At 38.9% G+C, this 71,667-nt stretch overlaps 1 protein-coding gene and 2 non-coding genes across 4 annotated transcripts; 2 read left to right on the plus strand and 1 right to left on the minus strand.

Moving 5' to 3' along the window:
- The first annotated feature begins 596 nt into the window (after positions 1-596).
- Positions 597-51,275, plus strand: C1H1orf141 (chromosome 1 C1orf141 homolog). 2 transcript variants are annotated; one of them, XM_023207718.1, is made up of 7 exons: positions 597-671; positions 2,110-2,267; positions 17,048-17,160; positions 20,915-20,982; positions 40,548-40,692; positions 47,638-47,707; positions 50,676-50,700. In XM_023207718.1, exons 1-7 carry the CDS (start codon positions 597-599, stop codon positions 50,698-50,700), a joined length of 654 nt encoding a protein of 217 aa, XP_023063486.1. The 2 variants fall into 2 exon arrangements, with proteins under 2 accessions (XP_023063486.1, XP_023063475.1); XM_023207707.2 differs by lacking the exons at positions 20,915-20,982; positions 40,548-40,692 and adding an exon at positions 48,856-49,042 and having other exon boundaries at positions 50,676-51,275.
- On the minus strand, positions 1,085-1,191 carry LOC111541540. Its single transcript, XR_002731296.1, has one exon. It is a non-coding gene; the product is annotated as a U6 spliceosomal RNA (small nuclear RNA).
- Positions 41,148-41,282, plus strand: LOC111541647. Its single transcript, XR_002731336.1, has one exon. It is a non-coding gene; the product is annotated as a small nucleolar RNA SNORA31 (small nucleolar RNA).
- Positions 51,276-71,667: the final 20,392 nt, after the last annotated feature.

A 71,667-nucleotide genomic window follows, 5' to 3' on the forward strand; every position in this document is an offset into this window, starting at 1 on the left:
ACCCCGTCTCTACTAAAAATACAAAAATTAGCTGGGTGTGGTGGTGCACACCTGTAATCCCAGCTATTCAGGAGGCTTAGGCAGGAAAATTGCTTGAACCCAGGAGGCGGAGGTTGCAGTGAGCCAAGATCATGCCACTGCACTCCAGCCTGGGTGACAGAGCAAGACTCTGTCTCAACAACAACAACAACAACACCACCAAAATTAAGTCCTACTCCTAACTTGATATATTTTTAATTTAAAAAGAAAAAAAGGAAATAGATATAATTCAAGCCACATGGTCTTGCTTCAAGTATAAGTCACATATGGTTCTCATGGTAATCGTGTACTTTCTCCCCCTCACCTTTATCATAAATTTAAAAATTCATGGGGCCTGTACACATCTGGGAGTTCTGATCATATGGCCTTCAACTGAAAAAACTTGGGTACATTTACAATTCTATGATTTACTGTATGATTTAAACAATTCTATTATTTACCTAAAACAGTAATGTGAAAGTGGGTCTTTTGAAAATTTATGCCTAGTTATATGTTTAAATTCGAATTGATTTGTTCTTCTTCCTCCTTATTTTAAAATAGGAATTTAGTGATTGACAATGGCAGAAAAAATCTTAGAGAAGTTAGATGTCCTTGATAAGCAAGCAGAGATAATCTTGGCCAGAAGAACAAAGGTTTGTTAAGTATAAACTACAATTCAATTTAATCATTAACAGGTTAACATTTCAAATGTGAATAATTTTACTTTTTAACTAATGATACATTAATATGATATAAACTAATTTGTAAAAAGCAACTATCCTGGCTGAAAAAGTAATGTATAAAAATATAAAAATTTTATTGCTGAGTAGTATTCCATTATATAGATGTACAAAGTTTCAACCAATCATCCAATGAAGGGCTTTTGGATTGTTTTCATGATTTGACTAGTAAAAATAAAGTTGCTTAAAAAATAAAATAAAGCTCTATGGCCATTTGCATCCAGGTTTTTGTATGAACATGAGTTTCCATTTCTCTGAGGTAAATGCCTGAGAGTGTGATTGCTGGTGCAGTCTTTCTCTCTTTTTTTTTTTTTAAATCGAAGTACAAAAATATGGAACGCTTCACGAATTTGCGTGTCATCCTTGCGCAGGGGCCATGCTAATCTTCTCTGTATCGTTCCAATTTTAGTGTATGTGCTGCCGAAGCGAGCACTCTCTCTCTTAACTTTAGCAAGATCAAAGCCACAAGATTTGGTTTGAGTTCCCCCAATACAATGGGTTTCTCCCCACTGCACCTCAGCCCCGAAACCACCTCTGGAAAGTAAGCTGGGCTATTGGAGGGTGGACCTCAGTTGTTTCCCTTCTCTCAGCGATCTATCCTACTCTGTTTTCTAATAGCTGAGGGTAGTTGTTTTCATATATTTTGCCTGAGCTCCTAGTTGTTAAGAGCAGGCGATTAATTCCCATAGTGCTTCATCTATTGGCAGAAGCAGAAGTCCCCCATATCCTTTGACTTTGCTTTCAGGGCTTTCATCTCTTTATTCCTTTGTACTATGCTCTGAGAGAATTTTTTAGAGAAGACTTTCGGCTCCTTTACCTACCTTTTAGCTAGATCCTTTTTCTTCTTCAATCCATTTGTATAAAGATTTTAACAAAGTCCTCTTTTGATTGCTTTCTTCACACTATTTCTGGCTCACACGACTAGAAGAAGATCGGTGTGATTCACCATGTGTGTGGCTACAGGAAGAGGAGCTGGTTGGAGAGACATGCCTACTATGGTTCCAAGAACTCTCTGCATCTAAATATCTAGGTCTTTCCTTAAATTCTGTGTTTTTGAATTAGGAGGGAGCCTTAATAATCCTCTAGTCCTACCCCCACATTTTACAGATAGGAAGAGAACAGCTCAGGTCATAGCTCAGGTCATTGCCTTTTATGCAAAGGCATAAAAACAGTTGGTGCACTAGACCCCCAATTTTCAATCTGTGCTATTTTTCCATTATTGCCTGCCACCTAAATTCTCTCTGTGTGTGTGTGTGTGTGTGTGTAAAGTGAGATTACTTTTTTCTCTCCACCTAAGATTTTCCCCATATAAAAAATACTCTTTTTTTTTTCCACTTTGGCTTTGCTGCAGATAAACAGGCTTCAGAGTGAAGAAAGAAAAACAACTATGGCTATACCCCTGACATTTGATTTTCAGTTGGAATTTGAAGAGGCTATTGCTACGTCCGCATCTAAGGCAATATCAAAGATCAAAGAAGACAAGTCATGCAGCATTACAAAATCAAAAATGTAACTATCATAACCACCTTAAATTTTCAGTTCAGAATTTGTTTCTTTGTTTATTTTTGAAACAGGGACTCACTCATTGCCTAGGCTAGAGTGCAGTGGTGCAAACATGGCTCACTGCAGCCTCAACTTCCCAGGTTTAGGTGATTCTCCCACCTTGGCCTCCCGAGTAGCTGGGACTACAGTCGTGGACCATCGTGCCTGGATAATTTTTTGTATTTTTAATAGAGATGGGGTTTTCCCATGTTGCCCAGGCTGGTCTTGAACTTCTGGCCTCAAGAGATCCACCCACTTGGGCTTCCCAGAGTACTGGTATGACAGGCATGAGCCACCACACCTGGCCCAGTTCAGAGTTTTAAAACATTACTTTATATTTGTCTTATATTATGTAATGTATATTAAATGAAAGTTGTATGGCATATTTTATAAGGGTTATGAGTTAAAATATACTAGATTAGCTTTCTGAATATTCCTAGTTTATAAAATATTTATTATGTATAATATTTTACTAGTGTAGATGGTAATTACAATTCTGAATTTTTGAAGAAAGGCCTTTCTTGACCTCAATTATGTTGCCCCAAATTAATGTCAGGATTTAATGCAAACTTTCACTGATATGCTTAAGAAAAAGTCTGCCTAGAAAACTAAGGCAATTTCTCTGCGTACTTAAAAGGGATAGCCTAAATATGTCATAATTGGTCTTTCACTGGCATTTAGTGCATGCATAATGCTATAAAATTTTTCCAAGCACATCAGAATTGTAAAGGAGAGTTCAGAAAAAAGAAGTACTAAGATATGGAATCGATAGAACTACAAATTAATTGGACATTGGTGGTAGCGTGGATACTGTCCTTATCTCATTTATTCTGGGTAACAAGTTTTCCTCACTTGTTCTCTGCCTAAGTACAAAGCACTATAGTGCACCCAGTCACCAAGCCCAAAAGCTCACAGTCATCCTATTGAATGGGGTACAGTAGTGATGAAGAGCACAGGCTCTGAAATCAGACTGCTAAGGTTTAAATCCAGCCTTGCCATTTGTTAGCTATGTGACTTTGATTTTCACACATAGTTTAGTTAGGCAGCAGCTATGACACTATGCACTAAGCAGCCTACATGAGCACTGTGACATTTGTGGGCTGGGCACTGTGGCTCATGCCTGTAATCCTAACACATTGGGAGGCCGAGGTGGGTGGATAGCCTGAGGTCAGGAGTTTGAGACCAGCCTGGGCAACATGGTGAAACCCCATCTCTACTAAAATACATTTTTAAAAAATTAGCTGGGCTTGGTGGTACATGCCTGTAGTCCCAGCTACTGGGGAGACTGAAGCACGAGAATTGCTTGAACTCGGGAGGCAGAGGTTGCTGTGAGCTGAGATCACGCCACTGCACTCCAGCCTGAGCAATAGAGCAAGACTATCTCAAAAAACAAATAAACAGACCATGACATTTGCATCTAAGACTACTCCTACTTACTTACATTTTCATGTACGTATTCTGATTAAGACCTACCACCTGATTGTCTCCAAGTAGCTTTCCTCATGCAGCAGTTTTGTATTATTGCTCAGAGTGAAACAAACTTTTTTAGCCCAAATGTTTTAGTGCAGTTTTACAGATGAAAAAACTAAGTCTGGGTGAGGTTAAACAATTTGCTCAAGGTCACACAGCTAACAAGTTGCAAGGCTGGATTTGAACCTTAGAAGTCTGATTTCAGAGCCTGTGTTCTTCATCACTACTGTACCCCATTCAATAGGATGACTGCAAGCTTTGGGGCTTGGTAACTAGGTGCATTGTAGTGCTTTGTACTTAGGCAGAGACCAAGTGAGGAAAAGGAGATTGGGGTGGACAAGAGGATCAAAGTGAGAAGGGCTGGGATGTATTTTGTAGATGTTAAGTTTTAGATGCCCATGGGAAATTCAGATAGAGCTATCTGGAAGAAAGTTGGACAAGCAAGTCTGAATCTAAAGTAAAAAAACATTATTTGTGTAGCTAATATCTGTCATTTTCATAATCAGAATCAAGTATTCTGATTTTGGCACAAAATACAGCTCACTCAGATTTTTGTTATTCTTGATTTACCAGGATATCAGAACATGTTTCCATGTAGAACTCTAAGATAAGACAAAGGAGTTTGTTTCTAGCACAAGTAAATACATATCGGTAGTTTACACAATTTAGCTTTATCACAAACTTCTTACATTACTACTTTATTTTTTATGTAGACACAGCCAATAATTCTGCTTCCAAATAATTTATAGAATTATCCATAGTGAAATGGAATATTTTAGAAATACATAGAAAAACATTGCATAAAATGGAAGTTGAGAATGTGGAGAAGGGAAAATGTATGTCATATTATGATTTTTGCATTTTATATTTACATATTATATATATGCCTTTGTGTAGCAGTATAGTATATGGCTAATGACTCATTAGGCACATTTAAAGGTAACATGCAATGTTTTATGGCAGTATTTCCCAGGATGATACTGTTGCTATCCCTTTCCTGCCTGATAAGATTATTTTCTAAATAGCTTGTACAGGCATCGTTGATCTTGTGTTAGTGACAATATAACCCATCAATAACTGAGCAACCTATCAATAACTGAGTCAACCAGGTTAAGTGTAACCTGGATGACTGGGATGTTTGGGGCTAGTGGCAAAGCCAGAGTCTTAAGTATAAAAAGCAAAGAGGCACATATTTCTAAGATCCAAAGACCAAGTACATTCGGTTTGATCAATATCCATATGTCTAACACAAGCAAAAACCGTGTGTCCAACACCAGCAAAAAATAAAAAAGAACGTAAAACGTTCAAGAATTTACACAAGAATTAGGATATAACTCTAGCCAAAGGAAATAAAATTTGTTTGAAATAATTGAGATGATGATCTTGAATATGTAGCTAAGTCCAAGCAGCAGCCTATCTGAACTATAGCATCTGCATCTAAGACCACTCCTATCTACTACCTGCCTGTCTCTCAGTAGCTTTCCTCATGCAGCAGTTTTGTACTGTTCCTCAGACTGAAACAAACTTCCTTAGATATTGGTGAATTCAATCAAAAGATACAGTTCCTGGTAACACTCATAGTTTTAACACTCCCTGTATAATTTTTGTTTAATAAAATAGAACACTTGGCTGGGCGGCTGTGGCTCATGCCTGTAATCCCAGCACTTTGGGAGGATGAGATGGGAGGATTGCTTGAGTCCAGGAGTTTGAGACCAACTTGGGCAACACAGTAAGATCCTGTCTCTACTGAAAACAATTTTTTTTTTTAAATTAGCCAGACATGGTGGTGCACACTTATAGTTCCAGCTACTTGTGAGACTGAGGCAGGGGGATTGCTTGAGCCCACGAGTTTGAGGCTACAGAGAGCTATGATCACACCACTGCACTCTAGCCTGGGCAACACAGCAAGACTCTATCTAAAAAAAACAAAAAAACCCCAAATACAACTCTTTAACATAGTAAAACATATTAATTCCTTGCTATATTTAAAAATATAAGAACCCAATTAATTTATGCAAAAATGAAGAAATATAACAGATGTTGTAAATTACTGTTTAATTCTCTGGACATATCAAGCATTGTTATTTTATGTAGTCCCCTGTGGGTCCCTGTCTGTTACCTTTTTTTGTTGTTGTTTAGAAGTTTATTGTATTATCTCCTCACATGCCTGGTTATTTTTTATCGAGAATGGGACGATGCCATTGTAAAAGTATAGATATTTGAAGCTCTAGATGGTTTCTTCTCCAGAGAAAATTTGTCCTGGTTTTTGGCAAATGACTAGGCTAGGGGCATCAGCAATCCTAGATCGGGTAGAGATCATTCAACACTAGACTTCTATTCTTTTGAGGGCTTGTCTATTTATTGCTCTCCATTAAATAGGTTACGAACTATAAACCTTTGGGGTCCCAACCCAAGTCCGAAGGGTATTCTGGGGCCTTTCTTCTGTGGGTCCTGAATTTCAGTTTTGTTTCCATAGCCCTATAAGTTTGCTAAAAGCAACACAGGGCTTTTTGATCTCTCCTGCTGATTTGGAATTGACAAACATGCAAGTCCAAATGCCATTCTTACCTGAGCTTCACTCTTCTTACAGCTCTTGGCCCCCCAAATCCTTACTGCTTTGGGAGCTCTCGGGTGTACTCAAATATTTTGATATTTTGTCCAGCTTTCTAGTTGTTCTCAGAGGGATAACTAGTCCAAACCACCAGCTTCTATTTCCAGAAGTGAACCCAAATTGCTATTTAGTGTAATATAGTTGACCTTTGAACAACATGGGTTTGTACTACTTGGTTCCATTTATATGTGGGTTTTTTTCAATAAATGCATTCAGGCCTCCATATCGGTAGGTTCTGCATCTACAACCAAGCACAGATTAAAAATACAGTATTTGCAGGATAAGAAACCACGTATATGTGGAGGGCCAAATTTTTGTATTCAGGGGTTCTGCAGGGCTGACTATAGGATGAGTATGCTGACTTTTGGTCTGGGTGCAAACGTTTTTTCAAAGCACTCCATGTGATTCTGACACACAGCTAGTGGTTTAAGAAGCACTACTACAGACCTCTTTATTTCGCACTCCCTCAGTCAAGAGATCCCAATATGACAGCCTATTTGCCACTTATTCATTACAAATGGATCGTCTGTGTCACTGTCTGATATTACCTGAGTCTGAAATAGCCTGAGCTTCTGAGGTGTGGAAGGAACCTACACTTGCCATAAAGAGTAGTCAAAGAGAAATCACGGATCATTGAAAGGGACTCTTATTTGAAGGAGGGAGATGAAGCCAAACAATCAGAATGGGTGGCTCCTAATGAGTCTGACTTAATGGAAAGAACAGAAGAAAACTTTAGACAATATGTCTCTTAAGGATAGAAATAATCAGGGGGAAAAAGACATTAAAAATAAGCATTTCTGAACCAACAGCTGCAAAGAAAAATTGAAAATAGAATACAAGCTGAGTCTGGTGACTCACACCTGTAATCCCAGCTACTCAGGAGGCTGAGTCAGGAGGACTGCTTGAGACCAGCACTTAAAGGCTGCAGTGAGCTATGACTACACCACTGCACCCCAGCCTGAGTGACAGGATAAGACCCTGTCTCAAAAAAAAAAAAAAACTTAAAAAAAATAGAATATTGGTGAAAACTGGGTCAATGATAGAGGCACAATCTAGCAAATACAAAAAAAAATGGAAGTCCTATTGACAAGAAACATTTAGTATGGTTTGGGATACTCAATATGTAAATATGTACTTAATACATAAATTAGAAGAGAGAGAGAGACAGATGGTTAGGAAATAATCAAAGTAATATTAGAAAAAAAATGCCCATAGTTTGATGATAGACTTGAAGTTTCAGATCAAAAAGGTCACCAAGTGCTCAACTTATGGTAAAATTACTTAATTCAAAAGGCAGAAAAAACAAGTTAATTACAAAGGAAAGCAAACAAAATCAGTTTTATAGATCTCTCTGCATCTCTGAGGCTAGAAAACAGTAAATTATTTTCAACTTTTGAACAGCATGGCAATTGAGGAATCCTCTGTTTGTATGAAACATCATTTATGCATGAGAACAAAAGAGTTTTTTTTGGAAATGAAAGGTTTTAGAAAGTAATCTACCTATGTATTTTTTTTTTCTGAGAAAATTACAGGGAAGAGTATTTTCCCAAATTAAAATTAAATATGAATAAAATAAAGATCCCAAGCTGGGTATCTTATTACAGAAAAAATATTTTAAAAATTATTCTGTGATGCCACAATGAAAGCTCTGGGATTCTTCCTCAAAGCTGCCTTCTATAAAAACATAAAACATTCCAAAGAATTTCCATAAGCAATTTCCAGTTGGGAAGGGGGAGCTTTCAGAGCAACCCCACGCTTCCATCTGAGCTTTACCCTTCCCATGGATTTCTTTCCTTTTCATGAAAGTGCCATTTCAATGACCTGTTCCAGTGATAAGCAGTCACCTTCCTATAATTCCAGCCTATGCAACTCAAAATCAAGGCCTTAATCTATACTTCCCTTAGTTCAACTAAGACAGGGTATAATTTCACAGGACTTTTTTAAAATGTAAGAGCAAAAACAGGCAGAGGGAAGAGGGGATCAATTTTTTTAATGCAAAAGGACAAACCAATAAAATTTACAAAAAACAGATTTATGATCTTGTACTGGTGAGCCCACCACATTTATAATTCCGAATTCTATTTTTCATTTTCTATGAGAACCTAGAGCTAGGAACATTTTTTTTCCCATAGGTTATTGGGTTACAGGTGGTATTTGGTTACAAGAGTAAGTTCTTCAGTGATTATTTCTGAGATTTTGGTGCACCCATCACCAGAGCAGTGTACACTGCACCCTATTTGTAGTCTTTTATCCATCATCCCCCTCCCACCCTTTCCTGCAAGTCCCCAAAGTCCATTGCATCATTCTTATGCCTTTGCGTCCTCATAGCTTAGCTTCCACATATCAGTGAGAACATATGATGTTTGGTTTTAGGAACACAATTTTTATTCCTAGCTCAGAGAACTGGTGCAGAAGATGATAATCTGGCTACTCCTTTTTTTCTTTTCTTTTCTTTTTTTTTTTGAGACAGAGTCTTGCTCTTTCGCCCAGGCTGGAGTACAGTGGCACAATCTCGGCTCACTGCAACCTCCCTCTCCTGGGTTCAAGAGATTATCCTGCTTCAAGGTTCAAGAGATTCTCCTTTCCCCCGAGTAGCTGGGATTACAGGTGTGTACCCCTGCGCCTGGATAATTTTTTGTATTTTTCGTAGCTACAGTGTTTCGCCATGTTGGCCAGACTGATCTTGAACTCCTGTCCTTAAGTGGTACACTCTCCTTAGCCTCCCAAAGTGCTGGGATTATAGGCATGAGCCACCATGCCTGGTCAATATGGACAGTCTTATTGTTGAGTAATTAATCATCCTTTGTCTCTGATCCAAGAGTCTCGTATCTTCTGCCAGCATTGATGAAACTGCCAGGTGAACTTGTTAGCTGGTAAGTAGGGTCAAATCTCAGACCCAGTAGTTTTTAATACTTACTTCGAGGGAAGCTTAGGAGTAGAATAACTCATACTTGGATCCTCCTTAAAAACTGTGGTAAAAGTAATTGTAGCTCAGTCCTCAGTGAGGGTGTTATAGAACACCCTTATCCAGGTCCCTGTCAGCCTAGAAGAAAACTATATATCCATTTTATCTATCCTACAATTCTATCTGCTTCTAGAAAGCAGGATTTATAATTTAGTTACACCTCAGCCAAATCAAAAAACTTAACCTATATAATAAAATGGAAACTTTAAAAAATATGACAAGAGACTATATAAACTAGAAAGGAAAGTCAAGGTCAGTTGAGGACAGGATTGATATATAATTAATCTTATAAATCAAATGTATAACACTTAGTTTTTAATTCAATACATTTCTTATAAACCATGTTAAGTATTTGTTGGAGGACTAAAAAAAAGAAAAGCTGTCAGTCTCCCAGTACACTCACCAAACTTTGGCTTTCCTCTCCTAAGCACACTGAACTTTTTTTTGAGACAGAGTCTTGCTCTGTCACCACCCAGGCTGGAGTGCAGTGGCATGATCTTGGCTCACTGTAACCTCCTTCTCCCAGATTCAAGCGATTCTCCTGCCTCAGCCTCCCGAGTAGCTGGGATTACAGCCATGTGCCCCCACACCCAGCTAATTTCTTGTATTTTTAGTAGAGACAAAGTTTCACCATGTTGGCCAGGCTGGTCTTGAACTCCTGACCTCAGGTGATCCACCCGCCTTGGCCTCCCAGAGTGCTAGAATTACAGACGTGAGCCACTGCACCCGGCCTAGCACACTGAACTTTTAAGAGTACTTGGGAAACTTAGTATGTTTAACACCTCCCAAAAGAATGTTAAAATGACCACAGTTTGGAAAATTGAAGAGAAAACAATGGCAACATAAAAGCACAATATTGGTAATGAAGAAGATGTTATAGCCATGGATATGGAAGACATTAAAATAATTATAATGAATGCTTCGTGTAACTACATTGCTTGACACGTGTGTAATAATGGATGAACTTTTGGGAAAATAGGAAAGGGAAAAATCTCAACAAAAAAGAAAACAAAAATAGATCAATAAATGTAGAAAAATTTGAGGAAGCAGTCAAAGAATTCTTTTACAAAAGTACCACTTTGAAGCTGTGTCAAGGGTGAGTTTCTTTGTATTTCAAAGAACTATTTAAATAGTTTTGGAACACAGACAAAGGTGGAACAGTTCTCAGTTCTTTTTTGCAAAGGTAGATTTGATCCTTAAGTCTGACCACAAGAATAGAAAGCAAATATAGATTTTTAAAGAAACATAAAATAAAATAAAATGTTAGTTTTAACTATTTCATTGCTTATTCTTGATTCAGCAACATAAAAACATAAAGCAGGGCATGGTGGCTCACACTGGTAATCGCAGCACTTTGGGAGGCCGAGGTGGCCTGATCAGCTGAGGTCAGGAGTTCGAGACCAGCCTGGCCAACATGGTAAAACCCCGTCTCTATTAAAAAGACAAAAATTAGCTGGGCATGGTGGTGCATACCTGTAATCCCAGCTACTCAGGAGGCTGAAACAGGAGAATAGCTTAAACCCTGGAGGTGGAAGTTGCAGTGAGCCGAGATCGCGCCATTGCACTCCAGTCTGGGCACCAAGAATGAAACTCCATCTCAAAAATAATAATAATAATAAAGCAGTTTTATATTTCTCTAATTTCGCCCTGATCACTTTGGTTATTAAAAGTCTGTCCAACTTAGTATTTTAATCTTACCCCTTGTCATGGCTTTCCCTTCCCTATACAAGCCAGTCTAGTGACACTGGAGGAGCTGAAATGGAGAGGGGTATGGTCAGCAATTTGATTCTTCTTGTTCCCTCATCTGAAAGTAGCAGATTGATATGGTCCTCTTGTAGCATACCTCCTCCTCACTCTTCTTCTAATTTCTTTTTTCTCTGATATGGGTACAGTGGTGTGCTAAAGCCAACTCCTACCAACTTATTAGAGCTGCTGGTTGAATTTTCAGCAATTTTGTGAGATGTTTATTCAACCCTCACCATTAAAAATTAAATTATGTAAACTTAAAATTCAATGGCATACTAAAAATAAAGATAATACTCAGAACTCATCACTTCCTAATTATTGTACATTTTACTATTATCCATGGTTTTGAAGTTATTTACATCTATTATATCCATATGGTAGGAATTTGTATAAAAGTATGCTACTACATATCTCTTCCAAATTTCACATTTAATTATATCACCTTGGTAGGAATTGACAATGGGAGCATTTATACCACAGCAATTGGCAAACACTACAAATCAAGGCTTGAGTTGTTGTCTGTCTAGATTTAAGAAAGTGAGGAAGAAAATGTTAATGATGAAGATTAAACTTAAAAGTGAGTCTTATACCAAAAAAAGTATGCCTTACCTGTAGCCATTATGCTTTGAATAGCACAAAAAATAAGGAAATACTCAAAAACTATTATTTGGTTCAACAAAGAAGTAGCTTACGCTATTGACGAATGAGTAAAATGCCACATTAGAACTACACCCAAAGGCAAGATTATTAAAAATTTACCAGCACACCCACCCTGTATGGGAGTAAAGGAGGAGGGCGAGAGAAGACAACATTTCTTATTAACTTTTCCAACTTTTTCGTTAGTCATCAATCATTTTCTGGCCAACTTTAGTCATAAAGAGCACATGTGAGAGATCCTCAGAGGAACCCATTCTCCAACCAAGGAGAGCTTCCTTCAGCTACAACTCTTCAAATTCTTCATCAACTCCTATACTCGCCAACATACGCCACAATTTCTTCTGCAAAGGATTCCCAAACTTGCAGTCAGCAATCTGGGGGGAGTATCAGCAAAATGACCCAAACACAGTTACTATCTCAGTATCCATTTGACCTCCTATATTAGTCAGTTCAAGCTGCTATAAAGAATACCTTACTCTGGGTGGTTTAAATAACAGAAATTTATTTGTCATAGTTCTAAAGGCTAGGAAGTCTAAGATCAGTGTCTGGTGAGGAACTCCTCCTGCTTTGCAGACAGCTGTCTTCTTATTGTATCTTCATATGGCAGAGAGAAAGAGAGAAAGAGATAGCACCTCTCTCATGTCTTGTAAGGGCACTAATCCCATTCATGAGGCTACACCTGCATGACCTAATTACCTCTTAAAGGACGCACCTCCCAATAAGCATAACTTTGGGGATTTAGACTTTAATATATGAGTTTGAAGGGGCTACAGATATTCAGTCTGTAGAATTCCACGTCTGTCCCCTCCAAATTTATATCTTTCTCACAAGGAAAATACATTCATCCCATCCCAATAGACCCAAAAGTCTTAACTGGTTCACCATCAACTCTTAAGTCCATACTCTCATCTAAGTATCATCTAAATCAAATATGGATGAGACCTGAGGTAACAGTATCCTGAAACAAAATTTCTCTCCAATTGTGAACCTGTGAAAGCAAACAAGTTGTATGTTTCCAAGCTACATTGATGGGATGGGTGTAGGATAGACATTCTCATTCCAAAAGGGAGAGATAAGAAAGAAGAGAGAAATGACAGTTTCCAAGTAATTCTAAAACCATGCAAGGCAAACTCTATGAGATCCTAAGGTTTGAGAATAATCCTCTTTGGCTTAAAGCTCTGCCTTCTAGATTCAGTAGACTAGTAGTCCTGACTCCAGAACCCACTTGGGCAGTGGTCTCACCTCTGAAGCTCTGTCTGGTGGGAGTTGCACATCCATGGCCTCACTGGGCAGGGATCTTACCCTTTGAAACAGAAATGGAGGCAGCCCTGTCCCCTGAGTACATGCCCTCTGGGCCTGTTGTGGGAGTGGCAACCCTGATCATCTTTGAATTGCTTTTGAGGTCCTTCTTCCCTTGTCTTGAAAAATAGTGCACATTTATAGCTGAACAGCTGCATACAATAGCTGTATGGTCTGGTCCTGTAGAATCTAAGAAGTGCAACAGTCTTCTTTCATTTTGTCCCATTTTCTCTGTTTCCCTTAGTCCCAGCTGGCAGTGTTTCTGCTGGTATAATCCTATCTCTATTCCTGGCTTCTGTTGAGATGGCTGATTTGGTCCCTGGTACACATCCACACTGACCTACCTATCAAATGGTCAACTTACCATACCTTTAGTGTTCTCTCCCAAGCATACTTTTTCGTTTTTTGTAATATGGGCAGACTGAAAAGTTTTCAAATCTTTAATTTCTGGTTCCTTTTTCCTTAACAATTTCATCTTCAATTAATTTCTCTCCTCTTGCATTTTACTATAAACATCAGTAGGAACCAAGTCACTCCTCAACACTTTGCTTAGAACTAACCTCAGCTAACTATCCAGTTTCATTGCCTGCAATTTCTACATTCTGCAAAATACTAAAACACAAACACAAGCCAAGTTATTTGCCATTTTATAACAATGACCACCTTTCCTCAAGTTTCCAATAACATGTTCTTTACTTCCATCTGAGATCTCATCAGAATGGCCCTTACCATCCATATTTCTACCAACATTTTATTCATAATTACTTATGTATTCTCTAAGAAAATGGAAGCTTTTCTCTTTTCTTTTTGAGCCCTCACCAAAGTCACCTTTAATACTCCTTCTTGGCAATGTCAGCATTTTCTAGCATGTACTTCCAAACTCTTCCAGCCTCTACCCATTAACCAATTCCAAAGCCACTGCCACATTTTCAAGTATTTGTTACAGCAGCACCCCACTGCTCATTACTAATTTCTGTCTTAGTATGGGCTGCTACAATAGCACACCATAGCCTGGGTGGCTTAAACAACAGAAATTTATTTCTCACAGTTCTCGAGACCAGGAAGTCCAAGATCAAAGTTCCAGCAGATTGGGTGTCTGGTGAGGGTATTCTTCCTGGTTTGCAGACGGCTGTTTCTTTGTATCTTCACGTCATGAGGAGATAGACAGAAAAGCAGATAAAGAGAGAGGGATAGAAGGAGTTAGACCAACTCTTCTTAAAAGAACACAAATCCTTTTCATGAGGCTATACCCTCATAACCTAATTATCTCCCAAAGCTCCCACTTCCAAATACCATAACATTAAAGATTTAAGCTTCAGCATTTGAATTTGAGGGGGACACAAACATTCAGTCTACAGCATTTCCTCAGAAACTCAGATATCCTGGCCATGCCAAACAGTGTACTGCAGGGTGCCTACTTTACCTGCTTAATTTCACCCTCTCCAAATTTGACATGGGGCAGATCAGCAAGTGTGGTATCTAACAGATGTGCAGAGAAAAGAGGAAAAAGCCACAGCAGACCCTAACAGGTCAATGACTCACAATTCTGATATTTTTCTTTTTTCCCTCACCAGTTTTCTTTTATTTGAAGGCCTAAAAGAATCTCTTGCTCTAAGTATTGGTGGATCGTTGTAGAATATAGAGTATGTATGGCTCCTTTTTACTCAGCTATGGAGTAAAAAGTCACCCGGTCACCAATTCTAAGGCAACGGAATAATTGCCACTCAACAACTTATTTTAACAACATGAAATCCAAAACTATGTTAAATAAATATTACTCCACTATGACTAAGTGGAGTAAATTTCAGGAATAAGAATCAGTATCCTCATTTATCTCTGTGACATTTTGTTGATCACTTTCTAAACTTTATTTTACATGATTCTTACAACAATCCTTGAGGTAACTATTAGCCTTATTTGACATATGAAGGACTGAGATTCATAGTAGTCAATATTCTATGGAAGTTCACATAGAGTCAAGATGCAAAGTAAGGTCTAACTTCAAAGCCTATGCTCTTTGGTTTACCACAAGGAAATTCATATCTGAATATCTTTATATACTTTGCAAATGAATTTGAAAGAAATGCTTTAGCAACATAAGTATTTTTAAGATAAAGATAAAATATTACCTGCTTAACAAGACTGTATAGCCAGCATCATCCTTAGAAACCCTTGACTCATTCTCATTCAAGTTAGAAACAGAACAATGCCCATTCTCACTAGTATACTACACTCTTCTAGAAGTCCTCCCCAACGATATTAAATAAGAACATAAGATACATTTTTTTGAAGGAACATATAAATTATTTTATGAAGATTACATAATTATTTATTAAAAGAGAGAATAAACTGAAAACCCATTAAAAAGTACAAGATGATAAGAAAGTTCAATAAAAATTTACCAAAAATCCTATGCATTCAGTACTTTTTTTTTCTTTTGAGACAAAATCTCTCTCTGTCGCCCAGGCTGGAGTGCAGTGGCACTATCTCATCTCACTGCAACCTCTGCCTTCTGGATTCAAGCAATTCTCCTGCCTCAGCCTCCTGAGTAGCTGGGACTACAGGCACATGCCACCACACCCGGCTAATTTTTTTATTTTTACTAGAGATGGGGTTTCGCCATGTTGGCCAGGCTGGTCTCGAACTCATGACCTCAGTTGATCCATCTGCCTCAGCCTCTCAAAGTGTTGGGATTATAGGCATTAGCCACTGCACCCGGCCTATTAGGCATTCAATGAATATTAAACATGTGCTATGTACCAGTCATGCTATAGGTGCTAAAATACCACAGTGAATAAAACACATAAGTAATCTGCCCTCAGAGTTTACAATCTAGGATAAGGTGGGGAGACAGATAATAAATTAAATAAATGAATATATAATGTAAATTCACCAGTGATGAATGCTGTAGAGGAACCGGGATTACTATTTTAGATGGGGGAAGTGGGGTGGGCTGGAAAGATCTTTCTGAGGTGGAAATGTGAGTGGAGACTGAAATGAAGGAGTAGGCCATGTCAACCCCTTGTGGGGAGAATACTACAGGCAGAGGAAAGAGCAAAGTCCTTAAGTGGAGCCTAAATTCCTTTCCCTGAACCAAACAGCTAGAGCCAATTTGCTCAGCATTCATGTGGAGGTGAAGGGTATGCAGAGAGGGGCCTGGAGTGGCAATCAGTGGAAATTCTGCTACTTAGAAATGAGAACTGGGGGAAAAGTTTCTGTCTATTAGGGAGCATTTTGAATTTTACTCGAGTTTGATAGGAAACAGTTGAAGGAAATGATAGTCACATTTATATTCTACAAGTGTTGCTACGGCTGTATTGTGAAGAGAATGTTGAGGACAAGCGTAATAGCAGGGAAAGCAAAAGAAGAAAGCTAAAGACATATGGAAGCAGTTCAGATGAAAAATAAAGGGATCTTGGACTTGGATGGGAACAATGAGGAAAGAGGTGTTTGAATATGGAATCTATTTCAAAGAAAGACACAGTAATATTTGCTGATAGGTTGGGAGTGGAAAAAGAGAGAAAGAGAAATAAAAGATGTCTGCAGACTTTTTGGCCTAAGCCTCTGGTTGACTGGAGATGGGGAAACCTGGGTGAGGAGAAGATCAGGAAGCGGGTAGAATCAAGAATTTGGCTTTGAATATGTTAAGTTCAAGATACTTACAATTAAGCTAAGTGCAGGAGTCATGTGGGCAGTTGGATATGTAAATCTGAAGTTCAGAGAAGAGGTTAGAGTCTGGACTGTAAATTTGGGACATCGGCCTAGAGACAACAGTTACAGTGTGGGACTGGATTATATCCCCCTCTACTTTAAATGACTAAAACTAATATTTTCAGCTCCTATTTAAGCAGTCCAGTGCTTTGCACTTTCTACTATGATAACATTAACATAACATCCAAGTCTGCGTAACTAGGACTTCACCACATTTCTCCAAATTTATTTATTAGATTTATTTTGTAAATTTTCTCATTAATTTAAATTAATTTTTATTTCTTCCAGGCATGCCTCTTTCAAATGTAAGCCTGAACCTAGAAAGAGTGATTTTGAAAAGTCAAATTTAAGACCATTCTTTGTTCAAACAAATATAAAAAATAAAGAAAGTGAGTCAACAGGTAATGCTTTGTGTAACATATTTACTCCTTTGATTTATTAATGGGTGCTTTATTTACTTTATTGATGTGTGTCTTAAAAGTTCTTGATAATTTGATGTCTCTGTCAAAAGCATTTCCATGAACTATAAAAAAGAATTTAGTAAGAAGAAGAGATATTAAATATCAGAATGGACAATTTATACAATTCACAAAATAGGAATATATTTTTATGTTTATAGGGTTATGTGTTTTTTTCTTCTAGAAAGAAAATCTCTGAGTTTCCTTTCAGCTTGACACTGAGAATTTCCTTGTTATTGTTTTTTAAAAGTCAAGTATGACCAGCTTGCTTAATAGAAACCTACTTTCAGGTTAGAAATTTTAGGAATCTGGCTGAGTGGGCGCGGTGGCTCACGCCTGTAATCCCAGCACTTTGGGAGGCCGAGGCGGGTAGATCACCTGAGGTCAGGAGTTCGAGACCAGACTGGCCAATATGGCAAAACCCCATCTCTACTAAAAGTACAAAAATTAGCCTGGTGTGGTGGTGCATGCCTGTAATCCCAGCTACTCAGGAGGCTGAGGCAGAAGAATCGCTTGAACCCAGGAGGCAGATGTTGCAGTGAGCTGAGATCATGCCACTGCACTCCAGCCTAGGTGACAAGAGCAAGACTCTGTCTCAAAAAAAAAAAAAATTTTTTTTAGGAATCTGTGAGCTAAGAATCAGCATTATCAGTTCTCAGAGAACTTGAACATTTCATGTTGCCTTAGTTTTTCTCTTTCTCTGGCATTATCAAACAATCATTCCATTGCATAATTCTCATCAACCTTCTTAACTGAAGCTTCTTGACTCCACATCACCCCATATTGCATAATTTTTCTATTGTGCTTCATAACCTGATTTCTCAAAGGATTTGTTATACACACTGTTATTTTACTTCTCATGATTCACTTTCATGATGTCATATTTCCTTATGTGTCTTATTATCTTTGAAGGTGTGCTGGACACTATTTGGAAAATTATCTATAGGAACAATTTGAGAACTAGGGTGATGGTACCTTACTCCAGAAAAGACTTTTTTTCTTTTTCCTTTTTTTTTTTTTTTTTTTTTTTTTTTTTACTGTTTATGCCAGGTATCTGGAGGCAGTACTTGTCAGAACAAACCAAAGCATTCAAGGCGTCACTTTCCCTAAAACATCCGGGTGGCAAGCTTAACTATTCTAGTTCACCCTAAGGATGTAACCCTTTTGGATCCCAGGTAAAATGAATAGGTGTGGGTTTTTTTTGTGGGGGAAGGAAAGTGGAGAACATATTAAATATCAAAACTTTGGATCTTTGGCCAGCTTTTTGTTTTTTTATATCTCAAGCCATGAAGCTTCCAAAACTTGATCTTACTTTCACATCACAAATACCCTCAGAGAAAAAGTGGCTTGGCATATTGGGCTTACCTATCTGAGTTCTTATCTTTTCCTAGATTTAAGACCAGGGGTCCCTTATCATCTTTTAAGTCTATGATTCTCTTTAGACTTTAAAAAATAGTCCATCTAGCCTTTTAAGATGTTTTCAGCAGGAGGGCTGGTACTAATTATCTGGCCTTCCATAATGGTAACAGAAATCTCTAATCCATTTTCTTTCCTTAAATCATACAGAGATCTTTTAAAAGTAGGCTGATCCTGATTAAAGCCTCTTCAGTGGCTTCTCACTGTACTTAGTATGAAACTTGTACTCCTTACAAAGGCCTGGCTGAGCACGTGGCTCATGGCTGTAATCCCAGCACTTTGGGAGGCCAAGGCAAGTGGATCACTTGAGGTCAAGAGTTTGAGACCAGCCTGACCAACATGGTGAAACCCTGTTTCTACTAAAAATACAAAATTAGCTGGGCATGATCGTACATGCCTGTCATCCCAGCTACTTGAGAGTCCCTTGAACCAGGGAGACAGAGGTTGCAGTGAGCTGAGATTGCACCATTGCACTCTAGCCTGGGCAACAAGAGTGAAACTCCATCTAAAAAAGAAAAAAGAAGAAAGAAACAAAGACCTGTCTATTGTGACTTTTGTGTGTGTATTCAGCCTCATTCCCTACCTCCCTGGCCTTCATTTAAATTGCATCTTCAACCAGGTGGGATGGTTCACACCTGTAATCCCAGACCTTTGGGAAGTCAAGATAGGCAAATCACTTGAAGTCAGGAGTTCAAGACCAGCCTGGCCAACATGGTGAAACCCCATCTCTACTAAAAATACAAAAATTAGCCAGGTGTGGTGGTGCACGCTTGTAATCCCAGCTACTTGGGAGGCTGAGGCATGAGAATCACTTGAAGCCAGGAGGTGGAGGCTGCAGTGAACCGAGATGGTGCCACTGCACTCCAGCTGGGCAACAGAGCAAGACTCCATCTCAAAATAAATAAATTGCAACTTCATTAGCCTCTTTTCAGTACAACTGCCAGATTTCCTGAGAGGAATATATATTTTCTCCCTGCCTAAACACTCTGATACTCTATTCTGGCTGCTTACAGCTCATTTGCATATTTTGGTTAAATGTCATCTGTTCAGACAGGCCTCCTCTGACTACCCAATCAACAATATACCTCTTTTATGGTTCTCCCTCACCAAAATGTGTTTATTTCTGTTACAGAATAAATTTCAATTATTCACCCCTTGGTTTTTTTGTTGGTTTTCTTTTCCTGACAGGGTCTCACTCTGTTGCCCAGACTGGAATGCAGTGGTGTGATCACGGCTCACTGCAGCTTGGACCTCCCTGTGCTCAGTAATCCTTCCACCTCAGCCTCTTGAGTAGCTGAGACTACAGGCACACCACCACACTCAGCTAATTTTTATACTTTTTTTTAGAGACAGAGACAGGGTTTCACCATGTTGCCCAGGCTAGTCTCGAACTCCTGGGCTCCAGTGATCCACCTGGCCTGGCCTCCCAAAATGCTGGGGTTATAGGTGTAAGTCACTTCACCAGTCCAGCGTCTTGTTTTTTTTTTTTTTTTTTTTAAATCTTCCATAATTACCCACTAAAATGTATGCATCACTGGGCAGGAGTCACAATTCCAGAGTCCATCAGTGCCTGGCTTATAGCAGTTGATCAACAAATAACTATTGATTGAATGACTACCAGACTCCATATTAAATTTGTTACATCTATTATCTCATTTAACTCTGAAAGTATTTCTGTAAGTGCTATTGTTTCCAGTTAACAAATGAGGAAAGTAAGACTCATAGATGTTAAGTAACTTTCCTATGGCTATGGCTATGTAACTCACATAAAAAGGTGCAATTTGGACCCAGGCTATCTAAGTCCAAAGTCTGTATGCCTGACCCCTGCACCGTACTTACTTTAAGGATATCCATTGGATGATAATTCAGATCAACAAAACTCATAACTGAATATGAGAGAAATGCAGGTAGAAGGGACTATTTCTATTTCTCTTTTCAAAGGAATTAGCCAAAATATTTTTTGAATAACACATATGATTCTATCTTATTTAGAAATCCATCATTTTCCAATACAATATAGCTTTATTGTATAAACAGTTAATAGTTGTAAAAATAGTAAATAATTGAAAGTTATAGTCTGTTAATAGAAATTCACTTTTAAGGCAAATTATTCTAAAATAGATTTAGCTCTAACCATATACAAGCAATGCATATGTAAGCAAATAAAATTACTCATTTACATTTCTTAAAAGTTTACTGCAGTGGAGACAATGGTTGATTGGGTTTAATTAGAAGTAACTTAATAGCATGGAAATACTTATGTTTGAGTTTGTTTCTTTAGAGCCAGTAGAAGAACATCTAAAATCGAGATCTATTAGACCCTATCTTTATCTTAAGGACACAACTGAGGTAGGTGTAATTTGTATACTCCATAATTACTTAATAGAAATCCAAATTAGTCCTAATAATTTTATATATACTCCTACAAATCCCAAATTCAAGTGAATTTTAGGATTCAAAATGATCAAATGTTAAACTGATTTCCTCTTTGATATTACGTAAAACTTTATGTATGGAGACATTAGAAAAGATAATATATTCTTTGTTGGAGATATTTCAATACAGTAGAGATTATTGAATATGATAAGAACTAGCACTTATAAAGTCAGTTAAGACAGAGCATCATAAAAATCATACATGTATAACTTAAACATTCAAATTTATCAAATAAAAATATATATCCATTTGTTAATCTTTTAATCTGTAACCAAAACCTTGTTTTGCTTGTTTTGAGCATGCTATGTATGGTGGTTAATCAAATTACATAATTGCAACAGCAACTACCACAAATAGGTTTGGAACCAACACTACTGACTCTTGATAATCACTGAGCAGAAGTTCATGGGCATGCTAGAGTGACTAGCTTTGAGCATTGAGAGTGCCTTGGACATCATTCAGTAGTTTTTATCTAGGAAACTATGGAGATAAATTAAACCAGAGAATTAGCAAGGGAAAGTCACTTTAGAGAGTCTCTTAGGTATTAATTTTTGTATTTTATATATACATATATATAATATATAAAGAAATATGGAGAAATACAGACTTAGGGCCATAATTAATATCAAATTTTGTTGCATATTCCTACATTTTATATTCTAAAAATATTAAAAGGATTATCAGTTTTATCTTCATCTACGTGGTTTATTTAATTTCATGTTTTATTTAGGTTCATGGTTAATAAAAGTCTCCCAAGATATATATTACAACATAACATCACAGTCAGGTTACTCATCATAATACATTTACTAGCATCTTATGTAAAAATTGTAAAATTTTAGTTTTTTAAAAATAAAAATATCCATGTGATATTTTAGAAACAAATAGTAGAGAAACACTAATAAGAACACACAGCCCTTTCATTCTCTGCTTCCTTTTCTAATTTCCTCTTTTCAGAGGCAACCACGTTTAACATTTTTGGGTTTCGGTATCTTATAAGATTAACTCCATATTTCTAAAGAATGAGTTTCTACTGCTGATTTTAATTTATCAACTTTAAACATTATCTACTGAAAATCAATAACAAAGATTGTTTATACCACTCTACATCCTGCCTCTCTCCACTTTCCTCTTCTGGATCTTTTATAGTTACTTTTTTTGTTTCTTTTGTTGTTAATTTTTGCAACTTGAAATAATATATCTAACTTTTTTCCCCATCATTTTTAATCACTAACTCCTGATTCCCCTTTATATACGATGAAGATCTTAACAGTTTTATCCTGTCTTCCAACTCTCTTCCACACTTCTTCCCTAGGTCAAGTATATATTTACTTTTACATTTTTTAGGTCAACTATTATATTCAGCTTTGAGCACTGATTAAGCCTTTATGTTTTGTTTGTAGGTTAATTCTAAAACTCAAAATACTATTAACAGCATTTATATTATTATGATAATATAAATAATCATTTCATTTACGTTATAGTAATGTCTCTGTAATAATCATTACAGAACAAAGTAATGTGCTTGGATTACCTTTCTTCTCAGTGGGTACAATTTAACAACAATGGACTCTTTTTTCACTATTACTTAAAAAATGCCATGTTTTAGTTTCCCTCATATTTAGACCTTAACTGTCTAGTACACTTTTATGTTTTTTCTTGGAATTTGTGATGGCCTTTCTTTTTTCTTGTGGGAAATGATGATAATAATAGCAAACATGTAATTGTATGTGTGCCTCAAGCACTGTTCAAAGAAAAATTACATCCTCAACAACCCAATGATGTAAATACTATTATCCCTGAGAAAAAAGAGCACAAGGAAGATAAGCAAATTGCCTGAGATCAATGTATAGGAGCCAGGAAGAACCCAGCACTTTGATTCATGCTTATTGTCACTGAGATCTGCAGCCTCCAAAAAAGAAGCATGTACCTTTCTTATATGTGAAAATGATCAAGTTTTTTACTCATGCTCTCTTCCATTCCACTCTTCTTGAAGGAATTGTTCCTGAAACCCAGTGACTTTTTGTTCTAAATTTGCCCTGTTACTGTAAGTCTCCTTTTACGTTGTCATTCCATTCCTTGGCTCAGTTCCTCAGATTCTAGTATCCAATGCCTTCTTATTTCTTTTTTTTTTTTTTTTGAGACGGAGTCCTCCTCTGTTGCCCAGCCTGGAGTGCAGTGGCACAATCTCAGCTCACTGCAAGCTCTGCCTCCCAGGTTCACACCATTCTCCTGGGACTACAGGCATCTGCCACCAAGCCCGGCTAAATTTTTTTGGTATTTTTAGTAGAGATGGGGTTTCACCATGTTAGCCAGGATGGTCTGGATCTGCTGACCTGGTGATCTGCCCACCTCTGCCTTCCAAAGTGCTGGGATTACAGGCGTGAACCACCGCGCCCGGCCTTCTTATTTCTTTTTGGATTTCATCTTTATTTTCCTAGAATATATTTTATTTATTTTTAAAATTTTATGTCCACAGTTTTGGGGTAACAGGTGGTTTTGGTTACATGAATAAGTTCTTTAGTGGTGATTTCTGAGATTTTGGTGCACTGATCACCTGAGCTGTGTACACTGTACCCAGTGTGTAGTCTTTTGTCCCTCATCCCCACTCCCACCTTTCCCCAGAGTCCCCAAAGTCCATTGTATCATTCTTATGTCTTTGCATCTTCATAGCTTAGCTCCCATTTGTAAGTGAGAACATGTGATATTTGGTTTTCTATTCCTGAGTTACTTCACTTAGAATAATGGTCTCTAATTCCATCCAGGTTGCTGCAAATGCCATTATTTCATTCTTTGTTATGACTGAGTAGCATTCCATGGTATATAAATACATCGCATGTTCTTTATCCACTTGTTGGTTGACAGGCATTTAAGCCGGTTCCATATTTTTGCAGTTGCAAATTGTGCTGCTATAAACATGCGTGTGCAAGTGTCTGTTTCATATAATGACTTCTTTTTCTCTAGGTATATATCCAGTAGTGGGATTGCTGGATGAAATAGTAGCTTTACTTTTAATTCTTGAAGGTATTTTCATACTGTTTTCCATAGTGGTTATACTAGTTTACATTCCCACCAACAGTGTAAAAGTGTCGCCTTTTTACCACATCCATGCCAAGGTCTATCTTTTTTTTTTTTTTAATTTTTAAATTATGACCATTCTTGCAGGAATAAGGCAGTATCTCATGGTGATTTTAATTTGCATTTCCCTGGTAATTAGTGATGTTGAGCACTTTTTCATTTGTATATCTTATTTTGAAAATTATTCATATCCTTTGCCCACTTTTTGATGGGATTGTTTGTTGTTTTTTGTTGTTTGTTTGACACAGAGTCTCGATCTGTCACCAGGCTGGAGTGAAGTGGCATGATCTCGGCTCACTGCAACCTCTACCTCCTAGGTTCAAGTGATTCTCCTGCCTCAGCTTCCTGAGTAGCTGGGATTACAGGCATGCACCACCATGCCCAGCTAATTTTTGTATTTTTAGTAGAGACAGGGTTTCACCACATTGGCCAGGCTGTCTTGAACTCCTGACCTCAGGTGATCTGCCCACCTCAGCCTCCCAAAGTGCTGGGATTACAAGCATGAGCCACTATGCCCAGCCTGGAATTGTATTTTCTTGCTGATATGTTTGAGCTCCTTGTAATTTCTGGATAGTATTGTTGGATGTATAGATTGCAAAGATTTACTCCCAATCTATGGGTTGTCTGTTTGCTGAATATTTCTTTCACTGATTGGAAGCTTTTTAGTTTAATTAGGTCCCATCTATTTTCATTTCTGTTGCATTTGCTTTTGGATTTTTGGTCATTAACTCTGCTTAAGCCAATGTCTAGAAGAGTTTTTCAGATGTTGTCCTCTAAAATTTTTATGGTTTCAGGTCTTATATTTAAGTCTTCGAGCTGGGCATGGTGGCTCATGCCTATAAACCCAGTGCTCTGGGAGGCCAAGGCGGGCGGATCACCTGAGGCAGGGAGTTTGAGATCAGCCTGGCCAATATGGCAAAAACCCCCATGTCTACTAAAAATACAAAAATTGGTCAGGCATGGTGGTGTGTGCCTGTAATCCCAACTACTTAAGTGGCTGAGGCACAAGAATTGCTTGAATCTAGGAGGCAGAGCTTGCAGTGAACCAGGATTGCATCATTGCATTCCAGCCTAGCAACAGAGCAAGACTTTGTCTCAAGAAAAAGAAAAAGATTTAAGCCTTTGATTTATCTTGAGTTGATTTTTTTATAAGGTGAGAGGTGAGGATCCAGTTTCATTTATCTACATGTGGCTTGCCAATTATCCCTGCACCATTTGTTGAATAGGGTGTCCTTTCCCCACCTTATGTTTTTGTTTGATTTGTCGAAGATCAGTTGGCTGTAAGTATTTGGCTTTATTTCTGGGTTCTTTATTCTGTTCCATTGGTCTACATGCGTATTTTTATAACAGTACAATGCTGTTTTGGTAACTATAGCCTTGTAGCAGAGTTTAAAGTCAGATAATGTTCTTTTTGCTTAGTCTTTCTTTGGCTAAAGAGGCTCTTTTTTGTTTCCATATGAATTTTAGGATTGTTTCTTCTAGTTCTGTGAAGAATGATGGTGGTATTTTTATGGGAATTGCATTGAATCTGTAGATTGCTTTTGGCAGTATGGTCATTTTCACGATATTGAGTCTACCCATTCATGAGTATGGGATGTGTTTCCATTTGTGTTATCTGTGATTTATTTCAGCACTCTTTTGTAGTTTTCCTTGTAGAGATCTTTTACCTCCTTCGTTAGGTATATTCCTATGATTTTTATTTTATTTATTTGAAACTCTTACAGAAGGGATTGCATTCTTGATCTGATTCTCAGCTTGGTTGTTGTTGGTGTATAGCAGTGCTACTGATTTGTGTACATTGATTGTGTATCTTGAAACTTTACTGAATTCATTTATCAAATCTAGGAGATTTTTGGATGAGTCTTTAGAGTTTTCTAGGTATACAATCATATCAGCAAACAGTGACAGTTTGACTTCCTCCTTACTGATTTCTTTTTTTTTTTTTTTTTTTTTTTTGAGACGTAGTCTTGCTCTGTTGCCCAGTCTGGAGTGCAGTGGCATGATCTCTGCTCACTGCAAGCTCTGCCTCCCAGGTTCACACCATTCTCCTGCCTCAGTTTCCTGAGTAGCTGGGATTACAGGTGCCCGCCACCACACCTGGCTAATTTTTTGTATTTTTAGTAGAGATGGGGTTTCACTGTGTTAGCCAGGATGGTCTTGATCTCCTGACCTCGTGATCCACCTGCCTCGGCCTCCCAAAGTGCTGGGATTACACAGGTGAGCCACCGTAACTGGCCCCTACTTTTTTTTTCTTTTTTTCAGACACAGTCTCGCTCTGTCACCCAGGCTGGAGTGCAGTGGTGTGATCTCAGCTCACTGCAACCTCCGCCTCCCAGGTTCAAGTGATTCTCCTGCCTCAGCCTTCCGAGTAGCTGAGATTACAGGCATGAGTCACCACACCTGGCTAATTTTTGTATTTTTAGTAGAGAAATGGGGTTTCAGGATGTTGGCCAGGCTGATCTTGAACTCCTGAGCTCAGGTTTTCTGCCTGCCTCAGTCTCCCAAAGTGCTGGGAGCTTTGAGGGGCACTGATAGCCTCTGATTTCCACAAGAGTAGAAGTTAGGATAATCCATGTTACACTGTTAACTTTTAGCAAGCTTTACTTTTGTTGCAAACCTTGTACATTTGGGATTTTAATTATTCTTTGCTATTAATAAGACCTCCTTCAGTCCATATTAACTTAGAATTGGTATAGATGACTCCTTCCTGATTCTGTAAGTACTTTAAGGTTTGGCAGAGTGCAAACAGCTCCCACATTTGAACAGATCAGTTATTAGGCAATTTTCGTAACTCTGTTTCTACAGGAGTTTCCTTATCGCTTACTGAATACCCATTATGTCTTTTTCCCTTAATCACCTGGGAGGAACCATCTCCCTGTCCTGAAGGGAGTTCCTCCTAGATCTGGTCATACCTTTGTGTGGTAATTAATTAAGATTTAGATCCCCTGTTAGGAAACCTGCAGGGTTAAGGATTTTTGATAGGAAGGCTATGGATGTCAGTGGCCTCAGTGCTTTTGGGCTATGCCTTGTTTACACTGACAACAAGGTGGTATTGGAGTGTTACAGGATCACAGAGAAGACCTTCAATTATCAATTATAGGTTTTAAATTTACCCTGGCTTTTAAAGGAATAGGGTACACTCTTTTTTCTTTACCACTTCTCTTTCTTTCTTTCTTTCTCTTTCTTTCTTTCTTTTCTTTCTTTCTCTCTCTCTCTCTTTCTTTCTTTGACTTTCTGTCTCTCTTTTTCTTTCTCTTTGATTTTCTGTCTCTTTCTCTCTTTCTTTCTCTGCTGGTCTCTCCCAGCCTCTGCCAGCCACTTTTTGATGGCGTCAGCAGTGTGAGACTGCCACCTCCTTGGGTTTTTGCACTGCATGCAATAACTCCATGGTTTCCTTGTGGTATTTAATGGGGGTTTCCCCAGAGGTTAGGAACTCCCTTTCTTTCCATATTGTAGCATGGGCATGTAGGATTAGATAAGCATACTTGCTATCTGTATACACATTTATTCATTTTCTCTTTGCCATTTCTAAGGTTTGGGTAAGTGCCACTAGTTCTGCTAACTGGGCGCTGGGGGAAAGAGGCTTACTTTCTGGTACTGTTACATCACAAACTATTGCATAACCTGCCCTTCGTATCCCATTCTCCACAAATGAACTTCCATCTGTATATAGGTTAAGGTCAGGATTAGCTAAGGGGATTTCTAAGAGATCATCTCGGGTAGTGTAAGTCTGGACTATAATTTGTTGGCAGTCATGCTCAATTGGTTTCCCGTCCTCTGGGAGAAAAGTGGCAGGGTTGAGGGCTGCACATGTACGTATTTGAAGCACTGGTCCCTCAAGGAGTAGTGCCTGGTATCTAAGCAGGGGATTGTCTGATAGCCATAAACTTCCTTTGGCACCTAGTAGGCCATTTACATCACGAGTGGTCCAGACAGTAAGATCCTTTCCTTGTATTATTTTGATAGCCTCTGACACTAAGACAGCCACTGCTGCAACTACCCATAAACAGTGAGGCCAGCCTTTGGCTACTACGTCAATTTCCTTGCTTAGGTATGCCACTGGTTGTGGGGCTGTCCCATGAGTCTAAGTAAGGACTCCAAGAGCTATTCCTGCTCTCTCCATGATGTATAAAGAGATATTTTGTCCTGTGGGAAGGCTTAAAGCTGGAGTTTGTACTAGGGCCTCTTTTAAGGTTCTGAAGGCTGTTTCTGCCTCTGGTTCCCATTCTACTAGATGAGTGTTTGCCCTCTGGGTCTCCTTGATTAGAGTATAGAGGGGCCTTGCTATCTCTCTATGTCTGGGGATCCATAGTTGGCAAAAGCCGGTGATTCCAAGGAATGCCCACAACTGTTTAAATGTCTTAGGGTGAGGAAAAGCCAGTATAGGCTGTATTCCTTCCTTGCTGGGGTCCTGGTTCCTTTGACTAAGATTAGGCCTAGATATTTGACTTGTTGTAGGCAGAGCTGGGCCTTCAATGTAGATGCCTTGTACCCTTGATTAGCTAGAAAGTTCAGGAGATCGAGAGTAGCCTGCTGGCACGAGACTTCCAAACTGGTAGCCAAAAGTAAATCATCCACATACTGAAGGACTGGAGTGCCTGTACTTGAGAAGTAGCCTACATCTTGGGCCAGTGCTTGACCAAACAAATGAGGGCCATCCCTAAACTCTTGGGGCAAGACTGTCCACATAAGTTGGGATATGTGGTCTGTGGGATCCTCAAAGGCAAAGAGAAACTGGGAGTCAGAGTGCAGGGGACTGCAGAAGAAGGCATCCTTGAGGTCCAGAACAGTGAACCATTCTACTTCCTCTGGTATTTGAGAGAGCAGGGTATAGGGGTTGGGTACAACTGGATATAGAGGAATTACCTCCTCACTGATGAGTCTAAGATCTTGCACTAGTCTCCACCGACCATTCAGTTTTTGTACTCCTAGAATTGGGGTGTTGCAGGGACTACTGCATTTTCTTACTAAGTCTTGAGCTTTTAAATGTCTAACAATATCCTGTAACCCTTTATGAGCTTCAGACCTTAAGGGATATTGCCTTTGATAAGGAAAAGTAGTGGAGTCTTTTAGCCTAATTTGCACTGGGCAGGTATTTTTTGCCCTTCCGAATTGTCCTACCAATGCCCATACTTCAGGCTTATTCCCTCCTCAAGCAGAGGACAACAAATGGGTAACTTGTTCCCCATATTCATGTAGATAATAGCTCCAGCTTTGGCTAAAATGTCCTTCCCTACTAAGGGTGTGTGACTTTCAGGCATAATAAGAAAGGTATGTGAAAAGAGCAAAGTCTCCCAATTATAATGAGGAGGTGGGAGAAATATCTGGTTACAGGCTGTCCCAGGATTGGACCTTAGAGACAGCTGTCCAGGACAGGAGATTAACACTGAGAAAGCTGCGCCAGTGTCTAGGAGGAAGTCAATTTCTTGGCCCTCAATGGTTAACCATAGCTGGAGCTCAGTGAGGGTGATGACATGAGCTGTTGCTTGCCCCAGGCACCCTCAGTCCTGTTGTTGGATCATCTGGTTGGGGGCTTATGGCCCAGAGAATATTTGTCCTCTGGGGCAGCGTACCTTCCAGTGATTGCCTCGGCATAGTGGACATGGGTGAGGGGGCAGCTTGTTTCTGGCCTTTCTCTGATCTCACTTTTCCTTTTCGGCCTATTCCTCTTGGTCCCTATTATAGAACACTGAGGTTGCCAGGTTTAATAATGCCTCCAGATTTTGTTCAGGACCCAGGGCTCACTTTTGGAACTTTCTCCTGATATCTGCAGCTGATTGGTTAGTAAACTTATCTTTTAGGATCAATTGACCCTCGAGTGAGTTGGGTAACAGGGGAGTATATTTTCTTAAGGCCTCTCATAGCCACTCGAGGAAGGCAGAAGGATTTTCTTCCTTTCCTTGAGTTATGGTGGACATCATTTAATAATTCATGGGCTTTTCCCTAATTCTCCTTAGTCCTTCTAGAACACAGGTCAACAGATGTTTGCGACTCCAGTCCCCATGATCTGAGTTGAGGTCCCAGTGGGGATCCATACTGGAGGTGGCTTGCTGACTGGTAGGAAATTTGTCCCTTTCTTCGGCTGTCATTCTATCATTTACTTGACTAAGATACCAGGTATCTCCAAACTCTCAGGCTGCAGCTAAAGCCGCATTCTTTTCATTAAAGGCCAGGGTTTGATCTAACAACAGCATATCTCTCCAAGTGAGATCGAAGGTTTGCCCTAGACCCTGTAGGGCATCTATATACCTATCAGGATCATCTGAAAACTTCCCCAGGTCTGCCTTGATCTGCTTTAAATCAGAGAGGGAGAAGGGGACATGTACCTGGGTTGGGCCAAATTCCCCTCCCCCTACAGCTTGAAGGGGACATAACCGATAGCACAGGGGTTTCGGTGGTCCTTTGGAGATTTCTTTGCTTGTTTCCTTCTGGGCAGGGGTGATTAGAGGAGGCTTATCATTAACAGGAAGGGGAGCTATAGGGAGGCTAGGATATGGGGGTAAACTGAGAGGTCCTCTTGTGGGATGTAAATTGCAAGCTTTGCATAGTTGTGGATTCTCCTTCAATGAAAAGAAAGCTGGGACATAAGGTATTTCACTCCATTTGCCTTCCCTCTTACAGAAAAGGTCAAGCTGCAGAATAGTATTGTAATTTATACTTCCCTCAGGTGGCCATTTTCACCATCAGAGAGAGAATATTGGGGCCACGTCATAGTGCAGAAAAAAATAAGCCACTTCTTTTTCAGGGTTTGTTGATCAAATTGTTCCCAATGGCTTAGGATACATTTCAAGGGTGAGCCTGTTGATGCCTGAGTGTTTCTCATCTGAAAGAAAAAACCGCCCACGGTTTTGGTTTGTTTATTCCCCACCATCCCCCACCCCACCCGCCCCCACCCAAAAACCCGCAACGGTCCCTGGACCCTGCTGATCAGAATAGTTGTGCTCACCAACGCAGCAGCAGAAACCCTAATTTTCCTCTTAGACCACAAAGAGGACTGAGGAAGTTCGGATTTAGTGGCCCTTACCAATGCATTCTCAAAAACCTATTAGAGTCCTAAGCATTCTCTTGTTAGTATTGGGAGTTTACCCCTGTCCTGTAAGGATGTTATGCCCCAAAAATGAAGTGGAGGGCCATACCCTGAGGGAGGGAAGGGATGTCAAGGAAGAGTGATGCCTTTTGTCCTCACTTCTCATCATATGAATAGGAAAGATATCTTTTCTGAGGCACTCCATATCCTAGCTTCAGGAATAGCTTTTGTTAGGCCTGACTAGTCTAAGGAGGGATCCTAAAATTCCAGATAGTCCCCCCCAACAGCAGGGCTTCAGGCAAAAATTATGTCTTTCTGATTGGTGAGCCCAAGTACCTAAAGAAGGGAACAGAGTCCTGAAGTTTATACTAGAAATCATTCTCATAGAAGAAACTAGAAAAGCACCAGAGACAGGGAGTGGTTTTTAGAAGCAGGACTAGCCTCAGAGAAGAGAGGTGAGAGGAAGGTTTTCTGACAGGCATTAGGACCCAGGAGGCAAGAGTCAGGATAGATAGGATAGATGGGCGAGTCTTGCTTGGGTGACGTGACTTTGAGAGTTCCTCTCATGGCTACAGGGTCAACCAACTTTTTCTCCGGACACTGGAGCTGAATGGCTTTCCTCTCTGTCGACCCTCGGCTCAGCCCAGAAATACAGGAAAAGCGGAAACTGGTTCCAGGCAAACCAACAACCCCAAACTCCGAAGAGTCGGGGGTTGTTAGAGAGCCTTTTCCCAGAAAGTCTGACACCCGTGTCTTTAGTCTGGCATCCACACTAGTCGCTTTTAACTGGTCGACAGGTGCCTGGTGTTTAGCCCCCGAATTCTAAGGAAAAATAGGACAGAATAGCAAACAAAAGCGGTTGGATGGTACTCACCACTTGGCAATAGTCCCTTTGTGGTCGCCAAGATGTGTACAGAGTTTGTTCCTTCTGGTGGGTTCTTGGTCTCGTTGACTTTAAGAATGAAGCTGCAGACCTTCGCAGTGAGTGTTACAGCTCTTAAAGGTGGCACAGACCCAAAGAGTGAGCAGCAGCAAGATTTATTGTGAAGGGTGAAAGAACAAAGCTTCCACAGCATGGAAGGGGACCTGAGCGGGTTGCCACTGCTGGCTGGGATGGTCAGCTTTTATTCCCTTATTTGTCCCCACCCACGTCCTGCTGATTGGTCCATTTTACAGAGTGCTGATTGGTGCATTTACAATCCTCTAGCTAGACAGAAAACTCCTCCAAGTCCCCACTCAACCCAGTTAAGTCCAGCTGACTTCACCTCTCAGTGGTTCTTGAAGCAAAAGTGGGTGGTGTGTCTCCACATGCTGTTCTGTCCATCCAAATGGAAGCTGCACATTAGCCCTGTCTCCTATCTGCCATCTTCTCAATTTTCTTCCTAGAATATATCTTCAAGAAACTTCTCTAGAAATGTTGCATGGATATTTGAGAGTGTGTTTATTTTTCCAATATACTTGATTGATAATTTGACTGTGTAGACTTAGAGGTTCAAAATCATTTTTTTTCCTAGCCTTTGAAGACATTGTTCTACTGTCCTATATAGTTTTGTGTTGCTATGAAAAGTTCTCGAACTTCATGACATTATTTTTTTCTGGAAACTTTTTCAACATTGTGCTGAAATGTCTCAAGGCAGCCTGGCCAACATGGCAAAATCTCATCTCTACTAAAATACAAAAATTAGCTGGGTGTGGTGGCACACACCTGTAATCTCAGCTACTCAGGAGGCTGAGGCAGGAGAATCTCTTGAACCCAGGAGGTCGGGGTTGCAGTGAGCTGAGATCACACCACTGTGCTCCAGGAACAGAGTGAGACTCCATCTCAAAAAAAAAAAAAAGAAAGAAATGTCTCAAGGATGTGCCTGGGTGTGGTAGTTTTACTTTATTCTGTTCAGTGCTCAGTGAACCCCACTCTAAAGCTAAATGTCTTTCTTTAGTTCTAAAAAATGTATTTTATGTCTTTGCCAATTTCATCTCTACTATTTTCTCTGCTTTCTAACCATCAGATATTAGACCCTTTGGATTGATTTTCTACGTTGCTTTTCTTTGTTTTGTCTCTTTGACAGTTTGCCCTTTTTTTTTGAGATAGGGTCTTTCTCTGTTGCCCAGGCTGGAGTACAGTGGCATGATCACACCTCACTGCGGCCTCTACCTCCTGCTGGGCTCAAGCAATCCTCTCACTTCAGCCTCCTAAGTAGCTGGGACCACAGGTGTGTGCTACCATGCTTGGCTAATTTTTGTATTTTTTGTAAAGATGGGGTTTTGCCATGTTGCCCAAACTGGTCTCGAACTCCTGAGCTCAAACTATCCACCTGCCTCTGCCTCCCAAAGTGCTGGGATTAAAGGTATGAGCCACTATGCCCAGCTAAAATGATGCTCTTTATTATGGGAAATTTCCTTGACTTTTTCTTCCAGCCCTTTTATTGCATTTTTGTTTAGTAATCATATTTTACATTTCCAATGTTTCTTTTTCTTGGTAGTGGCCCTTCTTTCCCCCCATTGAATCCTGTCACATTTGTTCTCAAAGTTTTCTAAAGATGTTAGAGTTAGTTTTCTTAGGTTCTTCTCTGTTTCTTAAATTACATTTCCTTTAAGGTTGTTATATGTATCTTTGATATTGCTGATTTTTATCATATGTGGTTGCTATGGTCTGAATGTGTACCCCCAAAATTCATATGTTGAAACTTAATAGCCAATGTGATGCTATTACAGAGTGATGCCTTTAGGAGGTGATTAGGTCATGGGGCAGAGCCCTCACGAATGGGATTAGTGACCTTATAAAAGAGATTCTAGGGAGCTGTTTGCCCCCTTCTACCATGTGAGGACACAGAATAAGGCACCACCCATGAATCTGAGAGTGAGCCTTTACTAAACACCAAATTTGCTGATGACTTGATCTTGGACTTCCTAGCCTAAGAACTGTGAGAAGTAAATTTCTATTATTTCTATTACCCTGTTTAAGAGATTTTATTATAGCAGCTTAAATAGAATAAGACATTGGTACATTTTTATTTGTGATATTTTAGAATGAAAATGGGGTTAATTTTTCCAGGAAGCTACCATTAATTTTACAAGTAAGTCTATCCCCAGAATGAAAACCTAACTGTTCTGTGTATATGGCAGATTTCTCAACCACCTTACTTTAGGGTTTGAGGGCAAAGAGGAGGCAGTTGGCCTGGTAGCCTTTTTTGCAGACGCTACCATAAAGATAATTTTGCTCTGGGGAGCCAAAACCCGCACTAGCAGGAAGTTTATTAAGAGAAGGGCACTCTTTGTTTTAGCCTGGGATTAATTAAATACCATTTCCTGTAAATTGCCTGTGGGACAGGACAACTGGGAGATGGGAAAAGTGGTAACTGGTTCGGAAATTTCATTCAGCATTTCAGTTAATGTCTCTTTACAACTTTTGTTCTCATTCCCACCCTCAATACCTGCCTCCTCTAAGCCTAGAGTTTCTCCAGGTTTCACCAAACAGATAACATATTAGTGACTCTCTACTGTAAAGCTTCGGTTATCTTTCTTTCAGAAATCTGTTGAAATCTCTCCCAGGCACTGATCTGTCTTCCCATCATTCTCTCACAAACACATATGCACACATTCCTGTTCTCTTTCTTTTACAAGTTGATTCTTTGTGGTATTTCCTTGCGATAATCGTAAAGAGATCTTAGTAGGGCATGGCTATAAATAGCATGGCCCATTATATTGACTCAGAAGGACCCCTCCCATTTAAAACTTACACCTCTACTAGTTCCCCTAATCTACATTCATACTGACTCCTGAAAGGCCTTGATCCTTCAATAATTTCTTGTTTGACTTGTGCTGAAATATTTCTTAGACATATCTTCAGTGTAAGAAATGGTGAGAGACTGAGCCAAAGCAGTAGAAATGGGAATGTAGTGGAGGACACTGATTACGAAGAAATTAAGTAGTCAGGCTTGATGGAGTTTGCAAGTGATTGTAGTTAGTGCTTAGAATGATAATCCCCCAATTTCTTGTTTGGAAAACTGAAATTCCATGAAATTTGATGTGTTACATTTTCACTATCATTCAGTTTGAAAAAATTTTCTAATTTCTTCTTTGAAATACGGATTCTTTAGAAGTATGTTATAGAATTTCAAAATATTTGGAGTTTTTCCAGCTATCTTATTGTTATTGATATCTAATTTAATTACGTTGTGGTCAAATAATACATTATGTAGGGTTCCAATCCAGTTAAACTTCTATTTAGACTTGTTTCAGGGCTCAGGATATGGTCTGTCTTATTGAAAATACTAAGTGCACTTAAAAGAATGTGTATTTAGCAGTTATATGGCATAGTGTTCCATAAGTACACAAGTATATGAGTATATTTATAAATATATGTCTCTATTATAGATATAAAATATGAAAGTATATGCATAAATTAGGTCAAGATGGTTGTTAGTTTCATTCAGGTCATCTGTGTCTTTACAGACTTTTAAAAATCTAGTTATTCTGTCAATTGCTGGGAGATGTTAAAATCTTTATGATTATAAAATTGCCCATTTCTCTCTTTGACGCTGTTAATTTCTGCTTCATATATATATATATATATATTATATATATATATATATTTTTTTTTTTTTCCCAAGATCTTGGCCTCCACCTCTCAAGTTCAAGTAATTCTCCTCCTTCAGCCTCCTGAGTAGCTGGGATTACAAGCACCCACCACCATATCTGGCTTTTTTTTTTTTGGTAGAGATGTGGTTTCGCCATGTTGGCCAGGTTGGTCTCGAACTTCTGGCCTCAGGTCATCTGCCCACCTCAGCCTCCCAAAGTGCTGAGATTACAGGCATGAGCCACTGTGGCCAGCTTGCTTCATGTATTTTTTCGGTGTATATGTATTTATGATTTTTATGTCTCCCTGATGAATTGATCTTTTTGTTATAGTGAAATGTCTGTCTCTGTCTCTGGTAATACTATTTTTCTTGATATCTATCTTTCTTTTTCTTTTTCTTGAGACGGAGTTTCGCTCTTGTTGCCCAGGCTGGAGTGCAGTGATGCAATCTCAGCTCACTGCAACCTCCACTTCCTGGGTTCAAGTGATTCTCCTGCCTCAGCCTCCCGAGTAGCTGGGATTACAGGCATGCGCCACCTAATTTTTAGTAGAGACAGGGTTTCTCCAAGCTTGTCCGGCTGGTCTCGAACTCCCGACCTCAGGTGATCCACCCACCTCAGCCTCCCAGAGGGCTGGGATTACTGGCGTGAGCCACTGCGCCTGGCCAGATGTCTATCTTACCTGATATTTATAGAACCACTGCAGCCTTCTTATGCATCCTGTTTACATAGTACATATTTTTCCATCAGTTTACTTTCAACTTATATTTATAGTACATTTTTTATACACAGCATATACTTGAGTCTTGCTTTTTAAAAAATCTATTCTGACAATGTCTTTTAATTGAAATGCTTATTTCATTAATGTTTAATGTAATTGTTGATATGGGTGAAATTAAGTCGATCATTTTATTCTTTTTTGTTTGTTTGTCCCTGTGCTTTTTGTTCCTCTGTTCCTTCTTTTCTGCCTTTCTTTGGATTATTTGAATATTTATAAAAATTTCACTTTAATGTATCTGTTGGCTTTTAGTTATGTCTCTTTTTATTTGTTTGGGATTTTTAGTGGTTTGGGTATAGATTAAAGTATACATCATCAACTTGTCACAGTCTAGAGTAAAATTGTACTACTTCACATAAAGATGTAGAAATCTTTAAATTTTATAGTTCCATTTACTTCCCCAAATCTTTGTACTATAGTTTCTGTATGTAATACTATAAACCCTGGAGGACAGTATTATCATTTTTGCTTTCAGAAATTCGATGTGTTTTAAAGAAAGTAAAGGGGCTAAGAGTCTCCCTCTGAGGTTCTTATTAAACATGTCAGACTTTTCATTATTGTCCTACAGGTTCCTGAATTTCTCAGATTATTCCCTCAGATATTTTCTCTTTGTTTTAAGCTAAACCAGTTAACAGATGTTTTAATTCTATAATTTCCATTTTAAAAAGTAGTTTCTGTTTCTCTGATAAGATTCCCTATGTTTTTCCTTTACTTTGAACATATTTTACTTTTTTCATGAAGCATGGTTTTTTGTTAGTTTGTTTGTTTGGTTTTTGTTTTTGTTTTTTAGGTGAAGTCTTGCTTTGTCACCCAGGCTGGAGTACAGTGGCACAATCTCAGTTGCTGCAACCTCTGCTTCCCAGGTTCAAGTGATTCTCCTGTCTCAACCTCCTGAGTAGCTGGGACTACAGATGTGTGCAACCACCCCCAGCTATTTTGTGTGTGTGTGTGTGTGTGGATTTTTAGTAGAGACAGGGTTTCACCATGTTGGTCAGGCTGGTCTCGAACTCCTGACCTCAAGTGATCCACCCACCTCGGCCTCTTAAAGTGCTGGGATTACAGGCATGAGCCGCCGTGCCGGACCCATCAAGCATAGTTATAACAGCTGCTATAAAATCTGTTAATTTCAATGTCTGGGTCATTCAATATCTGGTCTTGTTGGATTGTCTTTTATGTTAACACTAGGTCTCACTTCCTCGGTTCTTTTAGGTCAAGTTGGGTTGATCTTGGACATTGTGACTATTGTATTGTGAAGACTCTGCACTCTCCTGTTGTCCTGCAAAATTTATTGATGTTTTTGTTCTAGCAGTCAATTATCTTGATTGTACTCAAAATACAAAATGACTCGTGAACAGCAGCTCAAATTTTAGTTCAGTTGTTTTATCCTTAGCAGGCTGCTTGCAGGAGTTTCTAAAGATGCATGGTTTAGAGTTTAACCAGAGACTTGAACAGGTAGTCTCTTACACATAGGAGTCTCTCATGCAGGAAATGGAGCTGCCATCTTTGGCTCTCTTCTTTGCATCATTCCTTTCTCACTTTCCAGCAGCTTTGTTTGCCCAAACTTTGTCTTCTGGCTCTTCTGGCCAGAAACAACATGGTTTTTCTAGCAGAATTTTAGATGCTCCCTGCGATGCCAACTTCAGTCTGCCTACAAGCTAAAAGCTATACAAATAGCAACTCCACTCCATGCAAATCAGTGATGCCAAGTGTCAATACTTTCTCTTTGCCACCTGCTTTTGTTTATTCTCCAGGACCTTAAGGTAATGTGTGTGCATGCATGTGTGTGTGCGTGTGTGTGTGTGTATTTTATCTAGAGCATTTTGTCTAGAGTCTATGGTTTTTATCTGTGGGAAGGTAGGTCTGATAGAGGATTACTCAGCTATGTTGAATCAGAATTCCCCAGTCTTTACTACTTTTATTATCTTTTCCTGTTGCATTACTGGGCACTCCCTAAAAATTTATAAATAATTGTGGTGATAGATGTTATTGTTGCCATGTCATAGACTAATATATTACCATTAACGATGATGTTGACTGTTACTTTTACATATATATAATTTTTAAAATTATGTTTAAATATTCTTTTTTTTTTTTTTTTGAGACAGAGTCTCACTCTGTCCCTCAGGCTTGAGTGCAGTGGCATGATCTCAGTGCACTGCCACCTTCGCCTCCCAGATTCCAGCAATTCTCCCGCTGCAGCTTCCCAAGTAGCTGGGACTACAGGTGTGCACCACCATGCCCAGCTTATTTTGGATTTTTAGTAGAGACGGGTTTCACAGTGTTGGCCACGCTGGTCTTAAACTCCTGACCTCAGGTGATCCACCTGCCTCAGCCTCCCAAAATGCTGGGATTACAGACATGAGCCACCGCACCTGGCCAATATTCTTTCTCACATTAAGAGAGTATTATCTCTATGTAGTTTTATTATAGTTCTTATCAATAATAGTTGTTAAATTTATCAGATTTATCAGTATTGCAGCTATTAAAATAATTACATCATTTTAATCCTTTTGACCTATGGGTAATGAGTTATAATAACATATAGAAACCTTTAATTTCTTGATGATTTTATTTGGCTGTTGTAAACTTGTACTAGTATAGTGTTGATCGGTATTTTATTTTAAATTTGTGAAAAATCCTGAAGTCATAGGTAAGATTAGCTTGTAGGCTTCTTTATTTTTCCAGACTTTGGCTTTTAAGACTATGCCAGCTTATAAAAAGAAATGAAAAGTTGTTTACTTTTTAATTTAATTGATATTATATTACATGAGAACAATTTTTTCCATGAAAGCTTAAAACAACTTATCTGTAAATCTATCTGGGGCTGGTTACTCTTTTAAACTATGTTTTAAAGGTAGTTATTTGAAACTCCCTTATATTCCTTTTGAGAATTATTGATGGGCTCCAATTTCCAATTCTTCGTGACAATGTTGGTAATTTTTCTTTAGGATAAAGTTGCTTTGTTTGTCTTTCAAGACATCTGTGGTCTATCCCCCTCACAACTCATCTTCTTACCTATTTGAACTTATCTTTTAATCTCAATAAATGATTAATGCCTTCCTGATATAACTATACTGTTTTTCTGCCTGTCTTATGAACATTCCAGGCTTATGCTGTTGACCTCGCCTGAAATACCCTCATCTTTTAAATCTTAGCATTTTCTTCTCCCTCTATGAAATCTTTCCTGTCTATTTTAGTCTTTATGGATATCTCTCCCTTTTTAAACTCTTCCCCATTTATAGATTGTATTGATTGGTTTGCTTTTTAGTGATATTACTCTATTTTATTTACTACTGTTTTGTATATGCAAATCCTATACCATAAAAATGTGAGGTCTTTGTGGCCTAAACTTTTGTCATATACCTTATTTTTATTTCATATTATCCAGAATGAAATATATTCTGTGCCTAGTGTGAAAAAAATGGGCTCCAAACAGTTATTTGTTTAGTTTGTTAACAGAGAACCACAAAGTATTCCGTTTATATTAACATGTGCATATGTATATTTTGAATGCCTAGATATGTGCATTTTAATAAAAAATATATGGACCCAATCTGATCCTCTAGTCTAGGAAAAGCCGGATCATTGTTTTTCAGTTTCTTCTCTACTCAGAACTGATCTGCTGTACCTACTCTATGTTAGAGAGAGTAATCGTTTGTTAAAACAGAGAAGGCTTTATTTCTCAGTATTTGAACTTCAGACTTCCCCTGAACTTGGAGAGAGAAATTTTATGTGAATATAAAGGTTAAGTTTCATAGACAAAGAAAATAAAATTAGTAAAAAGTGTGAGCATAAGCAGATCTTTTAACTTCTGAAGGTTTGTTTTCTCATTGATAATGCTCATCTCATAGTAGGTTCTTCTGAGAATTAAATCACATTTGAAAATATTTAAAGAACCAGACAGCTGTTAGTTATCATAATTCAATATTGCAAATGTGAATACTCAAACACAAATTATTTATTAATATACATGGAAAGAAATCATTTCTAAGATAATTTTCCATTTTTCCTGATGTTTAGATGGAAAATGCAAGGCCTCTGAATGTTCTACATTCACAGCATAGACAAGCATGTAGAAGATCACTGAGTTCTACAGACTTTTCTCCTATGTTCAACATTCAGTCTAATGCTCATAAAAAGGAAAAAGACTCTACTTTATTTACAGGTATAGAAATTGCATGTTTACATTGAAATAATTGAAAGTTACCTGCATCTGAACTTAGGGTATAAGCATTAAGAAAATCTTTAACTAAGAAATATTAGTCTTTGATCACACTGCAATAACGATCTTTCTCCAGCCTTCTTTTCTTTCTCGTAAACCTATCCGCACCACACTGATTCTAGTCATATTTAACAGGCTGTTTTACTTAGTTAACCAAATTACTGTGTGATTTGATTCATTGTCTGTTGCCTATGCTTCAAACATATGTTTTCACCTGATGGATTCCTGTTCGACTTTCATAGTTAAGAGATTTTAGCCTCAAATAAAAGAAAATCCAACTGCCTGTAGCTTAAACAGTAAAGATATTTATTATCTAAAAAAACAAGAAGTCCATCAGAAAGGCATTTGCAGGGTTGGCTCATTCAGGGGCTTTATAATGTCATTAGATATTCAGTTCCATGCATCTATTTGACAGACCTGGAGTAGTTACTGTCTACTGCTAAGGTTTCCACCACAGATGCAAGAAAAAAAATATTCTCGTGCTTTCTGTCTGTCTGATTGTGGCTGCTGAGATTGAATAGAGGAATACAGTGGTGGAAAAAATGTCCAGTTCCTCTCTTTCCTCAATGGTCTTAGCAGGTAGCTTGTCCTCCTATCCTTGCTGTACAGTATGATGACAACTATTCAATATAGCTTGTGTGACTAGAAATGCTTTTTATGCCTTGGTAAGAATGAAAAAAATGTTTTCCCAAAGCCAACTCCCCCTTATGTTTCTTTGGCTCAAAGAGCCTCATGCATCCACATCTAAACCAATAAATCATCATTGGCTTAGATCATTTTTTCCAACTTTTAACGTGGCCACAGTAGGAAATACTTTTTATATTACACACACACACACACACACACACACACACACACACACACACACACGGAGCAGAAGATTCAGCTTCCTAGAGTCCTAATTATCTCTCTTCCTCTCTGTCAGTTGAATTTGATTGTAGTATTTCTGTATTTTGTAAAGTAATTACTAAGGATCCAGATGATACATTCTGTTATAGTCTATTCTACTTCATTTTTTAAAATGCTATTCAGGATACACTAAATTGATTTCACAAGACATGAATGGTTTGTAGCTCACATTTTGAAAAACACAGCTTAGATTACTTAAGATTTACTCCATTGAGCCAGGAAAGATACCAGCCTTCTTTGAAGGACATGGTTCCTTGGAAGGAGATAAGACTGGAGTGCTGTTAGTAAAGAAGGGTAAAAAATGAATGTGAAGTAGGCAACCTCCATTTACTACATTAACCTTGAAGGTTCCATTCAGATGCCACATCTACTCTGAAGTGTTCCCTGAAAGCAGTGACAGGATGTTCTATTAGTTCAGCAAAGCAATCTCTCTTTAGAAAAGTTCTTAAGTCTCTCTAAGGAAGCATTTTATACTTTTTATCAAAGTCCCAAAGTAAGACTTCTGGGAAAGTTGTCAACATAAATACAAGTTCATCCTGGCCAGAATGAATAACACAAAAAGAAAATAGAGAAGAAAAATTTATTAAATTGAAACTGGGACATTTTATCCCTAACTCAAAGAAAATCTGTCACATATTACAATACGAAGCAGTTTGAAAGAATCTTCCAGAAGTCAGCGCACAATTCCATTTCTTAGGAGAAAGGAATAACCATTGAAAGAGCCAATAGAGAATATTCTGAAAAAAATCCCCTATTATAACCACCGACTCCACTACACACACACACAAACACACACACACACACAGACACACACACACACACTCTCTCTCTCTCTCTCTTACATTAAACTTAAAGAAATGGAGTTTGTTATCAATGATAGGTCCAAGAAAGATGTGAAAGTCTCCCCTTGGGATTCCTTTCCTCATTGTAAGTCAGCAGCATTCAAAGCCTGTGCGAGCAATATTTGGAGAGAAATATAATGATCATAACTTGTCACTTTTTTCTCTGGCTTCCTCGTATTGCTTTAGATGTACTCAGAGCTAGGGTAAAAACCTCCTAACTTGAAGGAGCAGGGACTTGAAAGGAGGGTTGATAACAGAAGAGACAAAATACAGTTTTCTAGGAACGATTTTTAGATTGTGACCAATGATAACTGCAAAGAAAAAACACAATTCCATCAAATAGCCTGTGAGCCATGAGGCCCTTACTTGACTAAGTTCCTCCCTCAACTACCAAACTAACTTGCTTACCCCATGAGAGAGAGAAAAAAATGAAACCCAAGTGATACCTCACACATAAACAGAGTATCCACCACCACCACCACCCTGGGGTCATGAAAAGGTTTCACAAAATATACAGTGCCCAGAAACAAACTTCTCCACCATCTTCCAGGGCTACAGCTTCCTTAGCAGCCTACTCAGGTAGCTGAGCGCCTGAACTCATAAGAAAAGGTAACAACATCTGGATTTACATGTCAATTTCTAAGGGGAGAGTTTAACAGTGCCCAAGTAAACAGGGAGAACATAAAAAAAATTACATCTATTATTTTTGGACAAATAAATAAGCCCACATTTAAGTGATCTGATTCAAAGCTGAGCAGAAAGAAAAATAAGAACAAAGCATGGGACCTATGGAAAAATTCCATAGCGAAGAGAGGTCATAATTTAAAAAATAGCTGATGGTCACATTTTGGCAGAATTTGTACCCCATGAACCAGGAATAAACTTAAACAATAATTGTTCTATATGCTGAAGGAGTTAAACAAAATCAGAATTCTATGAAGTAAGATTTGGAAATGTAAAACATAATCATCAAGGATGAAATGATGCTACCAGAATTAAAAAATATTTTTAAAGAAATAAGTAATGCTAATAGGTAACTTAAAATTATGTTAAAAGCCTCAAAGAGTAAAATAAACATTGAAGTAAACCGAATTGAAATCCGAAAAGCAGGTTTAGGAATATATACAGTGTGCAGTGTAAGGGGACAAAAATATGACCACATTAGACAAGATAGTATATTGAGGGAAGAAAACAGGTATCCAACACTGAGATAAACAGTGAGTTTGAAGGAAAGAACAGAACAAATCAAATGAATTGACTAAAAGGGGGCGGGGGGAAACTATCAGAGAATAATGGAAATACTCTATATCTTGATTTTACTTACATGAGTGCATATATTTATCAATGTTTATCAAACTGTTCATTACATTAAAATACGTGTATTTTATTGTGTGTAAATTATACCTCAGTAAAGCAAAGTTAAAGAAAAAAACAAAAGGCTGACAGAAGTCTAAAACACCAAAAATACGATAGATTAAAATAACTGCAAAAAGCTTATACAAGTGTAGCAAATATTAACAATATTTCATTTAAAATACAAAATACTATTAGTTTTTAAAGACAATGCTGATTAAATACATAGCAGTTTATCAAATTCTGTGCTCATCATTGACTCCTGTATCCTACCATTTGTGGTTTATTTATTTATTTTTTTTGAGACAGAGTTTCACTCTTGTTGCCTAGGCTGGAGTGCAATGATGCAACCCTGGCTCACTGCAAGCTCCCAAGTAGCTGGGATTATAGGTGTGCACCACCACGCCCGGCTATTTTTGTATTTTTGGTAGAAATGGGGTTTCACCAAACTGGTCAGGCTGCTCTCAAACTCCTGTCCTTAGGTGATCCACCTGCCTCAGCCTCCCAGAGTGCTGGGATTACAGGTGTGAGCCACCACACTAGCTCCATCTGTGTTCTATTGCATTTTTCCTGAAGAGCATGTGTTAGTCATTCTTTCAATGGTGACCTGTTGGCTGTTAACTCTTTGGATCCTTATATATCTGAAGTGCCTTTATTTTGCTGTCACTCTGGAATGACAGTTGAGTTTATGTAAATTTCTACACTGTAAATTATTTTTTCTCAGCACTTTACAGATAACTTTATTATCTTCTTGAATCATTCATAGATTAGAATTCTGTTCATAGTCCAATTGTCATTCTTCTATAGAAAAACTGTTTTTAACTTTCTGGTAGTTTTAGGACTTTTCTCTTTATTCTTTATGATTCGCATTTTTAGTACAAAGTGTCTGGATATAGATGTATTCTGTCTGTCATCTTCAATCCTTGAAATACACGTCTGTCAGTTAGAATTATTGATTATCATCTCTTCAAATATAGATTATTTACCATTTCTGCTATTTTCTTCTTCCAAAGCTATTGGATAAATGTCCAAGACTTGCAGTGGGTTTTTCATGATTTTGAACTGTTCTTTCAGGTTTTTTATTTATCTTTCTATGCATTCTTGGTGAATTCCTCAACATTTTCTTTCAATTCATTAATTTTCCCTTTGCCCATGTAATCTAGATTTTTATTTCTTACTTCCAAGATTTCCAGTTTTTAAAATATTGACGTGTTTTTATTTTTACCTTAGTCTGTTTTTATCGAATAATAGCTTATTCTCTAATGTAATTTTATTTATACCTTTGAAATTTCTAAACATATTTTATCAAATCTAAGATGTCATCAATTGACGCTGTTAATTTAAGTATGACACTTGCTACTATACATCTTAAAATTGAGGTATGTATCTTAAGACAGCAAGGGTTTTCAGTTTATTTTTAGATTCTTCTATTTAATTGTATTGCTGACCCTCTTGTAGATTTTGTTTGCTGCTTTTCTTAGATTTGTATTTTTCATATGTTTTATTATTATAATTTTTTTTTTGAAACTGAGTCTCACCCTGTCACCCAGCCTGGAGTGCAGTGGCATGATCTCTCCTCACTGCCACCTCCAACTTCTGGGTTCAAGCGACTCCTGCCTCAGCCTCCCAAGTAGCTGGGACTACAGGTGTTCGCGACCATGCCCAGCTGATTTTTGTACTTTTAGTAGAGGTGGGGTTTCACCATGTTGGCCAGGCTGGTCTCGAACTCCTGACCTCAAGTGATCCACCCACCTCAGCCTCTCAAAGTGCTGGGATTATAGGTCTGAGTCACTGCACCTGGCAATATTTTTCATATGTTTTAGAATTTCAGAAGGTTCTCTCTCTCTTATTCACCACTCACTATATGTCACTCTTTCCTTTCCAGAAGTTTTGCAGTTGCCATTACTCAGACCTCATGGCCCTCAGGCCATACTAGATTTTAGAGTTGTGAATGGGATTCCTCTGCCAGGGTGATAATTGGGGATATGGCAGATTCAGTCATCCATCTCTGGTGTGGTTTGACTTAGTTCCAGGTTAGCCAGTTGGCAATGGAAAGGACTGATTTTTACTCTCCTTTCACAAGTCAGGGATCCTTAACCCAGCACCTTGTTTCAGTCAGTGGGCCTGTTTTTCTATCTATCCCATTCCTGCAAATGGGAAAAAGTTGGATCTCCCTCTAAGTAGAAACTGAAGCCAACCATTTCTCACCACTTACACTGCTACAATCCTTATCGAGTCCACCAACATGTTTATCTAGATAATACCAACAGCCTCCTAACTGGTTACTCCATTGCTACTCTTGCCACCCACATTCCCCCTTCTCCCCACAGACCATCCATCTCTGAGCGAGCAGAGTGATCTTTCTAAAGTATAAATGAAACTACATTATTGTTCTGTTGAAAACCCTCCTAAGGATCTCTGTTGTAACCAGAATAATATCTTAACTCTTCACCATGGCTTATGTAACCCTAGATGACTTTGCCCTGCTATGTGTTTCAACCCATCTTACTCTGTTCTCCTCCTAATTCACTGCACCCAAGCAACACTGGCCTCTCTGTTCTTTCAGCATTCCACACTGACTTCACACTGAGACCTCCACACTTGCTGTTTCCTCTGCCTCTTTCTCTTTACTCAAATTTCAGCTCAAATATCCCTTCTTAAAAGAGGATGTCTATAGCCACCCTAGGTGAATTACTATGTTTATATTCTTCCATAATACTTGAATGCTTCAAATACTTCCAAAGTATTCGAAATTATATTATATATTTATTTGTTGGTTGGTTTACTTGTTTTTGTTGTTGTCAGGGTTTTTTTTTGTTTGTGTTTGTTTTTGTTTTTTGAGATGGGGGTCTTACTATACTGCCCCAGCTGGCCTCAAACTCCTGGCCTCAAGCAGTCCTCCCACTTCAGCCTCCTGAATAGCTGGGATTACAAGGGCACACCACCATGCCCAGCTGGTTTACTTGTTTATTGACCATTTCCTCCCTCTAGAACAGAGCTTCCCAAATAGTATTGTGGCAAACTGTTGTGCTTGGAGGGGGTTATAGATGTGCTGAAATATTGATTCCTTGGCCATCAAGGCTGCTCAGTTGACCCTATGGTAGCCTACCTAGACTCAAGCATTTATTCCAGTATACTGGACAAATAATATAAATTAGTATGCTTGCAATTAAATGGGAAAGACTGTGAAGTACTGCACTAGAATATAAACTACTTGAGGATGAGGAAAAAGCTGAAACTGTTGCTAATAACATGTGTGTGTAGAAAAATGCTGGAGTGGCCACCAGACATGTTTGGAAGAGATCAACCTTGGATGCTTACTTCATGCCACATGGCAAGATCTGTTTGATATCTGCAAGCTGTCTTCCTTCCCTACCAAGTGATAACCATCTGAAGCTTCCTACTGGTTAATAATGACTCCACATAACAGAGAGATTTGAAAATGTAGGGATGCCTTTCTTCCACAAAAAATCTCCAAGACCACTTTTTTTTTTTTTTTTGAGACGGAGTCTCGCTCTGTCGCCCAGGCTGGAGTGCAGTGGCGCGATCTCGGCTCATTACAAGACCACTTTTATGTTTGATCTGTTTTAGCCAAATACTGGAGCTTTGATCTCAGTCTTTTCCAGTTCATTCAAGAAATATTTACTGAGTAGCTACTATAGACCAGGCACTACACTAGGTGCTTTCCATATGTTATTTTAAATTGTAAAATATTTTGTGCAAGATATTTTCCTAAATGTCAGAATATCTATGTGTCTTTTATGAAAATCTTTTAAAATTTCAGGTCAAATTGAAAAAAAACCTGGGAAACCATTGGATTCTGTTGGTCACTTAGAAGGTGATAGAAATAAAAGGTAATTTATTTCAAAATACTTAGTATTTTGTTCTGTTTAATGATGTTTCTAGTAGGATACATTTTATAATTGACCAGAATAAATTTATTCTGCCTTATTGTTATCATTTAGTTCCACAGTACAATCGAACGAATGGTCCAAGACTGCTTAGCCACTAGATATCACATCCAGACCTTGAGTATTGTCAAACGGAGAGAAAGGCATGGAAAAATGAATAGAGGGAATACATTTTTTTTTTTTTAAGTAAATGCACACATTTACTTACACTACAACATGGATGTGAAAAAGTAGCTTTTCTTTGGATAAAGTTCTCATTTTTCTCATGAACCCTTCAAACTTTATGTAATGAAAAAATCATTAATCCAGTGTGTTTCAAACTTTGTTTGAATCAATAATGAACAACCACTTTAGGTTTAACTCAGTTTAAAAACTATATCCTGGCCGGGCGCAGTGGCTCATGCCTGTAATCCCACCATTTTGGGAGGCTGAGGTGGGTGGATCACGAGGTCAGGAGATCAAGACCATCCTGGCTAACATGGTGAAACCCCATCTCTACTAAAAATACAAAAAAATTAGCCGGGCCTGGTAGTGGGCGCCTGTAGTCCCAGCTACTCGGGAGGCTGAGGCAGGAGAATGGCATGAACCCGGGAGGCGGAGCTTACAGTGAGCCGAGATCGAGCCACTGCACTCCAGGCTGGGCGACAGATCCAGACTCCGTTTCGAACAACAACAACAACAACAACTATATCCTGTCTCTGCCTGACTACACTACTCTATCCTCTTAACAAATCTGGGGCCACCCTGTGTTGGCATGAAGCTGCGCTGCGAAGCTTCTTTCAGAATCTCAACATAGGACGTTGCAAATACCTCTCTACCTTTGGTGTTCTCCTCAACCTACGTAATAATACAACCCGTCCCCACTCAAAATCCAAAGAGGTATATATATGACTCTCTTGCTTCCACTCCTACTCTTGCTGTTTTCTCCCACAAAGCAGGCAGGAAGGGATGATCTTGTCAGTTCGAAAGTCTGTGGGAGAGAGGTTGGTGCAGAAGTTGGCAGTGACTTCCAGGGATAAAAGGAGGCAGACAAGAACTAACAAGCTGCAATCAGCCCTATGAACATTGCCCTGAATTGTGTTTATTTTCAGAAAAAAATCTCCACAGATGAATGATTTTAATATAAAAGAAAACAAATCGGTCAGAAATTATCGATTAAGTAAGTATCAGTCAGTAAGAAAGAAAAGCTTGCTCCCGTTGTGCTTTGAGGATGAACTGAAAAATCCGCATGCCAAGATAATCAGCGTTAGTTCAACAAAGACAGTAACTTCTCACATGGTAATAAGCATATCATCTCTCGTTAAGTAAATATGTGTAGTCATACAACTTACGGGAATCACCCATATATTTTAGTGACCAGAATCTCTGATAAATCCTTCTTACCTCTTGGTTTCATATTCCAAAGTGATAACAGCACTTAAGTTCTTAATGCACTTTGCATAACCCCCAAACAACGCATTCCTTTACACTAGCTGAAAATTCAGTGTTTTTCTTTATGAAGAAGGCTTTATCAAATTTGCTTGATTATAATAGAACTATAAAATAAAAAGGATTTTTTAAAAAATGACTGTAGCAATCTAGCAGAATGCAGTGGTGTGCACCTATAATCCCTGCTACTCTGGAGTCCGAGGCAGGGGAATTGCTTGAACCCACGCATTTGAATCCAGCCTGTACAATATAACAAGATCCCAGTTCTAAAATGATGGGACCATGACCATGTGTCCATTTTTCCAACAATCTGTTTTGGCTTTTTCAACCAGAAAGTGCATTTATTAAAGGCTATTTAGTAACTCATGCTCTCTAGAGAGGCAGTCTGGCTCGAAAGCTGTCTAGCCAGGAATCACCTAATTATATAGCCCCAGACTGCTCCACTGAGGCCCATGCTGTTGTCACAGATAACAGTTTATAACTCCGATGCTGAGCAGGGAATACTCTAAGGTATTTGCTACTGCTGTTGTTCAAAGCTAGATATAACTCCTACCACCCTCACTAGAATAGTTTTCCCAATACTTTTTCACAGTGCTTGCTTTCTCTGAACTGAAGACTTCATAGGTGTATCTGAACAGCAGAGCCTAGAGCAAATGCCTATGTCCTAACTGCAAAGAAGCTGACAAACATGGTTCTTGCCTCTACCTAAGGGTACATAGACTTATCAAGCAGAAAATGTCCTAAGGCGTTGGACAGACCAAAAACATTACAAACATCCATTACGATGGCTAAATAGGTAATATTGGCATCACCAGTGGATTGCAAAACTAGATCTTTGTCATCTTTTCAGTAATAATAGCAGACTTGGCTATTACCGTGATAAAAATGATCTATTATTGAGTCAGTCTATTACTTTGGCTATTTTATTCCACAAATATATATTGAGCACTTTTTAGGTGTCAGGTGTTAGGTGCTAAGTATAGGGTACAATAATAACAGTTGTAGAGATAATTTTTAATTTTTTGAATTATTTACTAGAATATCCAGATTTGTAATTTTGGCCTGTAATCAGTTATGTCTCTTCTGCACTTTGACTCAATCCATTTTTTGGTATGCTTTTTAATTTCTAGAACATGGAAACCTAAGAAATGCCAGAACAACTACCCTATTTATCAGTGGCACTACCTCAGATATTTAACAAATCTATTTATTTCTTCGTATTCCAATTTATTTCAAAAAACATTTAAGGTCAAAAGTTCAAGTTTCATGACTAACATCTCTATAGAATATTAAGATAAGAAGGATGTATATTATATACAAATACAGTATTTTCATGTATTTGAATAATGCTACTGTTCATATTAAATATTTGTATGTAGTCATTTTTAGAATATTTTACAATTTTATTTACATGTTTAAAAATATATGGAGCTTTCTTGACTCAATGAACTTACAACTAATTACTCTTTTCTTTAATCCATAGGAACAAAAGGACACAAATCCCATAATTTTCCATGACTCAGAATATGTACGAATGTTACTTTTGACAAAAAATAGATTTTCTTCTCATCCATTGGAAAATGAAAACATTTACCTACATAAAAGAACAAATTTTGTTTTAGAAAGAAATTGTGAAATCCTCAAATCTATAATTGGAGATCAATCTATTTCTCTTTTCAAACCCAAAAAAACAATGCCTACAGCACAGAGAAAAGATATACAGATCCCGTTGTCTTTTAAAGTAGGCCACACAACTGTCGATGATAAACTAAAGAGGAAAACTAATAAGCAGACACCAGAAAACAGATCTTGGAATACACTCTATAATTTCTCACAGCATTTTTCTAGCCTAACAGAACAATTTGTGGGTTACCTTGATAAAGCTGTTATTCATGAAATGAGTGCCCAAACTGGAAAATTTGAAAGAATGCTTTCCATAGAAAAACCAACGAGCATACCCACATCCAGTGCCTCACCTGTCAAATGTTACTCAAAGCCTTTTAAATATATATATAAACTAAATAATGTAACACCACTGGATAATTTATTAAACTTGTCAAGTGAAATTTTAAATGCCTCATAAAATAGCATGTATGCAACAATATTGGAGTAACAAGAAGCAAATATCCAAGTTCCAAAATTATAAAAGAAATTCTTATCCAAATAGTGATGTTCAAATTGATCACATAAGAAAGCAAAGCATAGACATTGGAATTACAAGTCAGCAGTCGTCTGTTCAAGAACAATCAACATTTGTAGTAAATAATAGGACAAAATTAGGAAATAATTATCACCAAGAGGATCTAGTTCATGACTTTCTATTATCTCAATTAGATTGCTCAATCATCAGCCTTCCTATACTAAACTCTGATTCAGGACCAAGAACAGCATAGTCTGACTCTGGAAATGCGCTGTTGGAAGACAAATAACATCAATATTCTTTTTCTATAATTGAATATCAAATAAGACAAATTATCATTAATTTAATGAACGTGGAGTTAATTGTGTATCAGCATTTCAGCAAATCATCATCAATAGTATTACGTTAACAATTTATGCAATTAAAAAGGCTTTGTAAAACTTTGAATAGTTTTTTATTGTTGTTAGTAGATGTTGGAACTTCATTACTATATAATGTTTTTGCAAACTTTAACTTTTTTCTGAATTGTTAAATAAAAAATAACTTTCCTTAATCTAAAAATTTTTGGTAGCAAATCCTATAAGGTATTAAACATTTTAAATTATATTATTACATTGTTATTTTACTTTCTCATTAACTCGAACAGTATAAAGGCAAAATTCAACTTAGAAACAAGTTGCATTTTGAAAGTTTGTTTGTAATCCATTAGTTTGGAATTCAGAAATGCATTTCACATAAAAATAATCTTGCAAGTAATAAATTCCAAAATTAAATAACAGAAACTTACTTAAAATTTAATCCCATAGAGCTTATGTGAAAATGGTAAAAAGAAATAATTTTGTAATTCCAATAACTAAAAGAGAAAACTGAGTAAGGAAAGAATTTTTCAATCTTGACTGTTACTACTTGAAGAAAAACAGATTGAATTAAATGCATTTAAGTTAAGAAAAGGCTTTCGGGGTCTTTTGGAACATTTAAGGGTGAGGAAGTAAACTGGTTTAGGTTCATCTGCTTCTACTTCAGACTGGAGATTTTCTTTATTATGCATCATCATCAATACTACTCAGGAGCATCTTCACAACTACAGGGAGGTTTGGACTCTCAAAAAGAATGACAAGGAGAGAAAAATGGAGATGGAGGAAGAGAGATGTACCTGGAGATTGTGTGAATGAGAGAGGAAAGAGAGAAAAGCTTCAAGATGAGGTGTTGGACTCAGGTCTGTAGGAGGTAGGGGAGGGGCATACTTGCTTCCAGTTGCTGGCTGGGAAAAGGAGACGCTGCTGCAGCTCCAAGTAATGAAGCTATCTTTCTCTTTTCCCCTTCATTCTTCTCTGGTTGCTTTTATATGTTCTCCCGTTTTCCCTCATCCAGACTTACTGCAAAGCAGAACAGCTTCCCTAACTACACTGCCAACTCAGAACATAAAACAAACTCTTTTTAAGCACTGACGATCAGAATAACAAGAATTAGAAAATATACCTAATATTAGTACAAGTCATGACGGTAGTTTCTCTTGATACTTAGTATAAGAGAAGCAAATTTAGGCCTTGGAATAGGGCAGATAGGAGCAAATTGGGGCAAATAATGTAAATTATCTGAGCTTCAGTTTATTGTATCTCCACCTTAAAATGGAGACAACAATAATTTATTACACTGCTATTCTCAGGATTACATAAAATAGCATCTAGTACTTTGAGCCTTGTACCATTCAATTAGAAATTTCCTTTCTACTCCCTCCTTTTCTCTGTAAGCCTGCTCTTAATGTAAGTGTGATCTCTTCTCTTCTTTTCTTTTTTTTCTTTTTTTTTTTTTATTATACTTTAAGTTCTAGGGTGCATGTGCACAACGTGCAGGTTTGTTACATATGTATACATGTGCCATGTTGGTGTGCTGCACCCATTAACTCGTCATTTACATTGGGTATATCTCCTAATGCTATCCCTCCCTCCCCCTCCCCACAATAGGCCCTGGTGTGTGATGTTCCCCTTCCTGTGTCCAAGTGATCTCATTGTTCAGTTCCCACCTATGAGTGAGAACATGCGGTGTTTGATTTTCTGTTCTTGCTTTTCTTTTCTTTCTTGAGACGGAGTCTCGCCTGTCACCCAGGCTGGAGTGTAGCAGTAGTGCAATCTCAGCTCACTGCAACCTCTGCATCCCGGGTTCGAGCCATTCTCCTGCCTCAGCCTCCCAAGTTAGCTGGGATTACAGGTGTGTGGCACCACGCCTGGCTAATTTTTGCATTTTTAGTCGAGACGCGGATTTTACCATGTTGGCCTCAAGTGATCCGCCCACCTCGGTCTCCCAAAGAGCTGGGATTACAGGAATGAGCCACCATGCCCAGCCAGTGTAATTTATAAAAAGATACTCCCAAAAGTTTCTCACTCTAAACTTTTCTAAATTAAACGCTAAAAACTACAGTATTCAGATTTTAACCCAAGGTGGGCTGAAATTACTACTGAAAATTTCTGTATTAGTTATTTTTGGGAGTTTCTGCTGGAACTTGTGAGCTTTATCCTTTAAGAAGGCACTAAATTAACTTTAAAATTACATTCAGCTAAGGATTCTCCATTAAAGCAGCTCAAGAACAAGAAGCAGTGGATTCTGAGAAGATGACAACCTAAGCTCTACTCCAGCTTTAATTTATCATCTTCTAAACTAAATAGCTACTAGGGTCTTCAAGCAGCAGAGTGCAAGGCCAGACTTGGTTTCTACTCTGATACTGAGATCTGAGTATGGCCTTGGAGGCCAGTCTCTGTTCCAGGGAGAGGATTGAGTTTGTGCTGTTTCCTGGACTAGCTGGCCAGTTGGGATCTGTGGATTACTCTAGGTAAAGGTTGCCTTTGTCCCTCTGTAAATGCTCCTGGTCTTATTGACCCTTGGAGGCCAAAAAGGAGCCACTATATCTATAAGACAGCTTGGAAACCAGAGATCCATGAATTTTCTTTCAAATATCTCATCAGGGGACTGTGGTCTGCTTACTTCTGTTAAATTAAATAAGCAGGAGGCCATTCGCCTGAGCTTGTCTCTGTACTTTGAGTTTTTATATAACAAACTGCAACCTAACTTCATACATAAGCAAACTGAAGCTTAGGAGTATAATAAATAGTTGAATTTCATCTGATCACAAGCAGCCAGATTTCAGTCAGGTTTCTGCCAGTCACAGGCAGCCAGCTCATCACACCAAGCCCAAATAAGGCAGACACTTAGCTGTAGCCAGTCAGGTGATTTCTCTATTTTGCTTCTGTGTCAGCCTATAAAAGCTTCCTACTAACAATGCTAAGCAGAATCCTTCGTACCCCTTCTGGTTCTGAGTGCTGCCCAATTCATGAGTTGTTCTTTGTTCAGATAAACTGTGAAATTTAATTTGTCTAAAGTTTTCCTTTAACATTTTTATAGTACCAGCCCACAGAGGGCAAGGCATTTACTTTCCACCCTTTACAGAACTATGGTCACTAAGGTACTACAATAAACAGAGCTGAGCTTCCCTGAGCCAACTAGAAAAAATAATAACCCATGTAAAGGGCCTAGCAGCCAAATGTTTCTATCTTGACAAATAATGGTCTTGGAGTTAATTAATATGATGATTTAAATGTATTTATCTGAAATAAGAACCTCTGGCTACAAAAATAACACTCTTCACCAACACTCCTAGGAGAAGCCAAAAAGGCACAGTACTGAAGCAATCTCAAAAGGTGGGAGCAAGACTTCCCTCATAGCTGCTCATCTCCTTTCCAAGGGATGATAGATAGACCCTGATTGACCATAAACTTAATGATTAAGATCAAAAGGTAGGGGAAAATTACAATGAACATTTATTTCCCCACTCTTCTTGTTTCCCATTGGAAGAAAGTTTTATCTGTAGGAACACTCATAACCTCCACCCCATCCATTACTTACTTTTCCCCACTGATGAGCATGAAACCTGATTTGAGGTGACAGCAACTAGCCCATTTCTGAACTGGGTAAGACTAATCTATTAAAAGATTGTAAGTGCTAGAGAATTGATTACTTTCTTCCCTTTTTGTCCCAGTTTAGAGACAGCAGCATTCCGGTTGATGTGTGCATTTGGTAGACTCAAAATGATCTACTGAATCTCCAACTGGATGAGCAATGCCATACTTGGAGATGGGGAGGCAGAACAGTGTCCTAAACAAGTCCATTCATCTTTGAACCTAAGCCATGCTGTGCAAACATATTACTATGTTATAATTACCATCAACCTACCTGCTGCATCTATCAATTGCTTTCAAATTTGGGTGGTGAAAATGGGCATTATTTTTTAGTCCCGTCAAGCCCCAACACATATCTTCCAATGTGCTTTCCCAAAAGGCCTCTTGTCAAAGATACTGATTTCATTACATAATATTTAAGATTTAAAAGATCACTCGGTTGATACTGTCAGAGATGGGAAAGTCTTGTAGGGCAGATCTATGTCTTACTAGTGATTTTTGGATCCCCAGTGTCTGACACAGGTACTAGCCCACAGTGAGTGTGGATGGGGTGGCAGGGAGAGTGACTAGAGCAATTCAAACTATTTACAAGTCATCAATCTTCCCTTCCTTGCTGAGCCACACTTTCCCGGAACTGAGATTCTGGTAACCTGGGCCAGCCTCACCCATTTCCCTACCTACACCAGCTCTTAAAGTACCAGCCAGCGTGATGGCTCACACCTGTAATCCCAGCACTTTGGGAGGCAGAGGCAGGTAGATCGCTTGAGGTCAGGAGTTCAAGACCAGCCTAGCCAACATGGCGAAACCCCATCTCTACTAAAAATACGAAAATCAGCTGGGCATGGTGGCATATGCCTGTTGTCCCAGATGCTCGGGAGGCTGAGGCAGGAGAATCGCTTGAACCCAGGAGGTGGAGGTTGCAGTGAGCTGAGATCGTGCCACCATGCTCCAGCCTGGGTGACAGAGCAAGACTCTGTCTCAAAAAATATATAAAAAATTTTAAAAATTAAAAAAAAAAAAAATAAGCCAGGGCTGAGCATAGACCTCTACTTGTTCTAGCATGGGGACTGAAATTTAACATGGGTTCTCTACCACAAAGAAAGCCTTTTATGAGAATATTGCACAGATAAATCTGAGATGACATTTCACCATCTTGATCATACTATAGGCAGCACATCTGGAAACTTTTTTCGGTTACATAGAGTACTAAGTTCTTAGCATATCCAAGTTAAATCTATACCTGAACACAAGACTGGTATACTCTTACTCAGAGCCCACAGTTAGGTAGTCACAGTTTTTTAAAGCAGATCTAAATGTTCACCAATTTTGACACATTTTGTTACCCACAGATCTTTGTTCTTAGAACTCCCAAGATGGTAGCAGGCTGCTCCCAAGATGGTGGCAGTCACTCCCAAGATGGCAGCAAGCCTTTTGTTCTCTGACCTGGGGTTCTTGGCCTCACAGATTCCAAAGAATGGAACCTTGGGCCATGCGGTGAGTGTTATAGCTCTATTAGAAGCAGAGGGTCACGGAAGAGAACCGTGGCTAGTGTTCAGCTCTATTAGGACCAACGCAGGCACTTAGCTGCACGTGAACAATGGGGAGCCTCTAGCCCAAACGGGAGCAGCAATGGGTGCCTCACTGGATCAGAAACGCAGCGGACACCCTGCCAGATCCGGAGGGGTGGAAGTCAACCATGGGTCTGCGATGGCGGCGAACAACAATGGTGGAAAGTGAGCAAAAGCTCAGCTCGAACCAGAACAAACACAGACCAGAAGAGTGTGCAGTTGCAAGATTTAATAGAGTGAAAACAGAGCTCCCGTACAACAGGAGGGGACCCAAAGGGGGTTGCCCACTCCCAGCTTGAATGCCTGGGTTTATATCCCAATTATTGCCTCTCCCCCTGTGCTCTCAGGTGATATATGATTTGACTATTTCTTTACCTCCTGCTTTAGCCTAATTTGTATTTTGGTGAGCCCTCTTTACTACCTGATGGGTCGGGTGTGAGCTGAGTTACAAGCCCCGTTTTAAAGGTGGGTGCGGTCACCTTCCCCAGCTAGGCTTAGGAATTCTTAGTCGGCCAGGAAATCCAGCTAGTCCTGTCTCTCAATTTGATCCAGCAAAATCTCTGCTTCAATTTCAGCCCTCTCTTTTACTAACCTAGATGTCCCTTCCAGACCATCAACAAACCTCCCTTGGCTACATGTATGGTAACATTGCAATATGTTTCTCCTTTCTGACATTTCTCTTTCCCAATCCCCATCACTCCTGCATACAACACACACACGCGCGCACACACACACACACACACATGCACGCACACACAATAGCTTTTTGTAGACCTATGCAGCCTCCATGTTTAGAAATCATAGTTGCACAGTTTTGCCTTCTCCCAGAGCAGAGAACTCCTTCATGGCACTAGTGTCTTCTGGCCATCTAACCTTGGCTTGAACGCCCCTGGAATGGAGTGGAGTCACTTTTCTAAAAGCAGCCCATTCTATTTGCAGGTCTTGCAACAGAAATCGGATGGTACAAAAGTGGATACTTTGAGTGGAATTTAATAAGGGCCATTATGTGGGGAAACCACAGAGATAATGTGCTGCCCCAGAGCTAGCACCCACCCCAGGCCTACCGAACTGAAGAAAAGAAGAGATTACAGGAATCCCAAAATAGACAGCAGCATGTTGCCCGTCCTAGGCAAAATCCCACGGAGGAATCTGGAATAATAAGTACTAGAACCTCACTCTCCCCTTGCCCACTTGAACCTGTACTACCTCCCATTGGCTAAAGTCGACCAAAAGTTGGGGGTTAAGACAAGGCTGGGACTACTGTGAGGCTAGGAAGGTGAGAGGCACCTGGGGCACAATTAAGGAGCACTTGATCCAGGAGCAATACGTGACCAAGTTAGATTTCTTCTAAGTATACTTTCCAAAAAGTTAAAAAGCATGACTCTCATAGAAATATAACATGAATGTGTCAAAGATTTTATTCCACCCATTAGTGAATAAAGAGCAAGATGTTAAAACAGTTTGAAGGAAAATATACAGACAGATTTATGTAGTTGACGCAGTCAATACTAAAGTGAATATGCTAATACATGCAAAACTGGTTAATACCCTATAAGGTGATAAACTGAAAACTTTAAAATTATCTTTTCTACTAGGGGAAAATCAATTATATCTCTATAGATAAATTCCATTTGCATTGCTATGGGCAAGAATCATTTGCACTGCTATTGGTTTTCCACCAGTTAACCTCTTCCAAATAGAGAGTCAAAGGTGCACAACCTTACAGACTTAATTCATCAAGTATCCATCAAACAAGTGCCCAGCATTCCACTGAAAGGAACTTAAGTAATCACCTCTCTTATTTCTAAGTACTGGATGATTTTTAAAAACATTTCTATTCTGCCTGGAAGCTATTCAGATATTTTAAAATACTAGAGACATGTCATTTTTCTCCAGAAATCAGGTGCCCAGGATTGGATGCTGATGTGGTATGAGCAGGAAGGTGTTTTATTTCAGCACTCAAAGGGAGAATTAAAACCAGTCATTATTAAAGCTGAGGGGATAATAGTAAGTGTAAATCCTGTTTACTCTCTATTGCACTCTGAAGTGTCTGCCAAGAAAAGAGGTAGGACTACACATTTATAGCTATAACAGCAGGATAACAAGAAAGAAGCGTAGGATTATTCAGACAAGCAATGCACAACAGATTACAAAGCAGCATCTAGTTTGTCAACGTGCCCACAGAGAGACAATAGTTCATTTGATCCAAATACCACACTTTTGTATGAACAATAAATGCAGAATCAAAATATGAGCTTTCTATTTCAGTTAAGAGCCATGCAGGTTTAAGGGCTTTAATCGGAAATTAATGACTCAAAGGCAGTTCCATTTTATTTTTTTGCTTATTTTTTTCATTGTATTTTTTGTCTAGTAAGGATAGTAAAATTGATCCTTACTATCTTGCTGTTTTTATTGTTTCTTTCACTGTTTTGCTTAGGACCTCAGAGGTAAAAAGAGTCTTGAAAATCTTCTAGACTAGAAGTGTCTGACAGAATGATGATTAGAAGTGTTCTATTATCTGGGCTGTTAATAGCTACTAGTCACTTAAAATTTTTCTAGGGCAGGATTTCTCAAACTCAGCATTTTTGAAAGTTGGGACTGGATAATTATTTATTAAAATTCCTTTACTGGCTGGGCCTGGTAGTTCACGCCTGTAATTCCACACTTTGAGAGGCCAAGAGTTCAAAAGCACCCTGGGCAACATAGCAAGAGCCCTCCCCTGAAAAACAAAACAAAACAAACAAAACAAACAAAACAAACACCAGAAAACCAGCTGGTCACGGTAGTGCATGCCTGTCACCTGTCATCCCAGCTATTCAGGAGGCTGAGGCGGGAGTATCACTTTGAGCCCAGGAGGTCAAGGCTGCAGTGAGCCAAGATGCCACTGCACTCCAGCCTAGGTGACAAAGCAAGACTGTCAAATAAATAAATAAATAAATCTACCATGCTGAGTAACTGGTCCATGGGCAGTCATCCTATTCAACTTCTTCCTCATTCTTCCAATCTTCAACAATCTTCATATTCAACTCCTATTGTCTTCCCCTCACACATTCTACAGTGACTGTTCCAAACTTTCCCACTCTGCTCAAATTCTTGACCTCACCCTGCCCACCAGTTCCAAGAATAGGAGAAAAGCAAAACAGTTGCAGCTGTTACATGAGATTACTTCCTTGTGTAATTCTGACATTCACTTAAAATTTTCTGTTCCCACAGGGTGATAGAGAATTGTGTTCATCTCTGAATTTCTCCATGCTGTGAGAAATTCATACTGGGGTTACCTGTCTTGGATCTGAGGGGAGATGCCCAGTATAGGAAAAAAAAAAAAAAAAAACACACACTGAATGAAGATACAAGAGGCCAGGGTTCTGCAACGGATCCTGTTAATAACTCATGGTTTCTGGGCAAGACCTTCAATCTTTCAGGCTTCAGATTCCCTACTGCATAACAGAGACATTTTTTAAATAATTTTTTTTCTAAGATTTTAGATGATCTTTTCAGGTATAGACCTTTAAAGTTCTACCTTCTTCTTTGCTGTTCAACTTTTAAACAAAAAATGTTTGTGTTTACTATGTTTCATCACTGGGCTAGCTGCTAAAAATGCAACAGTGACTAGAAGAGATTTGTTTTCTGCCCTCATGTAGTGTTGTGGGAAAGCTGACTACCTGTCCGATGTTCCACCCTAGGAAAGCCTAACCTTAGAAAGCCATCAGTCTAAGCAAACAGTTGTATTGCTGTATTCCTAGGCTAACACACAGGGTACCAAAGAATGAGACTAGGCCTCCCCTTAGTTCATGGTTTCTTCCATACAGCTATGTTGACTGCTTAGTAGAACCAGAGAATATATGCACATGACTCAACAATGAGCACAGTAAAGGTGTCAGCCTATCACAACAAACTTATGGCTGAAGCAGGATTTGACCTCAGACTTACTCTTTTAGTTGCTGGGGATCTGGGGAATTCCAGATTAGGGGCTAGGGTGACCATGGCAGTAGGTCAAGTCTTGAAGGACCTGGGGAAATTACTCTTTCTTAGCAATTATGGAAATATTTAAATATTCCAACTACAGGGTGGCCATACTGGTACCTTGCTGCTGAATATCAACCCTAAGTAGAATTGATGAGCCAATATAGACACACAGCTATGTGATTTATCAATAACACTTGCCTTTCCAGAGTCACCAGGAGAAGACTTCAGGAACCCCAACATTTCTTAGAGGTGCCTTCTTGGATTTATGTGTGTATATAAACCTTGAATCATAACTTTAGCTTCTTCTTTTGACTCTACCCAAATTTCTTCTGAGTCCAAAGTAGGCTCATCCATTACCTCCTTGTATTGACTTGTTTTCTTAAAATGTGGAACAGCTTAGGGTCCTGGACTACCTCATGTGTCCCAGTGTAATGTTCTTCCTTGGAAATAAGTGTAACACTAGTTATTTTCTGCCAAGTCTGGGAAAACCATGTTATGCTTCCATAACACAAATTATGCAAACTACTCTTCCACATCTTCCCTTTCTCTTTCCCTTCCTACCTTACCTCCCTTCCTTCCTCCTTTATTTCCTTCCCTCCTCCTCCCACTCCTTTGTTATTTATTCATTTAAAATATGTTTATTGTATACCTACTTCATGTAAAGCACTATTCTAAGTACTGAGATGTAACCAAAAACAAAGTCTTCTACTCTTAGGGACATGGATGAAAAACTAAAGAAGTTTAAGCTTCTGGGTTCTTCACCTGCACCAGATTTTTCTTAGGCTCCATAAGGGGCCCTAGAAACACGTTCAACTGGTTTATATTTTTTTTTTTAATTATGAAATCTGCAGAAGATATTTTAGCTGCAATAGGTTAACAATGCTGTCTCCACTCCAATTTTTTTTTTACCATTACACTTCTTTTTATATTAGATAATATTTGAGTGGCAGAAGATATTTTTGGACTCCATCTAAGGAGAAGTCGAGTTAGAAACAGATCTAATGTAGGTTTAATAGGATGTATATAGGTGGTATGAAGTCAATTCTGTATGAAGTTGTTTAGTTGTTCTAATGTAGGGATGTCTTCCAAGGATACTACCACTGCCTATTATGCTAATTTACCAGTACATTGTGTACTGTGTGACACAACGGTACAGACCCAAAAAATATACCATGAAATTAAATTGTCCTACTGAAACAAGTTCTAAAAGTTTGTGACCAGAGTAGGAGAAGCAAGATTGAAACAAGATTTGAGTCAGAAGCTAGTTGTGAAACACTCTTCCAGTCATTAGACAAATACAATTATTAGAGAGAATTTGAGTTACATTAATTCTTAAAAAAATTTTCTCTTGTTGGCAATATACTCAATAAAGTATACAGTTATAAATGCACTATGCATTTCTTAATAGGAATTGTACAAAATAGAATTCATTAGAATTCTTGTGTTTGTAGGGCACAGATTTGTAGCAATACTTCAGTAGGTTTGTCTGGGTGTTAGGATGCATGTTTTGTAAATTCCATTTATCAATAATAAAAACAAACTAGCCAGCTGGGTGCAGTGGCTCATGCCTGTAATCCTGGCACTTTGGGAGGCCTATGCAAGTGGATCACCTGAGGTCAGGAGTTTGAGCCCAACCTGGGCAACATGGTGAAACCCTGTCTCCACTAAAAATACAAAATACAATACAATAAAATAAAATTAGCCCAGCATGGTGGCTCACACCTGTAGTCTCAGCTACTCGAGAGGCTGAGGCATGAGAATCGCTTGAACCCAGGAGGTAGAGGTTGCAGTGAGCTGAGATCATGCCACTGAGCTCCAGCCTGGGCAACAGAGTGAGACTCAGTCTCAAAAAACAAAACAAAACAAAAAACTGTCCAAGTGCTAGAAGAAAGACTGAATTATTTTTCTTTTATTAGAAATATATTGCAAAATTATTTTCACATACAGAGACAGTCAAATGAATATGTAGCAAAGAGAAAAAAATAGAGAAGCATGACAGGTGCTTAATTAATAAAAATATTATAGGCCGGGCACGGTGGCTCAAGCCTGTAATCCCAGCACTTTGGGAGGCCAAGACGGGCGGATCACGAGGTCAGGAGATCAAGACCATCCTGGCTAACATGGTGAAACCCCGTCTCTACTAAAAAAAAAATACAAAAAATCAGCCGGGTGAGGTGGCGGGCGCCTGTAGTCCCAGCAACTCGGGAGGCTGAGGCAGGAGAATGGCTAAACCCGGGAGGCGGAGCTTGCAGTGAGCTGAGATCCGGCCACTGCGCTCCAGCCTGGGTGGCAGAGCGAGACTCCGTCTCAAAAATAAAAAATTAAAAAAATTAAAATATTATATTAATTTTTTGCTACCTAGACTTTTAAAAAGTATTTGTTCTGATTTCTTATTTTAATTGGACATATATTTTGTACCTCATTTAACATTCTTTACTTTTCTTATATAGGGCTCACAAAATCTTCATGTTTGTGAATCATAAAACTTAGATCCACCCCTTCTCATAGAGCTGATATTTTGTTGGGAGAAGATAAACAATAAACAAATATAACATAGTTGGGAAGTGGCAAAGCTAAAAAGAAAGATAAGTTTAAGGGACAGGAAGCCCAGGAAGTATGGCATTTTAGATAGATTGGCCAATGAAGAGCACTAAAAAAACAAAAACAAAACAACAAAAAAACTAACATTTTATTTGAATCACACCAGTTTTTCTACAATGTCCTTTTGCTGTTCCAGGGTCCAATTCAGGATATCCCACTGAACTTAATCATCTTGTCTCCAAACTGTTCTCCAATCTGTGATAATTGTTCAGTCCTTTCTTATTTTTTATGACTTTGGGAGTTTTAAAGAATATTGGCCAAATAGTTTGTAGAAGGTCTATCTGATGTTTTCTTATGATTAGACTCACAGGCTGGCATGGAGTGTCTGTGGCTTTTCCAGGTGCACAGTGCAAGCTGTCAGTGGATCTACCATTCTGAGGTCTGGAGACAGTGGCCCTCTTCACATAGCTCCACTAGGCAGTGCCCTGGTGGGGACTCTCTGTTGGGGGTCCAACCCCACCTTTCCCTTGTGCACTGCCCTAGCAGAGGTTCTCTATGAGGGTTCCCCTGTGCAGCAGACTTCTGCCTGGGCATCCAAGCCTTTCCACACCTCCTTTGAAATTTAGGCAGAGGTTCCCACAACCTTAATTCTTGACTTCTGCACACCCACAGGCCCAACACCATGTGTAAGCTTCCAAGGCTTGGGGCTTGCACCCTCTGAAGCAATGGCCTGAGTTGTACATTGGCCTCTTTTAGCCAAGGCTGGTGCTCAAGCATCTGGGATGCTGGGCACCATATCCCAGGGCTGTACACAGTAGGGATGGCCTGGGCCCAGCCCATGAAATCATTTTTCCCTCCTAGGCTCTGGGCCTGTAATGGGGGTGGGGGTGGGGGCACTGCTATGAATGTGTCTGACATATCCTGGAGATGTCTTCCCCATTGTCTTGGTAAGTAACATTTGACTCCTCGTTACTTATGCAAATTTCTGCAGCCAGCTTGAATTTCTCCCCAGAAAATGGAGTTTTCTTTTCTATAGCATTGGTAGGCTGCAAATTTTCCAAACTTTTATGCTCTGCTTCCTCTTGAATGTTTTGTTGCTTTGAAATTTCTTTCACCAGATACCCTAAATCACCTCTCTCAAGTTCAAAGTTCCAGAGATCTCTGGGGCAGGGGCAAAATGCTGTCAGTCTCTTTGCATAGCAAGAATGACCTTTACTACAGTTCTCAACAAGTTCTGCAACTCCATCGGAGACCACCTCAGCTGGACCATTGTCCATATCACTATCAGCATTTTGGTCAAAGCCATTCTACAAGTCTCTAGGAAATTCCAAACTTTCTGACATTCTCCTGTCTCCTTCTGAGCCCACCGAACTGTTCCAACCTCTGCTTGTTACCCAGTTTTAAAGTCACTTCAACATTTTTGGATATTTTTACAGCAGTGCTCCACTCTCCGTGGTACCAATGTACTGTATTAGTCTGTTCTCACACCGATAATAAAGACAAACCCAAGACTGCATAATTTATGAAGGAAAGAGGTCTAATTGACTCACAGTTCCACAGAGGCTGGGTAAGCCTCAGGAAACTTACAATCATGGCAGACGCAAATGGGGAAGCAAACACATCCTTCTTCACGCGGCAGTAGAAAGGAGAAGTTCCAAACAAAAAGAGGAAAAGCCCCTTATAAATCAGATCTTGTGAGAACTCACTCACTATCATGGGAGCAGCATGGAAGTAACCACCCCCATGATTCCACTACTTCCCACTGGGTCTCTCCTACAACATGTAGGGCTTATGGGAACTACAGTTCAAGAGGAGATTTGGGTGGGGATACAGCCAGATCATATCAGCATGTTTTTTAATGAAAAAAAATAAAACAAAATTGATCATCAAATTCATAGAGATTTTCTCCTGTTTTCTTCTAGAAGTTTTATGGCTTTAGGTTTTACATTTAGACTTATGATCTATTTTTAGTTAATTTTTATATAAGCTATGCTGAGGTTCCTTTTTGGCATATGAACATCCAATTATTCCGTCACTATTTATGGAAATGACTATTTCAATTGAAATTGTGTGCTTTTGTCAAAAATCAGGCAACCATATTTGTGTATTTATTTCTGGGCTATTCCACTCCACTTATCTATATGTATATCCTTATGCTAGTACCACAGTCTTAATTACTGTAGCTTTATAGTGACTCATGAAATTGGATAGTGTGGGTTCTACAAGTTTTTTTCTTCTTATTTATAATTTTTTGATCATTCTATTTTCTTTGTCTTTTCATGTACATTTTAGAATCATCTTGTCATTATCTATAAAAAATCTTGCTGGAATTTTGATAGGAATTACATTAAAACTGTAGATAAATTTGGAGAGAATTAATATCCTAACAATTTTGAGTGTTTCTATCTATGAACATAGCATAGCTCTTCATCTATTTAGTTCTTTATTCATTTCTTTTTTCAGTTTTGAGAAGACCATTTTGATAAGGAGACATCTGAGTTAAGACCTGAATTAAGTGAGGAAGTGAACCATCTGTAGAAAGAGTGTTTCAGGCAGGCAGTATAATAATAAGTGCAAAGAGTGTTTCAGGCAGGCAGTATAATAATAAGTGCAAAGGCCCTGAAGTATGGTAGAACTAGTCTAAGAACATTAAGGAGGCTAGAGGAGGAGGTGGAAAATTCTTCTTGTTTGATTCCTGGTAGCATTACTCCAACAATCATTTCTTCACCCCAGCAGCAGCAAAGTCTTCCCATAGCAGTAGCTGAATGGAGTTTGCAATTCTTCTTGAATTTGCAGAATTAGCCTCATTACCACGTCACCCCCACCATCTCCCCTACCACCCTCATTACTGAACAGCACCAACCAGTGGAGTGGAGTGAAGTGGTGTGAAGAGGAGTAGAAGGTCATATTACAAAAGTAGCAAGAGGCCATATTATATCAGGTCTTACAGTCACTGTAAGGTATTGAATTTTATTCAGGGAAAGAACAGAAGTGATTGAATGTTTCTGAGCAGATGAGTGATGTCTGACTTATCTTTAAAAAGATCATTCTGAGTGCTGTATGCAGAAAGGATTGATGGGAAAAGATGAGTCCAAGACAGAAGCAGGGAAACCAATGATGAGACAATTACAGTGTTTCAGCAAGAGCAGATGGTGGCTTGGACTAAGGCATGAGTACAGGAAGTAATAAATGTTGGAATATAGATCTGTTTTAAAGATAGCGACGCAAGTTGCTGAGGGTTAGATGTGGGCTAGGAATTAAAGGTTTTTGTTCTAAGTAACTGGAAGGATAGCATGTCCATCAACTAAGTTGGGGAAGACTGTGAGAGTAGAGGTTTCAAAATTGTTTATCTAGTTTAGAATGAATAGGCAGGGGAAAAAAGATTCTAAAATATTTATGCACCATTAAATTTTAAGTATGGAATCTAAGAACCTGCATCATACATCTGAGTACACTCCAATAGCAACCATCAGGGATAAACAGCAGCCTATGCATTATGGCTCGAATGTGAATGGTGAGGGTAAGGCAATAGGCAGAGGGGAGGAAAATAATATTTTAATTAGTAACTCAAATTATTATGCCTCTAAAGGAGCATGTAGGAATGATATCTGGGGCTCAGGAAGACCTCACTGAATATTATGTACTTTACTTGAGACTTCAAGGAGTTAGCCAGAGTTCCGAGGAAGCTGGAGTTTGTAGGAATGGGAGGTTAGTCCATAAGCCAAGTGATGAACAGATGCAAAGGTCAAAGAATGAGAAGATGTGCTTGACAAAGTAAAAGAACAACAAGCATAAATACAGAAGGGAGAGCCAAATTGAGAGTATTGTGAAATAAAGCAGGAGATATATTTTATTCTAATAACCAGATCTGCATTTTTTTTTTTTTTTTTTTTTGAGATGGAGTCTCATCCAGTTGCCTAGGCTGGAGTGCAGTGGTGTGATCTCGGCTCACTGCAACCTCCACCTCCAGAGTTCAAGCAATTTTCCTGCCTCAGCCTCCAAAGTAGCTGGGATTACCAGCGTCCGCCACTATACCCAGCTAATTTTTGTATTTTTAGTATAGATGGGGTTTCAGCATGTTGGCCAGGCTGGTCCCAAACTCCTGACCTTGTGATCCACCAGCCTTGGCCTCACAAAGTGCTAGGACAGGTGTGAGCCACCGTGCCTGGCCCAGATTTGTATTTTGACAGAATGAATTGGAGGGGGAGAGTCATCTAGCCTGAAGACTAGTTAGGATGTCATTGCAGACTTCTTGATGATGATGGTTATGGCAGTGGATTCAGACTTGAGAGATATTTAACAGCTTATATATGGCAAGTTAGAAGAGACAGGCTCTGAGAATGACTACTAGACTTCTAAGGTGGCAACTTGGCAGATGTCGATACCTTTACTAAAACGGATGTGCCACGTATTAATTGTCTCTCAGCTCCAAACTTACTCTTCCATATTCTACTTTGTGAAGCTGATGCTTATATTTTGCAGAACACATTTCTGCTTTGCTGTCTGATTCTATGTAAACTCTTCCATACGTGGCACTAGAGGGATACCGGGTAGCTGGAGGAGGAGAAAGGAAATGCTTCTTCCCATGTGCTTCCTGGTGGCATCAGTCTAGCAATGATTCTTCGTCTCAGAAGTAGCAAGTTCTTCCCATAGCAGTAGCTGAATGCAGTTTGCAGTTTTCCCTAAATTTAGAGAACAGCCTATATCACAGCACTGTGTTCCCATTCCACTTCCCCTCCTACCCCTCCCTCCCCTACTCCCCTCCCACCTTGATGTCCACACTGAGCCAACAGCACTAACCAGATAGTGTTCTCTCTTCAAGGGTCTGAATTTCAGGCTTATGGGGATCCTCTTTTGAATCCAAAGACCCTAGAATCACTTGAGCAGCATTTCTGCCTCAGAAGCCTGAGTTGTAGCTATTGGAGTTCCTCCTCTAAGTTTCTAAGTTTTGATAATTCTAGCCTTTTTCCTTTGTTCCCTCAGCCCTTCCTGCAGTTGCTACCTCCATGATACCTTATGGTTTGGGAGACTTCTGAAGTCTTTTTTTTTTTTTTTTTGAGATGGAATCTCATTCTGTCGCCCAGGCTGGAATGCAGTTGCGTGATCTCGGCTCACTACAACCTCCACCTCCCAGGTTCAAGCTAATTTTTGTATTTTCTGTAGAGACAGGGTTTCACCATTTTGGCCAGGCTCGTCTTGAACTCCTGACCTCATGATCCACCTGCTTCACCCTTCCAAAGTACTGGGATTACAGGCGTGAGCCATCACACCTGGCCCTGAAGTGTTTCTTTTTAAGCTTTCATTTACCTAGTTAACATTTTTTAATGTAAAATTACCTCTAATCAAATAACGTGTGTGGTTTCTGTCTCTTGACTGGACCTTGATTGATATAGAAATTGGTTCTGGAAAAGATTTAGAAGTTGGGATTTGGGATTTTTTTGGTTTTGTCCTTGAGCTTGAATGAAGTGCTGAGCTCCCCACTAATGTAAAATAAATTCTGGTAATCCATGTCATGCAGAAGTATCATGATTCATTAAATTGTCACCTGCAGTTAATTGTGATGACATTCCTACCGAACCAAGTGCCTTAGGAGCATGTGCCTGCTGCATCTAACTGTTAGCAGTAGTAATGACTGTGAGGACTATGGTGTGGGATAGATTCTTGAGTTTAATAAAACACATACGGAAAGAATAACAAACTTGGGTCTTTACATTCTTTATAGTCTCATTAGAGTGCCAAAAGGATTCTATAGCAGTCCTAAAAGAATCTCTCTTTTCTTGCAGCCACAGGGCTGATATTGTTAAAAATAAAAAAGGACTTAATTGGCCAGTTATAATTTTTACAACATCAGTTGAACTTACAAACTTGCTGGTCTTTCATGTATAAGTTTAAAAAACAGAAAGAAAATGACCCTAAAACTTGGAATGAGTACACATTTCTCTGGGCTTAAATGGGATTACAAATTTTGAATTGTCAAGTCCTTTTGAGCCTCTTCTGACAGTGGGAGCACTGGCCAGCAGATACTAATTCCTGGGCACTCACAACCCTACAGTCTACCAGTTACACTGGGTGCTTATGTAGTGTCTTAGTCAGTTCAAGTTGTTTTAATGAAATATTATTCTTTGGGTAGCCTATAAACAACAGAAATTCATTTCTCCCAGTTGAAGGCTGGGAAATCCAAGATCAAGATGCAGGATGCAGGCTGATTTGGTGTCTGGTGAGTGCCTGCTTTCTGGTTCATAGGTGGTGTCTTCTAGCTGTGTCCTCACATGATGGAAGGGGTAAGGGGTCTCTCTCAGGGCTCTTTTGTAAGGGTACCAATTCTATTCATGAAGGCTTCACCCTCATGACCAAATCACCTCCTAAAGGCCTCACCTCCTAAAACTATCACCTTAGAGGTTAAGATTTTGTGAACATTGTCAGATTCAAAATGTAGTCACTTCTGTCAAACCCTAGCAAAATGGAGCTAGGGAAGGCCATGCTAGTAGGGCTCTCACACACAATTTTCCTGATAACACAAACTATCACAAGACGTTTTTCCAAAACACAGTTTACTACGTGAGTCACACAAAGACAGCTGGCAGCACAAGGACAGCTAGCCGCTTACACAAGAACACATGCCTGACACACTGACTCACAAACCCAATTCTAAATGGAAAGGCCTAACTGAAACTCCAAGATTACAAGTCCTCCCTAAGGACTACTGACATTCACATATCAGAACTCTCCAGCTCTTGTAAGATGCTACCAGCACCAAAAAACTTTCTTTTAAAACAAGTTGCATAAATCTCCTCTTTCTCCAATAAAATCCTAACCTTTTGCTCTGTTCTCCATACATACTGGAGGCCATCCTGGTTTGTATATAGGTCCCAAATTACAATCCTACTTCTTGTATACTATTCCCAAATAAAACCTTTTTACTTAGAGATTCGTCTCTATTTTTACATGACAATTTCAATATATGAATTTGTTGGGAGGGACACACACATTTAGACTATAGAAGTGGGTCAGGTGATAATTGGAGACCTAGCCCAACTTTGAAACACAATGTGCTCAGTAGGTCTGCAAATCCACTGTGTGTTTTTGTCTCCAGCTCTTGAATGTGTTTTTGTCTCCAGCTCTTTAATTGGAAGAGATATATGTTTAGGCATAATAGATATGCTTGGCAGCTGGTAAAATCCTTACAGTGTCTCTGTGATCAATGGAATAAGGACCATGAGAGTAGAAAGAGGAAGCCTCTGGAGCTTTCCTTCCCTTTCAGGACAGTACAAAAAAAGATATACCACATATTTAGAGGAACTGCAGAGATTAGTGCCATCATCAAAGACTTGAAAGATGGATGAATCCTATCACATCTCCATTTAAATCATCTGTTTGTCCGATGCAGAAGGGAAATCTTATCAAATGACTGAGTGTGATTATAAACTTAATCAGGAGGTGACTCCAATGTTAGTTGATGCTCCAGATGTAGTGTTTGTACTAGGGCGAATCAACATGACATTTCCTGACACCTAGTGTGTAGCTATTAACATGGCAAATGTTTTGTCTCTATATTAATTTATAGGGTTCAACTAAAACAGTTTACCTCTTACATGTCAGGGCCAGCAGTGTAGCATCATTGGATTGACATCCAATCTTTTACTCTTTGCCACAGTATAGTTCACAGAGATCTTGATCATCTTAATATTCTCATACAAAATAAACTGGCTCGACACATTGATTAAATTATGTTGTTCTGATCTGATAAATGCAAAGTAGTAAGTATTTGGATGGCAAAATAAGACAGCTAGGATCTCAACTATCAGGATTCATTACCTGATACAGTAAAGTATAATAGAGAAGCAGAATGTTGGAGTTAAAGGGATAATGACAAGATTAGTTTCAGGCATGTTGAGCAGCATACCAGAGAGTTATCCAAGTGAAGATATTCAGGAGGCAGTCAGACACATTAATTTGGAGTTAGAGAGAACATAAGTAATGCAGATTTGGTAAGCATTGGCAAACAATAAGTCCTAAATGAAACTATGGAATGGAATGAGAATTAGTAAGAATACACAGAATAAAGAGAGAAGACCCAAGACTGAGAGGAATGTAAAACTTTAGGCCGGGCGCGGTGGCTCAAGCCTGTAATCCCAGCACTTTGGGAGGCCGAGGCGGGCGGATCACGAGGTCAGGAGATCGAGACCATCCGGACTAACACAGTGAAACCCCGTCTCTACTAAAAAAATATAAAAAATTAGCCGGGCAAGGTGGCGGGCGCCTGTAGTCCCAGCTACTCAGGAGGCTGAGGCAGGAGAATGGCGTAAACCC

Source organism: Piliocolobus tephrosceles, chromosome 1 (assembly GCF_002776525.5).
Source record: "Piliocolobus tephrosceles isolate RC106 chromosome 1, ASM277652v3, whole genome shotgun sequence".
NCBI lineage: Eukaryota > Metazoa > Chordata > Mammalia > Primates > Cercopithecidae > Piliocolobus > Piliocolobus tephrosceles.

Bases quoted from the DNA above. Each gene is read 5' to 3' on its own strand.
- C1H1orf141 (XM_023207707.2), top strand. From the start codon at position 597: ATGGCAGAAAAAATCTTAGAGAAGTTAGATGTCCTTGATAAGCAAGCA. The intron at 17,161-47,637 runs GTAATGCTTTGT...TTAAAATTTCAG, and splicing joins TAAAGAAAGTGAGTCAACAG to GTCAAATTGAAAAAAAACCT. The intron at 47,708-48,855 runs GTAATTTATTTC...GTTTATTTTCAG, and splicing joins GAAGGTGATAGAAATAAAAG to AAAAAAATCTCCACAGATGA.